Source organism: Pinus tabuliformis, chromosome Q (assembly GCF_031772625.1).
Source record: "Pinus tabuliformis cultivar Carrire ecotype Pingquan chromosome Q, CPIR1, whole genome shotgun sequence".
Taxonomy (NCBI): Eukaryota; Viridiplantae; Streptophyta; class Pinopsida; order Pinales; family Pinaceae; genus Pinus; species Pinus tabuliformis.
This window is the reverse complement of record NC_142296.1, coordinates 118,791,426-118,863,514: the sequence shown is the minus strand read 5'-3', so window position 1 is coordinate 118,863,514 and position 72,089 is coordinate 118,791,426. Positions and strand designations below refer to the sequence as shown.

At 38.1% G+C, this 72,089-nt stretch overlaps 2 protein-coding genes and 3 pseudogenes across 2 annotated transcripts; 1 reads left to right on the top strand and 4 right to left on the bottom strand.

Moving 5' to 3' along the window:
• Nucleotides 1-24,928: 24,928 nt before the first annotated feature.
• Nucleotides 24,929-25,752, bottom strand: LOC149218527 (uncharacterized). The gene is made up of 2 exons (XM_089382407.1): nt 25,394-25,752; nt 24,929-25,311 (listed from the first exon to the last, which is right to left on the bottom strand). The coding sequence occupies exons 1-2, from the start codon at nt 25,725-25,727 to the stop codon at nt 25,031-25,033; spliced, it is 615 nt and encodes a 204-aa protein (XP_089238533.1). The 5' UTR covers nt 25,728-25,752; the 3' UTR covers nt 24,929-25,030.
• Nucleotides 25,753-38,929: 13,177 nt separating this feature from the next.
• Nucleotides 38,930-39,510, bottom strand: LOC149218526 (putative mannitol dehydrogenase pseudogene; annotated as a pseudogene).
• LOC149218525 (putative mannitol dehydrogenase) lies at nt 39,511-40,884 on the bottom strand. Its single transcript, XM_089386579.1, has 4 exons — nt 40,709-40,884; nt 40,511-40,624; nt 40,116-40,329; nt 39,511-39,828 (listed from the first exon to the last, which is right to left on the bottom strand). Exons 1-4 carry the CDS (start codon nt 40,795-40,797, stop codon nt 39,511-39,513), a joined length of 735 nt encoding a protein of 244 aa, XP_089242705.1. The 5' UTR covers nt 40,798-40,884.
• Nucleotides 40,885-53,762: 12,878 nt separating this feature from the next.
• On the bottom strand, nt 53,763-61,896 carry LOC149218524 (putative cinnamyl alcohol dehydrogenase 2; annotated as a pseudogene).
• A 220-nt stretch (nt 61,897-62,116) lies between these two features.
• LOC149218523 (transcription factor MYB123 pseudogene) lies at nt 62,117-62,784 on the top strand (annotated as a pseudogene).
• The last annotated feature ends 9,305 nt before the right edge of the window (nt 62,785-72,089 follow it).

Here is a 72,089-nt window from a genome sequence, read left to right as displayed (position 1 = left end):
AATTATGGTTGTGTCATATATTCCAATCAACTTTAAAATGATTCAGAATATAGAAAAATATATATTCTCATGAAAATAAAACTGTATGAAAACTGAAAGAAAAACTGTGAGAAATGAAAATAAAACGGTAAGAAAATTGTGTTGTAATTGATTTTTGGAATATGGTGGGTCTTCAATCCAACATTAGAGTCTATGAAATCATGATTAACATTTCTTTTGTTCTCATCATGAGTTTCCTTTACTACTCTTTCACCATTAGTGACCATTTCTTGTAGCAACTTATTAAAATTTATCTTCAATTCTTCCATCTTATCGTCCATGCCATTCATCTTAGCTTCCATGCCATCCATCTTAGCTTCCACGCCATTCATATTAACATGCATGCCATTCATATTAGCTTCCACACCATTGATCTTGGCTTCATTTACCTTTAGTGAGAGTGAAATTTTTTGTACTTGGTCTTGTAATTTTGATATATCATGTTGCATTTTTTCCTCTTCTTCATGAGTCATGCTAGAGATTTCAGGTTGCTTACTAGGTGTTTCCATGTTCTTTCTTCGGAGCATTAATTAATGCTAATAATTCTTCACTATTCCCTTTGAATTCCTTCAAACTTCAAACTAAGCTTATGAAAAAAAATTTAAAAATCTACACACCTTTTTTCACTTTGTAGGAGCTCTATATTGCATCTGATGTATCTCTGTAATTTCGGATCTTCCAGTTCTGAAATTGCGACCTGCAATAGCCCTCTGCATCCTCTTTCCAATGCCACTAGTCTGATCGAATTTAGATTCTCTAAGAAAGAGTTATGCACAATCTCCCAAGATGACCTGATTATATACCTTTTCAAAAGAGTGAAATTGTATGAAGTGCCACGTGTCACTGTTTTGACCTTAGTATCTAAAAAATATACACAGGAAACTACAGTCTGTCCTATTTCTATAACTTCTTAAGAAATTTCAATCTGATGCTCAAAACAAAAGTTATGAAGATTTTCCCTAGGTCACCTGTTTGGAATGTAATTCGGGAGGCTGCAAAAAGGCCGACTTCCTCAGATCATATCTCCATAATTATAGCACGAAAAGCTCTAAAATTTGGACCCGAGGTTTAGAATGATTTCAAACCAAATGGGTTTTTTTAGCATTTGAAACACGCAGAAAAATCGTTATAGTGCAAATGCCACGATAACCTGTTTGGAGTAGAGAAACCCTAGAATCCAAAGTTCTGGTACCAAATGTTATGAAACTAGCTCACAAAAAGATAGAAAAGATAGATCAACGTCTTAGAATTCAGCCTCTTCGAGGGGGAAACCTCCTTTACATTACACAAATCAACAATTCTTGGATGATTCAAATGACAAAACCTCCTATCTATATATAGGAGTCTAAGGGGTCACAATATAACCAAGACGACCTAACAATAATAATATAAAGCCACAAAAATAACAATAGAGGGATTCTATGGGGCACAATAATAACAATATGGGGACAATAGGGGCAAAACAATAATAATAAGAGATACAATGACAATAGTAACGGAGGAATCACTAGTATTATAGGGACCTAACAAACTAGCTCACAAAAAGATAGAAAAGATAGATCAATACCTTAAAACTCAGCCTCTTCGAGGGGGAAACCTCCTTTACATTACACAAATGAACAATTCTTGGATGATACAAATGACAAGACCTCCTTTCTATACAAGATCTAAAATTCGGACTCAAGGTCCAGACCGCTTTCTTCTCAAATTGGTTTTTGTTTTATCTTCTGAAACTTCGTAGCGAACACGTTATTGCGAAACTTCCACGATGACCTATTTTAGATGAAATGTTGGAGCTTGCAAAAACCCTAACTTCCTTAGATCATATCACCAAAAATATAGCGAGACAAAATCTGAAATTCGGATCCAATTTTCAAAGAGATTTCCTCTCAAATGGGTTTTTCTGTTAGCTTCTGCGACGTCGCAGAAAAAACGTTATAGCGAAAATTCCACAATGACCTGTTTGGAGTGAAACCCTAGAATCCAAATCTCTGATACCAAATGTTATGAAACCAGCTCACAAAAAGATAGAAAAGATAGATCAACGCCTTAAAACTCAGCCTCTTTGAGGGGGAAACCTCCTTTACATTACACAAATGAATAATTCTTCGATGATACAAATGACAAGACCTCCTTTCTATATATAGGAGTCTAAGGAGTCATAATATAATCAGAGCCGACATAACAATAATAATGTAAGGGCACAATAATAACAATAGCTGGCTTCTATGGGGCACACTAATAACAATAGGGGGACTACACGAGCACAAAAATATAATAAGGGGGTTGTACTAATAACAATAAGGGGTTACACTAGTAGTATAGGGACCTAACACACAATATTGAGTGGAGTAACGACTATTTGATCTCATCCAAGAATACCACATGTCCTAAGTGTGGTTTTGGTCTGAGGTATTGAGATAGGCCAAAAAACTATATAAGGCAGAGAAGATCAAAGGGCCAAAATGTGCAAGTGAAAGGGTTGCTCAGGAATACTTCTATCTGAAGTATATTTTATGTTGCAGGGGCTATGTTTGTGAATGATCTGAAATATTTCCTTATATTCAATGTTGGATCAGGATCATGAGACTTGAAATGACTTATCATTGAATGATCTGATTTTGGTTGGGCTAGATCTGATTGCATACACATGTTTTATTCTTTAAATGTCATGATCTGGTTATGTCTGAAGTCTGGAATAGCAATGAAGTTGTGAGTTAATATTTGAAGATCTATACGTTGGTTCACCTCGGTAAAGGCGTGTATACACACAGGTTCGACTCTTCCATGTAGCGTATAACAAATAAAATCCTATTCTTCAGAAATGACTGATCTATCTGATCAGTTCTAATGTTTTACTATTGTATGTCAATGAATTCTTCTTAGATCTGAATGTAAATCTGAATGCATAGGGAGTTTGGTTTCTGATTGATTGATTGTTTAAGAAAGAAGGGTTATCTCTGCTACTGCCTATCTAGATCTCTGTAAATTGACAATAGATGTTCAATATATTGCTAGTTGGTACATACTTGATTCAAAAATTTTATGTTTTAGTAGTTTTGAAGGTATACACATGCTTGGATAAAGGAAGTAGCGTATACACACAGGTTGGGTTTAGTAAAGTAGTGTATGCATTTTGATGTATGATTTTTGAGGTTGCAGTTGGTTCTGAATGATGATGCAGGTTTCTTGGTTTAGGGAAGTGTTCTGGTGACAATGATCTAGTTATTCAAACTAACTGATTATTGGTTGATGTAGTTTGAGTTTCAAATTTTCTGATGGGTCCAGTATGAAAATTTGATGAAATGAGGCTTTCATTTGTATTGTTGTGTACCAGGAGCATCCATTCTGAAAATGAATGAAACACGGTCCTTGGAGGAAGAGAGAAGGTCGTAGCCTTCTGTAGGCCGACGCCTACGTACTAGTAAACACATCAACTAGTGCAAGAGTTAGGGGGTTGTAGCTCCCTTCTAGTAGAAGCTAGAAAACGAGAGAAGGTTGTAGCCTTTTGCAGGTGGGTGCCTGTGTAATGGTATGAGTCTACACTAGTACAAGATTGTAAACAAATTTTCTTTATATTAAAAGAAGACAAAGATGACATCAGCGGGTGGCTTTTCTCTCGCATTGGGTTTCCACCTTAAATCTTGGTGTTCATGTGTGTTGCTTATGTGTGATGGTTCATTATGTCTTTACTACACATAGTTACTGTATAATAAGTTACTGATGCACTGATTAAATATTTACACATGATAAATTGACTAAATCCCAAGTTATTTGGATATACACTGGTTTCTCTAATCACAGTAGTGTGCACACGCAAGTTCACTTCATTAAAGTAGCGTGTACACACAAGTTCACTTCACTGAAGTAGCGTATATAAATCTATTTGGGAAATGAAATATTATTGAACTGTAAACACTAATTCACGCCCCTCTCAGTATTATTTCCAACAATTGGTACCAGAGCATGCCCTTCAGAAGAAGCTTGATCGCTTGAAGGAAGATCTTTCAAGATGAACAATCACGAAGACATGGGATCTATCAGACCATCAATCTTTAATGGGAACAACTTGGTATATTGGAAAATAAGAACCAAAGCCTATCTTTAATCGCTTGGAGCAGATGTTTGGGAAATTGTGGAAAGAGGATATCAATTTCCAGCAATAATAACTATAGATTCAGTAGGTAAGAAGTTACATGAAGCCAATGTCAAAGCAGCCAATGCCTTGTTGGGAAGTTTGTTAGAATTAGAATTTGTCAAAGTCATGCAACTTAAGACAGCCAAAAAGATATGGGAAAAAATCATTCAGAGCTACGAAGGAGACTCCCAAGTAAAACGTGCTAAGCTTCAAACTCTCAAAATTCAGTATGAAACTCTTAAGATGCATAGTGATGACAGTATGCTAGTTATTTTGTACATGTAGATGAGATTGTTAATTGTATGAAGAATCTAGGTGAAGAGATAAAGGAAGCTACTTTAGTAGAGAAAATTTTGAGATATTTGTCTTCTAAATTTGAGTCAAAAGTATCTGCCATAGAAGAAAAACAGGATCTTCAAACTATTACTGTGGTTCAACTCCATGGAATTCTAACTACCTTTGAAATGAGTAAAGGAGGTCCATCAGATATGAGCGAAACAACTTTTAAAGCTTGAGCAAAGTGAAAAGAAAAGGAAGAGCACAATGAACCAAGATACATTTCAGAAGAAGAAGATGAGGTAAATTTTGTCAAGAAGCTTCAACGGGGTTCCAGAAGATTCAGAGGTAAGCTACCATTCAAATGCTTTTCTTGTGGTAGAGTCGGCCATTATGCTGCCAAATGTCCTCATAAAGATAAATATGAAAAGGGAAAGGAATATGCAAAAGGCAATAGAAAATAGGTTGTTAATAGAAGGAGTTAATATACTCATGAAGATAGTGATGGTTTATCTAATAGTGATGAAGATGAAGCCGAAAAAGACTATAAACTACTCATGGCTTACGAAAATAATGATTATTTGGATGCCTTAGAAGAGGAAGACTTTCTTGAAGAAATCACAAAACTCAAAATCTGTTTAGAAGAATTTAATATGATCATAGATACATTGACACATCAACTCACTGAAAGAGACAAGCACAATGAAAAACTAGAATGTGAAGTTGTGGGTCTAAGAAAAGAACTTGAGAAGAAAAAATCTTTTAATCTTAGATTTGCTAAAGGATCATAAACTTTAAATGAAATCATCAAAGTTCAATGTTCTCCTCTTATAAAGATAGGTCTTGGATATACTAAAGAATCATCCCAATCTCAAAAGTTGTCAGCCTCCACCAGAAGCTATCTTGAGGCAGCAAATGTTGGCATTATGATACATATGTTGTACCTGATGGCAACCCACTCATCTCAGATGATAAATTATAGTGCAGAAAAGTTCACGCACTTTTATGCAGAGAAAAGTTTATTTCATGTAGAGAAAAGTTCACGCACTTTTATGCAGAGAAAAGTTTATTTCACGTAGAGAAAAGTTCATGCACTTTCATGTAGAGAAAAGTCCCTTTCATGAAGAGAAAAGTTCACGCACTTATATGCAAAGAAAAGTTTATTTCATGTAGAGAAAAGTTCACGCACTTTTATGCAGAAAAAAGTTTATTTCATGTAGAGAAAAGTTCACGCATTTTTATGCAGAGAAACGTTTATTTCATGTAGAGAAAAGTTCACGCACTTTCATGCAAAGAAAAGTACTTTCATGAAGAGAAAAGTTCACGCACTTTCATGGTTGGCTCATGGTATTAGTCCGACAGTTTTTTGATCCTATGGTTTTGGTCCGTGGTATTGCATCCAAAAGTGTTGATCCCAAGTATTGGGTCCGTGGTATTGTGTTATTATGGTTTTGGCCCGTGGTATTGTGGAAGGCCTAAGACTATAAAAGAGGAAGGAGATCATTTGGCAAAGTATCATCGAATGAATTGAATATCTAATAAGTGCTAGATCTGAAATATTTGTGATTGGGTTACGGTGCAAATCTGGATCTGAATGAAGGAGGAACCTTAGCGCATAAAGAAGGATAAGTTCTTTTGATGGGTCATAATCTTTATGCTTGAATAATAGTATCTTTGCATGATTTTGATCTGTTATATGAGACGCATGCTTGATCTATAAATCTGACAATCTGGGTTAATTAGTGTCTGAATATTTGAAAGAAGGAATTATCCTTTATAGATCTGCACGCAGGTTTTCAGGTTGTTGAAGTAGCGTATATATTTAAATTATGATCTAGCTGCCTCTGTCTATTGCTGCAGTATTTTGGGTTCAGAATTTGGTGTGTGGTTACTGTTACTGTGTTCTGGGTACAGCTGTCAGAGAAGTGTTTACTTGATTCAGTGCTAATTGGGAAAGGAGATTGTTTGATGGAGATATACTTGATGATAGATTGATGTTCATGGATCCAGTCTGAAAATTTATGAAACGTGGTCCCTAGAAGAAAGAGAAGGTTGTAGCCTTCAGTAGGCCAGCACCTACGTACTAGTATCTTGGCTAGTACAAGAGCTAAGGGGGTTGTAGCTCCCTTCCAGAAGAAGCTGGAGAACGAGAGAGGGTTGTAGCTCTCTGCAGGTTGTAGCCTACGTACTGGTAAAGGACTGCACCAGTACAAAATCATTGTAAAAGGAGTTTCTAATTGAAAGAAGATAGAGACATATTGCAGCAGGTGGTTTTCACCCACATTGGGTTTCCACCTTATATCTGGTGTTCTTTTGTGTGACTATTTGTTTTTCTTGTTCCTGCTCATTATTTTATGATACTGACATACAAATTAATGATCAATATTTGAAGAATTATTCAAAGTATAAATAAGGAAGATAGATTGAAAAGAATTTGATAATACTGATTCACCCCCCGCCTCAGTATTATTTCCAACAATTGGTATCAGAGCAGGTCCTTCTGAAGAAGCTTGATCACTTGAAGGAAGATCTAACATCATGAGCAACTACGAGAGGGAAGCATCAATCAAGCCACCAATTTTTGATGGAACAAACTTCGTATATTGGAAGGTAAGAGTTACTGCCTATCTTCAATCTTTGGGTACAGAAGTATGGGACATTATAGAAACAGGGTATACTTTTCCATCAGCTACTCCTACAGATTCAGCTGAGAAGAAGAAATATGAAACAAATGCAAAGGCGGTTAATACTCTTCTAGGATGTCTATCTCAATCTGAATTTGTGAAGGTTATGTAATATAAATCCGCAAAAGAAATATGTGACAAGATTGTTTTGAGCTACGAAGGAGATGAACAAGTAAAACGTGCAAAACTTCAAACCCTCAGGATTCAGTATGAGAATCTCAGAATGTATAATGATGAAAGTGTGGCTAACTATTTCCTTCGGGTAGATGAGATTGTTAATTGTATGAAAAACTTGGGTGAAGAAATAAAAGAGGCTGTTGTGGTTGAAAAATTCCTAAGATCATTGTCCCCCAAATTTGAATCTAAAGTGTCTGCAATAGAAGAAAAGGAAAATCTACGAACTCTTACTATGTCTCAGCTACACGAAATTCTAACTGCTTATGAAATGAGAAAAGGAGGTCCATCAGACAGGAGAGAAGTTGCTTTTAAGGCTTCAGGCAAAGGAGACTACTATGAATCAAGTCACGTGCCAAAAGAAGAAGAAGAATCAAATTTTGTCAGAAATCTTCAACGGGGTACTGGAAGGTTTAGAGGTAAGCTACATTTTAAATGCTTTGCTTGTGGAAGAGTAGGTCATTATGCTGCCAAATGTCCTCATAAGGATAAGATTGACAAAGGAAAGGAACCTGCCAGATGGAACAAGAAACAGAATGCAAATAAGAAAAGCTATTACACTCATGAAGACAGTGATGGTCTATCAAATAGTGATGAAGATGAACGAGGTAATGACTATAAACTTTTAATGGCATTTGAAGATGATGATTACATGGATGCTATAGATGTGGATAGTTTTTATGAAGAGATTTCTAGACTTAAGACATGTATAGAAGAAAAGAATATGATCATTGATACTCTACAATGTCAAATTGATGAAAAAGAAAAATATCTTGAAAAGTTAGAAGGTGAAATTGTTGGCCTTAGGAAAGAAATTGAGAAAACAAAGGCTATTAATCTTAAGTTTGTCAAAGGATCTGAAACTTTGGATGAGATCATCAATGTACAACTTTCTCCGTTAAACAAGACAGGTTTGGGGTATAATGGAGAAACATCTCAAGCATCCACCTCAAAAAGTTATCTTGATGCAGCAAGAAGGAATGAGCAAAAGCACAATGGAGATCACCAGGTAAAGCAGGGATGAATTACATCAAGAACGAACAAAGACTATCAGGTAAACCAGGGGCAATCTGTCTTAAGGATGAACAAAAGCTACAACCAACCACAGGTAAAATCTTCTCAATTTGCTTCAAGAATGGATGACAATAGAAATTACAATCATTTGGTCGGTAGATTTGATAATCGCAGAAGTTTCTTCAATGGGCAATGTTTCTCTTGCCATAACTTTGGTCACAAAGCAGCTCAATGTGTTGCATATAAAACGATCATGACTAGAGAAGCTCAAAAACAAAGAAGTATGATCGGGATTATAAAAAGGACCTATAACAACTTTTCGGCTCTTGAAAATGAAGTTGAATGTTCTATTTGCAATAACTTTGGTCATGAAGATTCTGAATGCAGGAGCAGGTTTCAGCAGACAAAGGAACAAGCCTCAAGCACCAGAACATGGAGAATAGAGGAACCACAAACGGAAAGATGTGGGATAGCATTTAGAAGGACAAGAAAATCTATGGTACATTGACAGTGGATGTTCGAAACATATGACAGGTGATAAAGAAAAACTTGAATCATATTCTGCTTTAGAAAAGGGAAAGAAAGTCTCTTTTGGAAATGATACTCCTGTAGCTATAAAAGGAAAAGGCACTGCTCGGTTCAAAGAAAAGGTCAAAGCTGGAAATGTTTTGTATGTTGATGGATTGAAGCATAATCTTCTAAGTGTCAGCCAGATGTGTGTTCAAGGAACCGAGGTGATATTTAGATCAAACGGATGTCGTGTTCGTGATCTTGATACAGGTGAAATAGTGATCAAAGGTAGAAGAACTCCAAATAATCTATACATATTTGAAGAAGGACAACAACAATGCTATTTGAGCAAGGATGATGAACACTGGTTATGGCGCCGGAGGTTGGGGCATCTAAGTTTTTCACAAAGAAGGAAAGCATGCAAATATCAGGCAGTTCGTGGTCTTCCAGATATCAAAATTCCAGACAACACCATATGCAAATCATGTCAGTTTGGAAAGCAAACCAGAACTAACTTTCCAGAGAAGGAAGGATCAGCTAGCATGCCTCTTGAGCTAGTCCATACAGATGTATGTGGTCCATTTAGGAAAAGGACACCTCGAGGAGAAGAATACTTGATATTATTCATTGACGATTTCTCCATTGTAGATTGAAGCACAAAGACGAAGCATTCGAGAAATTCAAATCCTTCAAAGCCTTGGTTGAAAATGAATCAGGTTACAAAATTAAGTGCCTCAAGTCTGACAGAGGTGGGGAGTTTACCTCAAATGAATTTTTCGATTTCTGTGAAGAACATGGGATAAGAAGAGAATTCTCTACAGCTAGAACTCCTTAGCAAAATGGAGTGGTGGAAAGGATGAACAGAACAGTCCAACAAATGGCTCGTGCTATGCAGGATGAGTCTGGAACTCCCGCAACTTTCTGGGGTGAAGCCGCATATGCTGCGGTTGTTATTCTCAACAAAACAAATGTCCGAGTGAACAACACTCAAACTCCTCATGAGCTCTGGTATGGTGAGACTCCTTCGATAAAGCACTTCAAAATCTTTGGGAGCAAATGCTATATTAAGAATACTGATGAGAAACTTGGCAAACTTGAACCTAGAGCAGATGAAGGCATTCTTCTTGGTTATTCTCCACACAACAAAGCATATAAGTGCTACAATAAAATACTTGGAAGAATTGTTAACAGCATTGATGTAGTGGTTGATGAAAAGGGATACATTCCTAGGCAAGTAAATCATGAAAATATCAAAGAAGATGAAGACTACCCTCAAAGACAGAATGATGAAGAAGAAGAACCTCAAGAAGCACCAGAGGAACAAATAAGGATAGAAGAGAAGACTCCATCCCGGTACGTTCAGAAGAATCATCCAGAATCTTAGATTTTGGGGCAGAAAGAAGCAGGTGTACAAACAAGAAGAACAATTGCAGAAGCTTCAAGCTATTTGGCATTACTCTCCTCCACTGAACCACAAAATGTAAAAGAGGCATGCAAAGATGAATGTTAGGTCAAAGCAATGGATGAAGAACTTGAGCAGATCGAAAAGAACAACACTTGGGAGTTGGTTCCTAGACCAAAGGATAAGAATGTTATAGGGACAAAATGGGTCTTCAAAAATAAGTTGAATGAAAATGGGGAAGTAATTAGAAACAAGGCAAGACTTTTTTGTAAAGGGTATGCGCAGCAAGAAGGAATAGATTTTGAGGAAACTTTTGCTCCTGTTGCAAGACTTGAGGCCATCCGAATGTTCCTTGCTCTCTCAAGCTTTCAAAAGTTCAAAGTATTTCAAATGGACGTGAAATCAACCTTTCTGAATAGAGACTTAGAAGAAGAAGTATACATTGAGCAGCCAGATGGTTTCATTCTTGGAAATGATCCAAATCTTGTATGCAGACTGAAAAAGGCTCTCTATGGTCTTAAACAAGCTCCAAGGGCTTGGTACTATCGTTTGGACAAATATCTTCATCAACAAGGTTTTTCAAAAGGATCAGCAGATAGCAATCTTTATATAAAAATTGAAAATGACAAATTGCTAATACTTGTTGTGTATGTAGATGACATTATCTTTGGCAGCAATGAAGAATCTATGAGTCAAAGATTTGCCTTGGTGATGCATAAAGAATTCGAAATGTCCTTGCTTGGAGAATTGACATATTTTCTTGGTCTGCAAATCCAACAAAAGGAAGGAGGGATCTTCTTGTCTCAAACCAAGTATCTCAAGCAGATTTTGAAGAAATATGGCATGGAAGATGCAAAACCAGTATGTACACCCATGGTCATAGGATGTAGCCTTAGTGCAAATGATGAATCAGCAGCAGTACATCAACCAACCTACAGATCTATGATTGGAAGTCTACTTTATTTGACAGGTACCCGACCAGACATCATGCATGCAGTGGGAATAGTTGGAAGATTTCAGGCAAATCCAAAGGAAACTCATCTTCAAGCAGTAAAGAGAATCTTCAAATATCTTCAAGGGACTCAAAATTATGGCTTATGGTATCCTAGAGATACAGATCTCACACTTCATGCTTATACTGATGCAGATTGGGCCGGAAGCGTGGATGACAGGAAGAGCACAAGTGGTGGTGCATTCTTTATGGGTTCCAGATTAGTATCTTGGTTCAGCAAGAAATAGAGTTCGATTGCCTTGTCTACAACTGAAGCAGAATATGTTGTTGCTGCATCTTGCTGCACTCAACTCCTTTGGATGATGCAGACCTTGTAGGATTTTCAAATCACTTGTACACCACCCATCTCCATCTTATGTGATAATACAAGTGCAATCAGCATTTCAAAGAACCCAGTCATGCATTCAAAAACCAAGCACATACCAATCAAGTATCACTTTCTTCGGGAACAAGTGCTTGAACAAAAGGTCAAGTTGCCAGAGTATGTTCCTTCTAAGGAACAAGTTGCTGATATACTCACCAAACCATTGCCTAGGGAGACCTTTGAATACCTCAGGCAAAAGATGGGGGTTGTTGATGCATCATCTTGTTGTTGAACCTCTTCTGATTGTTGGTTGTACGCAAGGTTCATCAGAAGTATATGCGTACATGTGCTGGGTTGCGGATTGGTCAAAGATCGAATGGCACAGGCTCAGGGGGAGCATATCATGCATTGTTGGCATTATGGAGGAAGTACAGAAGGAGATCATGGATGCTGGTCTGAATATTGCTGCAATATGTCTCTATCTCTTTCATGGTCATTTATGGTGTTTGATGGATTATGGTTCTTCTTTGCAGATTTGGTTTATAGTCAGGGGGAGCATGTTCTTAGGGGGAGCATAACCATTTGCCCTTGATGTCAAAGGGGGAGAGTGATTGGTTGTTGTTGCCATCAAGTCCAAAGGGGGAGATTGTTGGCATTATGATACATATGTTGTACTTGATGGCAACCCACTCATCTCAGATGATAAATTATAGTGCAGAAAAGTTCACGCACTTTTATGCAGAGAAAAGTTTATTTCATGTAGAGAAAAGTTCACGCACTTTCATGCAGAGAAAATTCCCTTTCATGAAGAGAAAATTTCACGCACTTATATGCAGAGAAAATTTTATTTTATGTAGAGAAAAGTTCACGCACTTTTATGTAGAGAAAAGTTTATTTCATGTAGAGAAAAGTTCACACACTTTTATGCAGAGAAAAGTTTATTTCATGTAGAGAAACGTTCACGCACTTTCATGCAGAGAAAAGTCCCTTTCATGAAGAGAAAAGTTCACGCACTCTCATGGTTGGCTCATGGTATTAGTCCGACAATTTTTTGATCCTATGGTTTTGGTCCGTGGTATTGTGTTATTATGGTTTTGGCCCGTGGTATTGTGGAAGGCCTAAGACTATAAAAGAGGAAGGAGATCATTTGGCAAAGTATCATCGAATGAATTGAATATCTAATAAGTGCTAGATCTGAAATATTTGTGATTGGGTTACAGTGCAGATCTGGATCTGAATGAAGGAGGAACCTTAGCACATAAAGAAGGATAAGTTCTTTTGATGGGTCATAATCTTTATGCTTGAATAATAGTATCTTTGCATGATTTTGATCTGTTATATGAGACACATGCTTGATCTATAAATCTGACAATCTGGGTTAATTAGTGTCTGAATATTTGAAAGAAGGAATTATCCTTTATAGATCTGCACGCAGGTTTTCAGGTTATTGAAGTAGCGTATATATTTAAATTATGATCTCGCTGCCTCTGTCTATTGTTGCAGTATTTTGGGTTCAGAATTTGGTGTGTGGTTACTGTTACTGTGTTCTGGGTACAGCTGTCAGAGAAGTGTTTACTTGATTCAGTGCTAATTGGGAAAGGAGATTGTTTGATGCAGATATACTTGATGATTGATTGATGTTCATGGATCCCGTCTGAAAATTTATGAAACGTGGTCCCTGGAAGAAAGAGAAGGTTGTAGCCTTCAGTAGGCCAGCACCTACGTACTAGTATCTTGGCTAGTACAAGAGCTAAGGGGGTTGTAGCTCCCTTCCAGAAGAAGTTGGAGAACGAGAGAGGGTTGTAGCTCTCTGCAGGTTGTAGCCTGCGTACTGGTAAAGGACTGCACCAGTACAAAATCATTGTAAAAGGAGTTTCTAATTGAAAGAAGATAGAGACATATTGCAGCAGGTGGTTTTCACCCACATTGGGTTTCCACCTTATATCTGGTGTTCTTTTGTGTGACTATTTGTTTTTCTTGTTCCTGCTCATTATTTTATGATACTGACATACAAAGTAATGATCAATATTTGAAGAATTATTCAAAGTATAAATAAGGAACATAGATTGAAAAGAATTTGATAATACTAATTCACCCCCCCTCTCAGTATTATTTCCAACAGCAAATGCTAGTGAACATTATGTCAATCGTAAGCAAAAGCCTAAAAGTACTCATCAGGTAAATCATGCTCAATTTACTCCAAGGATGAACATCAATAGAAGCATCAACCAACAGGTAAACAATGCCAAAAGATTCTATGATCGCAAAAACTTCTTTAATGGATAATGTTTTTCATGCCATAACTTTGGACATAAGGCTGCTCAATGTGTTGCTTACAAAACCATCATGACTAGAGAAGCACGAAATCAAAGGAGTGTAACAGGAATCAAGAAAAGTTCCTATAATAAATTTTCTCCTCTTGAAGATGAAATAGAATGTTTGTTTTGTAACAACTTTGGTCATGAAGAATATGAATGCAGGAGCAAATTTCGGCCAACACTTCAAAAGGAGCAAACATCATCAAATTCCAAGATATGGAGAAAGAAGGAATCTCAATCAGAAAGATGTGGCATAGCTCTGTATGTAGAAGGACAAGAGAATCAGTGGTACATTGACAACGAATGCTCCAAACACATGACAGATGATAAAGAGAAAATTCATTCATATAATGCTTTAGAAAAGGAAAAAAATGTCTCATTTGGAACTGACACACCAACTTTCATTAACAGTAAAGATTATGTTTTCTTGAAAGAAAAGGTTAAATATGGAAATTTCATGTATGTAGATGGTTTAAAGAATAACTTATAGAGTGTCAGTCAAATGTGTGATCAAGGAAATGAAGTTGTGTTTCGATCAAACGGATGTGTGGTTCGTGAGCTTGATACAGGAAAGACCATAATCAAAAGTACAAGAACTCTAAAAAATTTGTACATACTCAAAGGAGGACAACAACAATGATATCTAAGAAAAATAGATGAAAATTGGTTATGGCACAGAAGATTGGGGCATCTAAGCTTTTCTCAAATAAGAAAAGGATGCAGGCTCAAGGCGGTCCGTGATCTTCCAGATATCAACATTCTAGAAAATACCATATGCAAACCATGTCAAGTTAGTAAGAAAACCAGAGTTCATTTCATTGAAAAAGAAGGATCAACAAGTAAGCCTCTTGAACTCATCCACACTGATTTTTGTGGACCAACAAGGAAAAAGTTACCTCATGGAGAAAAATACTTTATTTTATTCATTGATGATTTTTCTAGAATGTGTTGGATAGGTCTACTAAAGCATAAAGATGAAGCATTTGAAAAGTTTAAATCCTTCAAAGCTTTAGTTGAAAATGAATCAGATCGAAAAATCAAATGTCTCAGATCTGATCGAGGGGGAGAATTCATATCAGATGAATTCTTTGATTTTTGTGAATAGCATGGAATAAAAAGACAATTCTCAGTCACCAGAACTCCTCAACAAAATGACGTAGTGGAAAGAATGAACAATACAGTTCAACAAATGGCTCGAGCTATGCTTGATGAATCTAGAACTCCTGTAACCTTCTAGGGTGAAGCTGTATTTTTTGCCATGACTTTTCTCAACAAAGCGAATGTTTGAGTAAATAGCGTGTTAGCGCTTGAAATTTCACCTCAGGCTGAGAAAGGTAAACCTCAAGGCTACATCAAACCATTCAGCCTCGTAGCTAGCCCTACGGGGCAGGAGAAGGCTCTCTCCGGTCAATCTCGGTAGATCTTCAATGGGATGAGATGACCAACAAGGTAACACTGATATTAGGCTAGTAAACTGATTAGAAAGGTTGATTTTGGGTTTTTTTGGGTTTTTGGTGGCAAATTGAGGAGCTGCAATTTAGGGTGCGGGGATTTGACACAGTTTCTGCAGGGGGGTCTTTGGGGCAAGGTAGGAAACAGTATTGATGCCTTAACTTGAGATGGATGATCAGGAATGAAAGATGAGGAGCTAAAGAGAGCAAACAATCACTTTGAATTCTCTTTAGACAGAAGAAAACATTGAAATTAAACAAATTTAAAAGCAGAGCATGGCTAGCATGAATTCATACTTTAACACTTCATTTGTTTAATGTGCAGCAGTAAAGAAAGGAAATGAATCACATAACAAAGCTTACAAGAACATGAAGAACACACCATCAACACATGAGTCTACAAGAATCCCAAAGATGACTGCAAAACCCTGGTCTTCCTTAGCCAAAAATTGCAGAGATACAAGTGAATAATACAATGATAGCTTCTCCCTCAAGAGTCCAACCATGAAAATGAGCAAGAAAGTACATAATATAGATGATCTAACCTCTTTCCCTACCTCCATGGGTCGAGATCATCCTTCTAGGAGCTGTTTCAACTAATTCTAAACTGAGCACTAAAATCTAGGCAGTCAAAACAACTTGCCTCTATAAGCTAGGAAACCAATCCATTCATTAAATATTTACCCTTGACATGAATGAATCTTCTAGAAGTGTTAAACAAGAGTAAAAGTGTCTTAGAGTTACAATAATTACATCAAAGATAATCATCTTCAACCCCAAAAAGTCAAACCAAGTCAAACTGTGCTTTTCCGAGCTGTGGAGTGAAATCTGGCAAAGTTTGTTCAACGGGTCGCGCACATCTTCTCAACGGGTCGCGCACATTGGGAGCTCTGTTTGAGGCACTTTCAGGTGTCATAATTGGGTGCAGGATAGCTCGTTGGAAAGGTCTTTGAGTCTACTTTCCAACCCAACTGGAATTTTTCAATTTGGAGTTCATTTGCCCTGTCAAAAATCAATTCTCCCAAGACAGATTTCTGCAACTCAAAAAAGGGGCAGAAAGTCAAATTTTGCATGTATTTTGACCTTCTGGAGGCCCAAAACCCCATAAAAACTCAATTCCATCCATGGGAATATGTAATTTTGCATGAAAAATCTAGAAATGCTGATTTTTTGCAAAAAGGAGCTGCCATGACAAAGGGTCTCACTGGGGGTGAGACCCGTTGAGGAGCCAAAACCTGTAAATTTCCAAAAATTGCCAAAATTACCCAAAATTCTCAAAATTTTTTGGGATTTGAGATGTGGCTAGGCTAAGGAGTGCCATGATCTTTGAGTGAAGCCTCAGCCAAGATACGGAGGGGATTTGCCCTCTTTCTCCTTTTTTGTGCCTTGGCCAAACTCCTTGGATCCGGCGATTGTAATTTTGGCATTTCTCTAAAACCATGACACCTGTGCAAAAAGTGAATGAGGTTTTTCTTATTTGGCATGTTTTGGACAAAAACCTCTCTCAGTTTTCCAAAATTCATCTTTTATTGCTCTGGAACATCATTTGAGTGCAACTTGTCACGATGTGTGAAACAAGGAATTTTGTCGAAATGGAGCGAAATGAAGGGGACAGGGGGCTTCTAAATTCTTGGGGAAATTTTTGGAAGTAGGGAGGGATGTTAGGAAGCAGGGGAAAGTGGAATCTCATAGATTGAGTGAGGGGAAGGGGTCCAAAAGGGCAAAACACAGGTCCAACCTAGAAAATTGCCACGTTGTAGCTAGAAAATAGGGTTTGTGCAAAAATGAGGAATTTGGCGGATCTAAGGGATGGGAAGTGTTTGATAAGGTACTTTAAGGATAGGGGAAGGTGTATGAACATCAGGAAACAAGTTTTGCCGATGATTTGACCGTCCAAGAGAAATTGGCTTTCAAAACCCTAGGAGAGGGAAATGACCTTGCCAAGGCACAACTGAAGCATGAACAAGATGTAAAATGACTCATTAGACACTGACATGACAATGAAAACCCTCTGAACGATGATAGGCTCAGCTGAATGATGACATGGACTGACATTTGGGCAAACCCTAAACCTAATGCCTAGTGACCAAATTTTGCTTGAAAACTCTTTGAAATGACAAAATTTGACCTTGGCACTTCAAAATCACTTTGTAAGAGCATATTTGATCACTGGAGGAAGGCTGGAAAGACTGACACTAACATAGCGATCAAAATCCATATGAACTTTGGTATGGTAACCCTCCTGCTGTAAAACACTTTAGGGTTTTTGGAAGCAAATGTTTCATCAAAAGAACTGATGAAAAACTTGGTAAGTTTGAACCCAAAGCAGACGAAGGAATTATTCTTGGTTATTCATCCAGAAGTAAAGGATACAAATGTTATAATAAAAGACTTTGGAAAATTGTTGAATGCATTGATGTTGTAATTGATGAAGCATGCAAAAATCTGGAATACATGAAATCAACAAAGGATTATGACAATGAGGAAGACGATGAATGATTTCCTGTATCAAATCAAAATGATATAGAGGAAGGAACCAATGAAGCACCAGAAGAAGATACAACAAACAGGGAAAAAACTCCATCTAGTTATGTTCAAAAGAATCATCCAAAATCTCAAATTCTAGGAGAAATAGGGTTTGGAGTATAGACAAGAAGAACTCTTACAGGGACCTCCAGTTATTTTTCATTACTATCCTCCATAGAACCACATAATGTAAATGAAGCTAGCAAAGATGAATGTTGGGTTAAGGCCATGGATGAAGAACTTGACCAAATTGAAAATAATAATACTTGAGAATTAGTTCCTAGACTTCATGATAAAAAAGTTATAGGAACAAAGTGGATATTTAAGAATAAGTTGAATGAAAATGGAGAGGTTATTAGAAACAAGGCAAGACTTGTATGTAAAGGGTATGCTCAACAAGAAGGTATAGATTTTGAAGAAAATTTTGCACCTGTTTCTAGACTTGAAGCCATAATAATGTTTCTTGCTCTTTCTAGTTTTCGAAAATTCAAAGTGTATTAAATGAATGTAAAATCAGCTTTTCTTAATGGAGATTTAGAAGAAGAAGTTTATATTGAGCAACCAGAAGGATTCATTCTAGGAAATGATGCAAAACTTGTATGCAAACTCAAAAAATCTCTTTATGGTCTGAAACAGGCTCCAAGGGCTTAGTATTATCACTTTGACAAATATATACAACAACAAGGTTTCACAAAAGGTTCCACAGGCATCGAATTATATACAAAGATTGAAAATGATAAACTACTAATTATTGTTGTTTATGTTGATGATATCATCTTTGGTAGCAATGAAGAATCTATGAGTCAAAACTTTACTTTGGTTATGCAGCAAGAATTTGAAATGTCCTTACTTGCTGAACTTACTTATTTTCTTGGTTTACAAGTACAACAAACAAAAGATGGTATTTTTCTTTCACAAACCAAATATCTCAAATAGATCTTGAAGAAGTATAGAATGGAAGATTCTAAACCAATATGTACTCCAATGGTAACAAGATGTAGTCTCAGTTCTAACGATGAATCACCAGCAGTAAACCAACCAACTTACAGATCTATGATTGGAAGTCTGCTTTATCTAACAGGTACCAGACCTGATATCATGCATGCAGTAGGAATAGTTGGAAGGTTCCAAGCAAATCCAAAGGAATCACATCTTCAGGCAGTAAAAAGAATATTCAAATATCTTCAAGGAACTCAAGACTTTGGTCTATGGTATCCTAAAGATACAGATCTTACTCTTCATGCATATACAGATGCAAATTGGGCAGGAAATGTTGATGATCGAAAGAGCACTAGTGGAGGTGCATTCTATATGGGTTCACGGTTAATGTCTTGGTTCAACAAGAAACAAAGTTCGATTACATTATCTACAGCTAAAGTAGAATATGTGGTTGTTGCATCTTGCTGCACACAACTACTTTGGATGATGCAAACATTGTTGTTACACAGTAATTTATCACTGCCTTCCTGTCAGTCACCCTGCTGTGTCCAGAAGTCACAATCACTAAGTGTTTGATCCCTGAACTGGCTTAAAACCCATTTTTCCAAAGTTTTGTGCATCAGCGCGTCTGTTCCTAAAATAACCGCGATGACCAGCGCCTCACAGTGTATTTCGTGCGCTGCCATCGCGGAAGAACATCACTTTTCCGCGATGACGCACAGCGCGACTTTCCCGTGTTCTCCCGCGCTGACGTGACTTGTTCAGTTATTGTTATGTGCTGACAGTGCGGCAGTCTCCATATAATCCGCGCTGATCCAGTTTGGGCGAATTTGTTCAAACAACCAGCCTTCCAGATCTCTCCAGGCTTGGTTGTTAGCTTTGTGAATATCGACTCCCTTCTATGGCATGTCTGTTCGACCCTTTGCAACAACTCCCCTTAAAGATAAGCTCATCCTTCCACCTTTTTAGGAGACTCCTTCTCCTATATAAACTTCCACCATTACCATGAGCAGCTAGTTAGAAACTAGTGGGAACTAGCTAGACTTAGCTTGGATTGTACAGAGCTTGTAGTGCTCAGATTGCTGCTATAGGTTTGGTGTGTTAGGAGTGGAAGTGATTCATTGCTTGGGGAAGTTTGTTTGTGACATTTGTGTGAGAGAGAGAGAGTTGTTTGTCTTGGGAGAACCATCCTCAAAGGTGAATGCTTGAGATACATGCTGACTGATCCCTCCTGAGAAGTTTATCGACGTCAGAACATTTGGTTGTACTCTTCTCTATTCTGATTAATAATAGATGACTGCTATTATTGTTCCATTCTCGTTTGTTTATGCAATGGATAAATGTGAATTATGTCTTTTCTGACTGACATATAGTTACTTTTACTAGATTTCACGCTTGCGTTTGCTTTCTCTTCGTGTGTGCAGGTGTCCGTTCGCGGGGATCGCGGGGGACTGTGACCAGCTGAAGCGAAGGAGCGAAGGAGACATCTCTTCGTCCAACGACAGCGCAGGAATCCAAGTAGGTGCTCTTTACTTCTTGTTTAAGTGTAACTAGGAACATGCGTGGCAGCATTGTGTGATTGTTGCTAGACCCCTATTGGGCTAGTAGGGATCGCCTCTATCCGTAGAGGGGATTTACCTCTCCAACAATTTGGCGACTCCGCTGGGGAGATGCCTTTTTGTCTCTTGAGTCCACTTTTGTGTTTGGCTTTGATTGGTCTCTTTTCGAGTTTTTGGGATTGTCTTTTTGCTTATGAACTTTCTGGGCGTTTCTGGAAAGCGTCTTTATTATTAAAAAGCTCCTGCCTTTGGTTTGGGAAGTTTTTATTTTGGCTTTCCTTGTTTTTTACTCCCATCGCGTTTTATTTCGGAACAGTCGCGCTGACATCGCGACTCTGTTCTTTGGTTTTCTCTTCATCGCGCCTGTACGTCTAACAGCCGCGCTGACCTCGTTTTCAAGGGCAGCGCGCTTTATTCGTGTTCTTCCGCGCTGACATCGCGCCCCCTCTTCTTTGCGATTTTGGTCATCGCGTCTGTGTGCCTTATATCCGCGCTGACCTCGTTTGTCCTAGGGCAGCGCGCTTTTTCCCTGACTTTCCGCGCTGACGTCGCAAAGTTGCTGAAGGCCTCCCCCTGTCAGCACCAAGTTGCTGAAGGCTACCCGCGCTGAGCCTGAAAAAACTCATTTTTGTCCAAATTGACCTCCTGAACCTCTTGCTGTGACTTTCCCTTCTTCTCCCCGCTTGTCTGATGACTTGTTTTTCACTCTCTGAACTTTGAACTGTTTGATTACGGAGCTCAACTCCATAGGGTTTCGTTTTGCTTGGTTTTGAGTTTGCAAACAACTTCCCTTCTAGCTGCTTGGTTCGTGTTTTCATCCTTACTTTTGCGATTACTGGATTGTGTTTGGGTCTCTAATTGACTGGTTGTGACGCTGGTCCATCGGATGTTTGCTTTTCTCTATTGATTTCGCACTCTGAACCCTAGGACATCTAGTGGCCGTGTGTGTGTCAAGCCTCCCGTGAGGATCCCTGTTTGCTTGATTGACCAGCTCGTTCTAGACTCGTTTTCGCATTTTTTTTCAGTGATTGTCAGAGTGTATTGGATTGTGCTTCCAAGTGGTCTTTTTCGCTTCCTCCTTGCTTGCGATCCTTGCTTGTTTTGCAGAGCTTAGATCACATAGCTCGTGCATTGCCTTGTTTCCTTTTGATTTCGAGACTTCGGTTGAGTGTTTTTGGGAACTTTTTGTGCTCTCATTAAGTAGTTTACTTGGTGTTCAGGTTCCTCCAAATTCCTTTAGGTGTTTTATGTCACTGAAAAGAAAACGAATTAGTAGCTTGCTTTAAAATTCGAAAAAGAAAAGAACATTTCATTGATTTGCATTTTCAAAAGAAAAGTTTCCTTTCCTCGCTTTAGTTGCATTTAGCTGCTTGTTTGTTTGTATTCGTTTTGTTTAAAAAATTCTTTGCTCTCTCGTAGCTAGAATTCATCGAACGAAACGAAATTCTTTTGCATATAGATTGCATCTAAGTAATTGTGAGCGAACATACGATAGAGCTTGAAATCGAAACTTAATCTCAAGATCAACTATAAAATGAACCAAATGAATCTAAAAACGCATTGGAACTAAACGCAAATATTTAGAGGTCTAGGTTAGAGACGTGTTCCGGCGTCTTAAAACATAGTCACTGTTGTTTCACATTAGGTTGGGTGATTCCTCCTTCTGTGACTCGATAGTGGTCTAATACGGACTGCGCTCCCACGTACCGTCGAGTATATAGGGAGACCCCACTAGGCTTTTATCCTTTATCCATAGGAAGCCGAGTCGGCCGCCCTACAATTCGCAATGCAGTGAACACAGCATTCACGAAGATTGACCACCCGTACCCTAAAAAGTATTCTGTGGTTTTGCGAAAAGTTTGGCACACCCTCTACCTAGAATTCCAGAGCAGTCACTTTTGATCCTTTTCGGACTCCCTAAACGAAAAGGTGCCTGTGAGCGTCTTGTCACTTCGTGCTCATTAAACATTCGAAGGAGACTGGAGTCATCTTTGTCCTTTTCTCGACTCCTGAAATATGAAAAGGTCAAGTTTGGTTCTTGCGTCTTAAAATTAATTGGCCACGATAACATCACCCAGTTAGGTCTTGTGTGCGTTAGCTTGAGTAGGTTTCGTTTTCGTCTGCTATGGCAACTTTTCCAGGATTCACCAACCTAGGGTCCCCCTCTGAAGGGAATCCGGGACAATTCCCTCCTCTTGGGAATGTTGGTGCTCCGTATATGGCGACGTTGTCCCTCCCAGGGTTGACTGTCGGGTTGCCTGTGTGGTTGTTTTCAACCTCTTTGGTCTCTACCGTATCGGCTGTTAGTCCATCAGTCCCTCCACCTGAACAACGTCATGTTGATCCAAAGGTGGACCTCTCCCCTTCGACGCCTACTTCTACGTCCTCAGCTTCCGCTTCGCTTGGTGAAAGTCTTGACTCGACTAACCAGGTGGCTAAGAGGAAGAAGAGGAAGACCAAGAAGAAGAAGTCCCCTAAGGGAGAGCCTACACACACAGTCCCCCCCTCAAGTCCAGCTATCCACTCTAGTACACCTGAAGTCGGGTCACCTTCTGCTCCTCCGCGGAAGGTTAAGTTTCCTTGTCGATTATGCAGGGAGGACCATCTGCTTCGTGATTGTCCTGGCATTCCCAGGGTATTAGAAGTTTGGTCTCACGATCTGGCCCGCCCTTCATCGTCCACTGATGATCACGGCGATGCTACCTCATCAGTTGGGAATGGTAAGGAGAAAGGGAAGCTTTGAATCCCCTGCCGACTTTGTGAAGGCAAACATCCCCTTCACCTTTGTCCACTCATGGATAAAGCCTCTGCTGTATTGGAAAGTCTTGCTGCTCCTCCGAATCCATTTCCCGCCGGTTATCAACGTCTTTCTACAACTGTAGATCGCGCCCTTGCTGACAAAGAGATTGCTTCAGATTCCTCTCTTGTCCAGGCTCCTCTTCCCGGACCTGGCTGTGTCCAGTCTGTTCCAGACCCGTCGTTGGTCGGAAAGGGTGTTGATTCGAGTTCACCTCCTCTCAAGCACTCTGTTTCGGAAGAGCAAAATTCTCATGTTCTTCTCGTCTCCTCAGATTCTCCTGAGCTTGATAAAGGTTCTCCTGAAACCTCTCCGGAGAATTTAGATTCGGTTCTTTCGGAACAGGGGGGCAACCATATGGTTCCCCCACCAAGTAGTTCGGTCGTCTCCTTTGACTGGAGTCGTTTGACTGCCCCTCCCCTTCCGTCCCATGTGCCTTTCTGGGTCACCGCCTATGCTTGCAGTAAAGCGCTGCCCGACACTGTGTTAGACGAAGGAGCATCGGTTAGTCTCATGCCCGTTACTACTTGGCGAGCTTTGGGTTCCCCATCGCTCATACCTGTCGCGCCGCATCTCACCGCGTTTGATGGAGGAACGAGTCAGCCATTAGGGATCCTCCCGAAGTTTCCTATTACTTTGGGAGGCAAGACCGTCTATATAGACGTCTCGGTTACCCAAGGTTCTTTAGACTTCAGTCTTCTCCTTGGTCGTGATTATGTGTATGCCATGGGAGCCCTTGTTTCTTCACTTTTCCGTGTGGTTTGTTTTCCACACGATGGAAGAATCGTGACATTCGATCAATTATCGTTCGTTCGTCCACAAGCCCCTCCGGCGCACTCCTCCTTCCCTCCTGGTTTTCATCCACAAGTTGCATCTGCCTCACCGCAAATCAACTACGTGGCCACCCAACCCGTGCCCGTACCCAGTGACGACACCATCGTACATAGTGTCCTGGGGGCATTAGGTCCTGATTTCCAAGATGTTGGACTCCCCTCCGGAGCCACTTTCTTGGGGGCCTCCACTTCCCGTTCATTATGATGAAGTCCATTCTGAGCACAGTTCCTTGTCTTGTGTCAAGCTCGCTAAAAAATGAAACACGGCGTTTGGAGCACAGTTCCTTGTCTTGTGTCAAGCTCGCTAAAAAATGAAACACGGCGGCCCGAGGATAGTTTTTACCTGTGTCAACCTCGTTAAAACAATGAAACATAAGCTCGTGCAATTCGAGCGCAATAACCATTTTGTCAACCTTCAACCCATTTTCAATGGCTTGAAGCTTGGGGGGCATGTACCTCGAATTGAGACACGATGCTGGGGGCATGCCCGTTCCTTTCCTATCAAGCATAGTTTGCATGTATATACGTGCCTTTAAGCTTGCATCGAAAATAAAATCCATTGTTCAAAGCATGGTTTGCATACGTGATTATCATGTGTGTTTTCAAGCTTTCATAAAAATAAAATATGTGCATATTTCACGATGGGTCGTTTGTTATGCAAGTAGATACATCAGATAACATGTGTGTCGAACAGTCGCGTAACATATGAAACACATCATCATATGTAAAAGATCCATCTAAGAATAAGCATACATAAATCATTTCAAGCATAGTTTGCACGTGTGTGTTTTTAAGCTTGCATTAAACATATAAAATCCATGAGTCGAGTGTCGTGCAAATTCATACATAAGATCACAAATTGTACTGAACAAACGCATAACACAAGATAACACATCACCACATGTAACAACGACTCATCCAAAAATCGGTATGTATATATATATATATCGTGTGGCGCACTGAGGCGCTCAAAAATAGAAGTACATGTCCCAAAATCTCAATACATCTGAGTCATAATGTCTCAAAATAAACAGTGGAAATAAAACCTAGGTGACTAATCGGCTGGATGGTGCTCTCTGTAGTACACAGCCGCTCGTGCCACCCGCCTCAGAAGGCGGTGCACTCTGGGTTCCACACCCACTGTGTGGATCTGATGCTCCACAGGAACCTCCTCAACCCCCTGGAAGTCCGGCACCCCCTCCAGCAACCCCTCAAGGTTGCGAGCCACAATCTCTGGTGTGTTGGCCCCTGGAGGGGCTAAGGCCAAAGCTCCGGCTCCCGGGCCCTCTCTCCGTGCCGTGGCAGCCAGGCCAATCGGTCTAGTAGGCCCCACATCTACATGACAAGACGTTTATTAGGACATGTACATAAAAAATTTAAAAACAATATAAAACTCAAAAGACAAAAAGTGTCATACCTGCATCATCCCACTGTTCACCCGGAGGCAGCACCAAGTCAGGATCATTGCGGAAATCCATCCCCGCATATGGCCAATCCTGTACGAAGATCTCCTGCTGGTCCAACCAGTCTCTGAAAAATGCCCCCCAGCTATGTGGTCGGCCGCCACCCCCACGTGGCATAATCCGAGCCCATCGTGAGGCCCTCGTCTCTCGAGGATCTCTGGGGGCATCCACAGCCATAGACTGCAGTCGCATGGCTGGTACTCGCTCCAGAATGAGCGGGACCAGGATCGATCCATAGCCGAACTGCTTCGTCTCCCCACGACGGCAGTTGCTCAATTGCCTCTTCATGTTGTTGGCCACTGCCGTGCACCAATCAAACACGGTAGGTTCGAGGCACTCGAGAGCTAGTAGGAGATGGGTCTTGGACGCCTCGTGATTCGCCATGCTACCTGCCGCCCAGGTCACCATGAACAGGATGGTGCGCAGCACTATGTCTCTCACTGTGGGGATCGAGCACTTCCCACTCCGCGTTTTCACCGCCCCCGGGCAAACCTCAGCCATCAGGTCATCCAGAGTACCGCCGCTAGGTCGCTGCCCCTCCAAGATGGGCCTCGCACCTCGGCGCGACAACCCAGTCAAGAAAAAGATATCCATGTGGTCAAACTCAATGTCGTGACCACGGATGGTGAATTTTTGGTCCACCGGGTTCCATGCCCTGATCAGCAGCTCCAGCAGATCATGTTGGGCCCTCAGACGCGGCGTAAGGAAGAATTTCATGAATCCGCACGCCCGCATGGCGTTGCAGCAATTTACGTCTCCCCAAGCAGCCACATCCTCTACATCGTGAACTCTCTCTTGCCATTGAAAGGCCATGATGTCCTGCATGAACAATAAAAACCAATCAGAATTGTTTTCATGGAGAAATTTACGTTCATTTATTAAAAAAACAAAACTTTTCCGCGCCATCGCGGCTGTTTTAGGGACAGCCGCGATGACAATGGCGGCTCTGTGTAAAAAATGCGAGGTCAGCGCGGAAGAACACGCCTTTTCCGCGCTGACCCGAAGTTGGTTACATTGGCTATTTTTCGGTCAGCGCGACCCCGTGGGCAATTTCCGCGCTGACCGAGGGCGCACCCATGCAAATAAAAAATGCCCGATTGGGCCCATTCACCCGTTAAAAAACTCCTAAAATGAACCAGAATGCAGGGCAAAGGAATGAGAACCTACCTGGAAGAAGCAGATCTGAAAATGGTCTCCGGATGGGCTGGAAATCGCTCCGTCAACTTTTTGGCTTCTCCACGTTCTTCGCACTCCAAATAGTAAAATGGTAAAAATGACTTATTACCCCCCCTATTTATAGTAAAAACTCCTAAATTACCATATTTTTTGGGTTTTTACCATTTTTAGCCATAAAACTAGCCTTGGTTCTGTTTTCAAGCATGTTTCAATATGTTTTTTTACGTATATCGAATGGATTTATGCGGGTAGTGCCCTTGTGCAGGTACAGGTATCGCAGCTTGGTCATGACAGTCCACAATTCATGTGATTCCCAAAGTGTCGTCTCTAAGCTCTTTTCCGACGTTAAACAAGAGAAGATGGCCGAGCTCCCTTTCAGCTCGTTAAAGGGAACGAAAGGCGGTCGTTTTTAAGCTCTTTTTCCGACCGTTAAACCAAAAAGATCGCCGGGTGTTTGTCGTTTCGCACTCGATATTGGCTCTAAAACGACGTGTCTTCGACCACTTTTTTACTTTTTCCGGTCGGAGACACTATTCATGAAAAGTACTCCTCGGTTGTAATGACCGGGCGGTTCTTTCGAGCACAGTTTTATACTTTTTCGGGCTCGAGAGACACAACTGTACGAAAAAGGACCCCCCTGGAGTCTCCTTTTCCGCATTCTTTTCAGACTCTCGAAACAAGAAAAGAAGCCGAGTTTTTCCTTTGTCAGGCTCGTTAAACACTCAATGACATCGGATATTGTCAACATGACACACATCAAGCATATGTTACCCCCGTCAAGCTTGTCATCCAAAAATAATCGGGGTACCTGCCTGCAAAGGTGGGGAAAATGGAACTTTGATTACAGTCGTCTCGGCAGTACGTCACTCTTGAACATGGCACTCCGTTGTTTCGTGTCTGGGTGGGGTCATCTCATCTCGTTTTCACTAGCCTCCATGGCTTTGGGATGTCCTATTTGACCTCTCATCTGTTCATTACCGTCATCATCCTATCCGCTGCTCATTTGATGTCAAGTACTGCCAAATCCGTTACAGTGCCGTTATATGTTCAAGAGAAGTTGTCCTCTGCCACAATGCAACCTCGTTCGCTATCTCATCACAAATTATTATACCTCTGTCTCATGTCGATGATGTGGGAATCATCATGGCCCACCTTCGATCAAGGCCACTTCTCGTCGACTTCAACTCATTATCCGAGAAAGTGACTTAGAGACTCCTTCCAGGTGCCTTGGAGCCTGCATGCCTCAATGGCAGGTTCCTCGTGTTCGACGCAAGGTTTACATCATTGACCTACGATCGAATGATTCCATGGGTGTTCGACACCAGCTCATTGATTCACACGCCACGGATTGTACCTATAGTACCTTGAGGGCCATTGTCATTATTGGTGGTACCTCTCGCGTCTGTTAACGGTTCTCATCATTGGCCGGTAATCAGACGATGTTCATGCATGTTCGACTCCAACCCCTGTATTCACATGTATGGACTTGTACTCTGTTCGGGTCGAGATGGAGCGCAAGACCCTGGATCCTTGCTCACTGTGGTCCAGGTTGCGATTTTGTGGATAATCATTACATGACTCATTGATGGATGGCTGCGCCCATACTTGAGTCTTCATGGATGGCTGCGACCATACCTTGTCATTATTATGGTCTCTTTAGCTGGGTGGCTGCGTCCATACCATAGACCAGTCTCGCATGTCTTTTGGATGGCTGTGCCCATGCCTAGACTGCATGTATATGATTGTCAGAGGTTTTTCGGTACTTCCTGGTGGTGTTCCAGTTCGGCGTGTGTTGTAAAGCATTTCACCCATCCCACTCTCTCGGTCTTCATGCTTTAGGGGGCATCTGTTACACAGTAATTTATCACTGCCTTCCTGTCAGTCACCCTGCTGTGTCCAGAAGTCACAATCACTAAGTGTTTGATCCCTGAACTGGCTTAAAACCCATTTTTCCAAAGTTTTGTGCATCAGCGCGTCTGTTCCTAAAATAACCGCGATGACCAGCGCCTCACAGTGTATTTCGTGCGCTGCCATCGCGGAAGAACATCACTTTTCCGCGATGACGCACAGCGCGGCTTTCCCGTGTTCTCCCGCGCTGACGTGACTTGTTCAGTTATTGTTATGTGCTGACAGCGCGGCAGTCTCCATATAATCCGCGCTGATCCAGTTTGGGCGAATTTGTTCAAACAACCAGCCTTCCAGATCTCTCCAGGCTTGGTTGTTAGCTTTGTGAATATCGACTCCCTTCTATGGCATGTCTGTTCGACCCTTTGCAACAACTCCCCTTGAAGATAAGCTCATCCTTCCACCTTTTTAGGAGACTCCTTCTCCTATATAAACTTCCACCATTACCATGAGCAGCTAGTTAGAAACTAGTGGGAACTAGCTAGACTTAGCTTGGATTGTACAGAGCTTGTAGTGCTCAGATTGCTGCTATAGGTTTGGTGTGTTAGGAGTGGAAGTGATTCATTGCTTGGGGAAGTTTGTTTGTGACATTTGTGTGAGAGAGAGAGAGTTGTTTGTCTTGGGAGAACCATCCTCAAAGGTGAATGCTTGAGATACATGTTGACTGATCCCTCCTGAGAAGTTTATCGACGTCAGAACATTTGGTTGTACTCTTCTCTATTCTGATTAATAATAGATGACTGCTATTATTGTTCCATTCTCGTTTGTTTATGCAATGGATAAATGTGAATTATGTCTTTTCTGACTGACATATAGTTACTTTTACTAGATTTCACGCTTGCGTTTGCTTTCTCTTCGTGTGTGCAGGTGTCCGTTCGCGGGGATCGCGGGGGACTGTGACCAGCCGAAGCGAAGGAGCGAAGGAGACATCTCTTCGTCCAACGACAGCGCAGGAATCCAAGTAGGTGCTCTTTACTTCTTGTTTAAGTGTAACTAGGAACATGCGTGGCAGCATTGTGTGATTGTTGCTAGACCCCTATTGGGCTAGTAGGGATCGCCTCTATCCGTAGAGGGGATTTACCTCTCCAACAATTGCATGAAATTCAAATCACATGTACTCCACCCATCTCCATTCTATGTGATAATACAGGTGCCATCAATATCTCGAAAAATCCTATCATGCACTCCAAGACAAAGCACATACCCATTAAGTACCATTTTCTATGAGAACAAGTGCTTGAACAAAAAGTTAAATTGGAGTATGTTCTCTCCAAAGAACAGGTCGCTGATATATTCACTAAATCACTTCCTAGAGAACATTTGAATATCTCAGACAAAACCTAGGAGTAGTTGTTGCATCAACCTGCTGTTAAATCCAGTTTTTCAGAGGAAGGTTCATATATGCAGGTTTCATGAAGGATAATCGCGTAGATATGCAGGTTTTTGTTGCTGCAGACGTGTATATGTTTTTTTGATAGAAAAGTAGTGGGTCAAACTCTGATATGGGTGTTGAGTCTGATTTTGATGGTTACAGTCTGACGGTATGCTTTGTTCATTGTTTTTTATCTGATTGACGAAGATGCCTTAATGAATGTTTTGTAGAAAATGGACAAGTAGCACAGGTTCAGGGGAGCATTAGCCTTCACAAACATTCTGCATTGTTGGCATTATGGTTGTTGATTTCAATTCTGGTTTCAGATATTCATATCAATTTATGCATAGGTCATGTAAAATATCTAGGGGGTAATATGTCTCTGTCCGTCATAGTCTATTTTTGAAAGAGTCCTATTGGACATATGATGTAATTTGTATCCCCACTATGCATGGGAAGGATGATGTAATAATTCCTATATTTCAGTGATGTACAAACAATTGGTATATCCCCACTTGGTTGGGTGGATGAGTTAAATTTGATGTATCCCACTTGGTTGGGAGATTGATGTATGTATGAATATTTGGTCTTAGGGAGATCATACTCACTTAGTTGAGTTATAGAGTCATGTTTTTCTTTTGAAACATATCTCTGCAGACTCTGCATGTACTCAGGGGTAGCATGGACAACATAATATATAACAAAGTGGGAGAGTATCTTGGTCTGCCCTTTGCCTTTGATGTCAAAGGGGGAGAGTATTTTGGTGTTGCTTGTTATCTTTAATAGTTTCTACAGCTTACAGTAATCATCACCAACATGGTTTCCATCAAGTCCAAAGGGGGAGATTGTTGGCATTATGATACAAGTGTTGTCCTTAATGGAAACTCACTCACAGGTCAGTTCAGTTTTTTATAAAAGGAAACTCACAGTGTAATAGATCATTTCAGAGCTAACGGGGTATTGGTACAGAAGAATAGGAAGATGGAACTAAGGTCCACTAATTAGAATGAAGAAGTTGAAAGAAAATGATGGTGTAAAGAAAGTTAAGATGTATACACAGGTCCACTTTGTTAAAGGATCGTATACGTATGCACGCACTTTCACAAGGGGAAAAGCGCGTATAGGTTGGAAAATAAAGGAAATTCAAGAGTAAAGAATACCCGAGGTCAATACCATGGTATTAGCCCAAAATATTGAGTGGAGTAATGACTATTTGATCCCGTCTAAGAATACCACAGGTCCTAAGTGTGGTTTTGGTCCGACGTATTGAGATAGGCCAAAAAACTATATAAGGAGGAGAAGATCAAAGGGCCAAAATCTGCAAGTGAAAGGGTTTCTCAGGAATACTTCTATCTGAATTATATTTATGTTACAGAGGCTATGTTTGTGAATGATCTAAAATATTTTTTCCACCTTGTATTCAATGTTGGATCAGGATCATGAGACCTGAAATGACTTATCATTGAATGATCTTATTTTGGTTGGCCTAGATTTGATTGCATAAACCTGTTTTATTCTTTAAATGTCATGATCTGGGTATGTTTGAAGTCTGTAATAGCAAAAAAGTTGTGAGTTAATATTTGCAAATTTATACACTGGTTCGCCTCGGTAAAGGCACGTATACACGCATGTTCAACTCTTCCAAGTAGCGTATACAAAATAAAAGCCTATTCTTCAGAAATGACTGATCTATCTAATTAGTTCAGTGGTTTTACTCTTATCTGTCAGTGAAGTCTTCTTGGATCTAAATGTAAATCTGAATGCATAAAGAGATGGGTGTCTGATTGATTGATTGTTTAAGTGAGAAGGGTTATCTCTGCTACTACCTGTCTAGAGCTCTATAAATTGACAATAGATGTTCAGTGTATTGCTAGTTGGTACAAACTTGATTTAGAAAGTTTTATGTTTCAGTAGTTTTGTTAGGGCCATATACTACTAGTGTAACCCCTTATTGTTATTAGTACAACCCACTTATTATATTGATGTACCCATGTAGTGCCCATATTGTTACTATTGTGCCACATAGAAGCCCACTATTGTTATTATTGTGCCCTTACATTATTATTGTTATGTTGGCTCTGATTATGTTATGACCCCTTAGACTCCTATATAGAGAAAGGAGGTCTTTTCATTTGTATCATCAAAGAATTGTTCATTTATGTAATGTAAAGGAGGTTGCCCCCTCAAAGAGGCTGAATTCTAAGGCGTTGATCTATCTTTTCTATCTTTTCTTGAGCTGGTTTCATAACATTTGGTATCAGAGCTTTGGATTCTAGGGTTTCGCTGCTCCAAACAGGTCATCGTGGAATTTTCGCTATAACTCTTTTTCTGCAATGTTTTAGAAGCTAAAAAAAACCAATTTGAGAAGAAATAGCACCGAATCTCGGGTCTGAATTTCAGAGCTTTTCGCGCTATATTTGCAGAGATATGATCTGCGGAAGTTGGTCTTTTTGCAGACTCCTGAATTACATTCCAAACAGGTGACCTAGGGAAAATCGTCATAACTTTCTCTCTGAGCATTGGATTGAAATTTCGTAAGACGTTACAGAAAGAGGACGAACTATAGTTTCTTGTATATATTATTCAAAGCCAAAGGTCGATACAGTGACACGTGGCACTTCATACAAGTTCGCTCTTCTAGAAAGGTCTATAATTAGGTCATCTTGGGAGATTGTGCATAACTCTTTCTTGGAGAATCCAATTTGGATCAAACTAGTGGCATTGGAAAGAGGACGCAGAGGGCTACTACAAGTTGCAATTTCAAGACTTAAAGATCCGAAAGTACAAAGTTATATTTGTTTCAAGATCGAGCTCCTAAAATCAAGAAAAAACAAGATGAGGAAGTTTGATGGCAAGGATCCGGTAAATTGGATACTTCAGACGGAGAAATATTTTGATCTACATGGTGTACCACTGTTACAAAAGGTATGTATTGCATCTTCATATTTAGAACCGGATCAATTTTTATGGTATGAAGGGCTTTGTTCTCGTAAACAACTTGTTACGTGGTCAATTTTCATGGAGGAAATGATAGCACATTATGAGGATACAAAGAGCAATACCTTCTTTAGAGAAACACCACAACAATTGGAAAGAGTAAAAGGGCTTTGTGACATAGCGGAAAGAAAAATTATGGAAACCAGGAAGCATACCCCTTACAACTATAAAGATGGAAGTGTTGTTTCTCCCAGCCTTCCACAACCTACAAGGGTTACACCACAACAATTGGAAGAAAAAAGAGAAAAATGGCTTTGTTACAATTGTGATAGCAAATGCACTAAAGGTCATAAGTGTGCTGAGAAGAAATTATTTTACATAGAATATGAAGAGGAGGAAGAAAAGGATCAAGAAACATCAAAAGAAGAGGATATACGTCAGGACCCCACCCTAGAGAAAGAAAAAATGAATCAGACCATATCTTGTAAAGCATTGACAAGAATTACCACTCCTCAAACTCTCAAGATAGAAGGACATATAAAGAAGAAAAAGGTGCAAGAAGTGAAATATCACATCGAGAAAGAAGAAATGAATCCAACCATATCTTGTAATTCGTTGGTCGAAATTACCACTCCTCAAACTATCAAGATAGAAGGACATATCAAGAAGAAAAATGTTCAAGCAGAGAAAGATCACATCAAGCATCAACAACAAGTTCTCCAACTTTTAAAGCATAATGCCACTTCAGTGAAAAATCAAACGAAACAACAGGTAGATCAACATAGTAGTGAAAAATGTTTTGATGTAGGCGATTGGGTATTTTTACTACTACATCTCAAACAAACTATTTATGAGAAGGAAATGTTGGCAATACTACATGCACTTAAAAAATGGCGACCTTCCCAAATGGGAAGACTCTTCAAGGATGAGGATGTGGAAGCATTGTTTTGTGCTATTTCTACTATCCAACCAGATTCGATAAACGAAGCAAGGGATGAATTGAAGAAGGATGAAGAAGTATGGTCACTTATTCAAAAGTTACAAAAGATCCCAATTCAAACAATATTGCCAGAAATTGAAGAGGAAGGAAAAATCATATTGGAACCTGGAGCAGTCACAGAAATGAGAACCTGACAGCTACGAAATCAATCAATTTCATAGCATCTCATCAAGTGGAAGAACTTACCCACTCAAGATTCCACATGGGAGGACAAGAATTTTATACAGAAGCATCAAGAACTACTCAAGCGTTGAAGACAACGCTTTTTGAAGGAGAGGGGCATGTTAGGCCCATATACTACTAGTGTAACCCCTTATTGTTATTAGTACAACCCACTTATTATATTGATGTACCCATGTAGTGCCCATATTGTTACTATTGTGCCACATAGAAGCCCACTATTGTTATTATTGTGCCCTTACATTATTATTGTTATGTCGGCTCTGATTATGTTATGACCCCTTAGACTCCTATATATAGAAAGGAGGTCTTTTCATTTGTATCATCCAAGAATTGTTCATTTATGTAATGTAAAGGAGGTTGCCCCCTCTAAGAGGCTGAATTCTAAGGCATTGATCTATCTTTTCTATCTTTTCTTGAGTTGGTTTCATAACAAGTTTTAAAGGTATACGCAGGTTTGGATAAAGGAAATAGCGTATACACACAGGTTGGGTTTAGTAAGGTAGCGTATGCATTCTGATGTATGATTTTTGAGGTTGCAGTTGGTTCTAAAAGATGATGCAAGTTTTTGGGTTCATCACAGTGTTCTGGTAACAATGATCTAATTGTTCAGATTAATTAATTGTTGGTTGATGCAGTTTGAGTTCCAAAGTTTTTAATGGGTCTAGTATGAAAATTTGATGAAACAAGGCCTTCATTTGTATTGTTGTGTACCAAGAGCATCCAATCTAAAAATTAATGAAACGTGGTCCCTGGAGGAAAAGAGAAGGTTGTATCCTTTTGTAGGCCAACACTTACGTACTAGTAAACACATTGGCTATTGCAAGAGCTAGGGGGTTGTAGCTCCCTTCCAATAGAAGCTGGAAAATGAGAGAAGGTTGTAGCCTTTTGCAGGTGGGTTCCTGCATACTGGTATGAGTCTGCACCAGTACAAGATTGTAAACAAATTTTCTTTATATTAAAAGAAGACAGAGACGACAACAACAGGTGGTTTTTCTCCTGCATTGGGTTTCCACCTTAAATCTTGGTTTTCATGTGTGTTTCTTATGTGTGATGGTTTATTATGTCTTTACTGCACATAGTTACTATATAATAAGTTATTGATGCACTGATTAAAGATCTACACATGATAAATTGACTAAATCCTAAGTTCTTTGGATATACGCTGGTTTTTCTAATCATAGTAGCATGTACACACAAGTTCACTTCACTGAAGTAGCATATATAAATCCGTTTGGGAAATGAAATATTATTGAACGGTAAATACTGATTCACCCCCCCTCTTAGTATTATTTCCAACAATTCAGCTCCTCTGAAAGCTTGAAGGAGTTCTTGACCTTGGTGAGCTTGCCAGATTTGGCAAGATTTCTCAATTGAACTACTAGCAACTTCTTGAAATTGGTAGGGAGTTGGGATTGGTACTTGCTGCCAACATAGGTTGTTATGGCATACTGGCTAGAATAGGTTCTCTCCTTCAAAGAAGTAATTTCCTCTATGCTCATCTGTGAAAAAAGGGGAAAATGATACTCCTGCGTTCAAAACCTAATATGAGAAAAAAATTCAGAGGCCAAGAATTGAAACCTGAAAATATGTGGGATGAGAAGGTAGTGATTTCGATCCCTTGGAAGTCCTCGGCTTCTTTTCTTTGACTGCATTGTTGACTACAAGGTTTACAATTGTCTGAGCTGAAGCCATTGTCCAGAAAACCCATTATTTCTAAGGCTCAAGATCTCAAGGCTATAAATAAAGTTGAGAGACAAAATTTGTCTAGAGAGCCCGATTGTTACTGATATCCAAAACCTTCAAATTTTTAAAAGGAATTGCACCGTTATAAGCCAAGCTTCCATTGAGATGATTTCTACTGAGATTGAGATATTGGAGAGTATATAAGGCCAAACACAATCGGCCACATAGAATGCAAGGGTCCAAAGAGCTCGTTGCTGCTTAAATCAATGTATTCCACAAACTACAACAACACGAGGCCACTGTCAATGGGACCGCTAAGCTTATTCGAATGCAAATCTAGTTGGTGAAACTCTTTAAGCTTCTGGAAACCCTTGGGGATTATGTCGGTCAAATCGTTTGATGACAGGTTAAGGTAAATTAGGTGTTTCACAGCAATTAGGGAACTCAGAAGTCTTCCATAGAAATAATTATTTGAAATATCTGCCGACTTGTAGTTGTACAGATGCCTCATACAAAATATTTACATAATTGTAATTATACTTATGTCACCATCATTAGGAGGGTGGAAAGCATTAAATGCTCTTCAAAAAAAATGTAGAAGGGCAAAGTTATGGAATTGGCAAACAATTAAAGTTCCTTTTGGGCTCTTAGTTTGTCCAGTGATATTATATAGGTGTGAATTGTGGGCTAGCAACATCCTTGTCTAAAAATGGAAGAAAATAGAGAAAATCCAAAAGCGCTTGATCATGAGCAAGTTTAAAATAAAAAAATTCGGTTTCTTATGAGATAATGTTGAGTGAAACAGGAGCAACTTCCATTGAAGCAATTGCTATGGTGTGTCTCATAAAGTATCTTCAAAGAATTGAGAAAATGGGAGAAGGTAGATGGCCTAAAGTTATATTCAATGAAGGAATGAGTGGAAGAAAGAAATCATGGAGGAGACCAAACAACAAATAGATGCAAAAATGAAATATTTACCTCAATGCATGTCCCACAAATAGCAAGGATTTAAAGAGTTATATTATGGAGAAGTTTTGTAAGCATATATGGGGAAAAGAGTTGGGTAGAAAGAAGAAGTACTATGTTCAAGAATTCAACCCCACGTGTGGTCTCCAACAAAAAGAGTACATCAGAGCTAGCATCCCATGGAGAGAAAAAATTCTTATCGCTCAATTAAAAACTAACTCGCATCAATTACGGTACGAAACAAGTCAGTGGAAAAGACCTAAAGAAGCTTGGAAAGAGCAGGTGTGTACTTTTTGCACTTCTGGGGTAGTGGAATCGGAAAAACATTTCGTTTTGGAATGTGATGTTTTCAAAGACATCAAAGACAGTTACAATAGTATGTTAACATCGATTCCTTGGTATTGTTTTTTAGTGAGAGGATTGGTAGAAAGTTGGGTCAACTCATCACTAATTTGAACAATAAGAAGATTGAATTGCAAAAAGTAAAAAGCAAGGAAGCTAGTGGTCCCGTAGACCATATATAATCGTGTGGACGTTAAAATTTCATTCATTCATTTGAAAATGATACTAAAAATTGAGGTGGGTTGATTCAAAAGAAAAATCTATCTAGAATTTTTAATTTGTATATATAGTATTTTTCAAAAGAAATATAGTAAATGTGATTGGTATAATTAAAAAAATTCCAATATATAAATGTTTTTACAATATTAAATTTATTTATATATTAAATAATAAAAATAATGATTTTGTTCAAAATTATATCACATAACCAAAAAGAAATATCTCTTAATTATATTGCATTAAATAAATATAATGCATAGAGAATTATAAATTTGTCCTAATAAAAATTAGATATGGTATTGGGGTTTTAGGAATTTTATACTATAATTTTAAATTAATTTGGAGATTTTAAATATGTTTGGATATTTAACATTATTTGAACTAAGAATATTGTTATTTATACAATTTATTATTTTGTCAAATTCCAAGTTCTAAAGATAATAAATACTATATTAATTTTTAATAGTTGTAGTCTTATTTTCTATGTTTTGGTTATTTGTTAGATCTATTTTTCTATTTAATTTTACACAAAATTGATAAAAATTCATTTAAATCATAATTTGATTAGTGTAATTTCCATAATCCAAATATCTTAAAAAATTTAAGAATCTTATACATAAAAAACATTTTAAATTTTATAATCCAATTCAAAGATAAAACAAAACTTAAAAAGATTAAAGAACTCAATTTTAAAACAAAACAAAACCTAAAAATATTAGAATTTAAGAATCTTATACATTAAAAAAACATTTTAAATTTTATAATCCAATTCAAAGATAAAACAAAACTTAAAAAGATTAAAGAACTCAATTTTAAAACAAAACAAAACCTAAAAATATTAGAAAACTCAATTTTAGATATCATCCTCTTGCCATTGGATTCTCTATCGAACAATAAAGCTAAACATATATCTCCTTGGTAAAGACAAGGTGTGGCGGTTAAAATTCCAAAGTGGAGGTGTTATTGTGGGAGTATTGGTCTACTACTTTAATATCAGTGTTTCACATTGTGGATTCCTTGACAAAGACGAGTAGCGGCTTTCGAAATTTCTAATGGAAGTGCTATTGTGGGGAGAATTACTCTACCTTTTATAGTGTGAGAATTGCTCTACCTGCCTTTATTTTCAACCTTTAGTATTGATTGTGTTGGAATTTTTCAATTATTTTTATTCTTGTATTTTTACCATTGATATTGAAGTTCTTTATTGCGCCATTATATTATATTTGTATCTTGGTCTCCTATATATATTAGGAGACGATCATTAAATATTGTTTTATACATGTGTTGTAATTTTATTTTATTTTTAAAATGGTTACTACTTTTAAGTGGTTATTATTTTATTTTATTTTATAAGTAATCACTATTTTTACAGCACAAAGTTTATAATATTTAATATCCGATCATAGTACTTGTAAATTAACATTTTATTTACAAATAACTTCATCTAATTTACACAGGAAAATAGGTTAAAAAATCACTATTTTTCTTTTCCACGAGATTCAATAAATCCACTCTTGTCGGGTCCATGAAAAAGGGCATTTCAATGAATCGCTCAATACATAATATTTATAATGGTAAAGTTAGGGCAGAGAGCCCCACACTTATAATGGTGAAGTATAGCCAGAGAGCCCCCACATTGCTTCTCTGACCACGGCAGACGGCAGCGGTTCTAAATTGCTGTCTCCAGAAGATTAATTAAAAACAGTGTCATTCATCAGATCCGCCATCAGATTTGAAACTTTGAGCTGCATCAATTACAAAACGGTACTTCACATCTCCCTTCACCAATCTTTCCATTGCTGTGTTTACATACTCCACTGGAATCTTCTCTATCATGCAACATATGTTATGCTCCCCACAAAAGTCTAACATTTCCTGAGTTTCCTTCACCCCTCCAATCAAACTCCCCCCTACAAATCGACGGCCTGCACACACCAAATTAAAATTAAATCCAAACTTCCATGTGGCTAAAGCCCAAACTCTTGTCCAAAAAAGCAGTAAAGAAATCCAAATATTAGAGATAGCATATCTGCCTAAGCTGTGGATGCCTTTGATACTCTCAGTGCAGTTAAAATATAATTTCGTTTATATCTTTCATCTCCAGGACAAAAGGGCAGAAAAGACTTACCCATTACAACAGTCGGAGCAGCAAATTGCACAGGCTTTTCTGGCAAACCAACTATGACCAACTTCCCATTCACCTTTAGCAAATTAAGGAGGGGCTCCACAGCATGATTAGCAGAGACTGTGTCAATAATATATTCTACAGACTTGACTGCAGCCTGCATCTATTTCTCATCTTTGCTGATGACGAAGTGATCTACTCCTAAAATTTCTCTCACTTCCTTTTCCTTGCTAGGCGATGTACTTATCACCGTCACTTGCAACCCAAAAGCTTTTCCAAATTTGACAGCCATGTGTCCCAAACCGCCAAGCCCCACCACGCCCAGGCTCTTTCCAGGCTCCGTCATCTGGAAATATTTCATGGGGCTGTACACCGTTATTCCCGCACATAGCAATGGTGCAGCGGCATCCAAGGGAAGATTCTCTGGTACCTTCACCACAAAGCTACTTACAACCCACAAACCACCCAAATTATTAAAACCCTATTTAACCAATATAAAGAAAAAATATTAATGCCATTTGTCTCCGGTTTTATATAAAAGAGACAAACCACCCATCTCGGCAAGGCCTGCCGGAACTTGGCGCAATTAAATTTTCCGAGGTTTTGAGTCAATTGGGAGATTCCCGAAACTCGTTGATCCCATTCCAAACATGAACAAGATTATATGGACAGAAAAGGAAGCCTTTTATGGCGAGTTTAGCCCATATGCCCTAAAACAAAAATGGTTGCATGAGTTGGGATAATGATTAATTACCTCTGGTTACAAACCATCAAGTATGAGTAACCTCCAAAAGTGACAGAACCATCAACATCGGTGCTACCATACGTCCAAATGACCTTCTCACAATACTGTTCTTGGCCTTTGCTACAAGAATCGCAATGATGGCAACTTCCAACCATACAGGCCACGCCCACACGATCTCCAGCAGAAAAATTCTTCACTTCTGAACCAACTTCAACTACTATACCTACTATTTCATGGCTGCAAAAATAGAATTGCGAGTAAATTAAAATTGAACCAACTTCAACTACTATACCTACTATTTCATGGCTGCAAAAATAGAATTGCGAGTAAATTAAAATTGAGCATGAACTTCTAGGCATATACTCTTTCTGTCTTGCTATTTGATGTGAAGCAGTGTTGAAGATCATGAAGACATTACCCAGGAACCATTGGGTATTGGGAACCTTTCCATTCATTACGAATTTGATGTAGATCAGTGTGACAGATTCCGCAGTATACGATCTTGACAGTAACATCATGCAGCCCAGTTTCCCTGTCAAGGCTTGACAATTTAAATGTAAGTTTTCTGCAAATGGGTATCAATAAAAGCAGTTATGAAAGTAAAGCGAGGAGGAACCTGCGAGTGAAATTGAAGGGCGAGAGAATGCCAGACTTGTCTCTAGCAGCCCATCCCTGAACATTAAACCGACCTACTTCCTTCACCATTTCTCTTCTTCACAACAATCAAATACATTTGATTCACTTAAAAGAAGCAGCTGAGCAGATGAATGTAAAGAACAGATTTGAGGAGACAGGGGGTGTTGGGATGGGTATTTAAATGGTCAAGTATGCTCGGTACATTTAGTGTAAAAGCGGAGAAATTTCGCGCCACACGACTTTCAAAGATTGGTGGAGGGGAAGAAACTTCAGGCTTTTGTGTAGGTAGTCCGTTTCTTTTGGGAAACGACGACTTCGCGTCCAGAATCTTTTGCGTTTGTGGACAGAGAGTGGTGGACCACCGCCCATCTTCCACATTTGACGGTCTGCAATTAATTAGGATGGGGTTTATTAAGCAGTTGTTTTAAAAGATTTTTTTGAGGTTTTTTTGGTGGGTTTTTCTCGTCAAATTTTTCTAAAATTCGGTAGCAATTTATTGAAATCGCAAAGTTGATAGGTAATTTTTGCACAATCAAAACGTCCTATCAGTTTTTCAAGGTGTTGAATCCAAATGTACAGTTAAAAAACCATTTTAAATAATACAAATCAAGATTTAACCTAAATTTTTTCTACCGAATTCCCTCACCGGAATTTCCAAAAAATCGCACTAAAAACAACTGAGTTTATTAATCATGTTAGGGAGCGGAGGATGCCGAGTACCATTCAATAATCATGTTATGGGGCGGAGGATACCGAGTACCGTTCAAGCAAGGCAACCGTTTCTGTCACCGTTAAGATAGATGGACGTTGGCGTTATTACCGGTTGGCTTAAAACTTTTACACCGGATGACGTACTCTGTACCCTGTAATTTATGACGTTTAATACTTGTCCTTTGTCCTTGGCCCATTTAATCCGAAGTTTGAGGAATGGAATTTGGACTATTCGTGGTTCCTATTCAGACACACAAAACCAGGCTGTAGCATGTAATTTCTGTTGTTTTCACTAATAATTTACCATGCAGCGTAATATGGTGGAAACCCTCATACGCTGTTTTTTATATGTTCAAGGAAGATATAACATGAAATTTTAATGAAATTGTATTGGTATCTCAGGATAAGTTACCAAATACATTAAAATCTTAATTATTCATATTATATATATAAAAAATTCGAATATATTAATTGAACAAGGGGGTTGTCCGCAGAAGTAGTCCATGCCGGGTCTGAATTGAAAACTCTATGTTAGGTCTGATGCTAAGCCTGAAATGAAAAGTTAAGGTAATTTCAACACTAGATAGTTATAATGTAAGGTAATTTCAACACTAGATATAGCTATAATGCAATAATTTTATGAAAGTTTGCAGGATTGGTCCAACAAAGAAGTTCCATAGTCTACAATGGCAGCACAACCAATTCCATAATATATAATGGCACAAAAACCATCAGCGCATAAAGCTACAGTCAAATGTTCATGAAAGTTCCAAAACCTTCACCGCAGGTAGCTACAGTCAATTGCTCATAAAAGCTCCAGAATCTACAATAGCAGCACAACACAACCCCCAGTGCAGAATTTAGATGTTCAATGTTCATAAATGCTATCAGTATTTTTGTTATATGGTATGGAAAAGTGAAATGCTATCAGTGTTTTTGTTATATGGTATGGAAAAGTGAAATGCTATCAGAGTTTTTGTTATATGGTATAAAAAAAGTAAAATGCTACCAATATATTTTTGTTATATGGTATGGAAAAGTGAAATGCTATCAGTATTTTTGTTATATGGTATGGAAAAGTGGAGAGAACTTAGATTTGTTAATTTTTTTATATGGTATGGAAAAGTGGAGAGAACTTAGATTTGTTATTTTTTTATATGGTATGGAAAAGTGGAGAGAACTTAGATGTGTTGTTGTTTTTATATCGTATGGAAAGGTGGAGAGAACTTAAATGTGGATAGAAACTAGCAATTAAATGTTCATAAATGAATATTAAATGAATAGACATATAGATATTTAATTTGTGTCACTCATATGTGATATATCTTATCATTGTGAATTTGGGAGTTAAATTTCCAGAATATTAAATGAACGAATATATAGATATAATTTTTGTCACTCCTATCTAATATAATTTGTGTCACTCATATAACCTACTCTATGCGGCTGTCTTCTACGAGTGATGGATCTGTAGTCTGAAACAGACTGATTGCACAAGGAAAGTAGATATACATCGCCATCGCTCCGCACTCCTGGCTTAGGTCTTTCCTCTTTACCCCAAGTGAATCTTCCACAGGGTTATCTTCTGCATGGTTATCTTCCAGGTTCGCATTCTTCCGCAGGGGCATACATAAGCTTGGGAATCATCGATCGGCCCTGATCTAGATGGCTCCCAGCTTCGCGAAAATAGCTGTTGGCTCAGTGCTGTCCGCCTCTAGGGTAAAAGCTCCTGCCCATATTGTCAATGAAACCCCAGCTCCCACTGTCTAGGTGGTCCAGGCCTCACTCGATGAGGTTTTGAAGTTTTCTGAAAGTGCCCTAATTTTTCAATTCAATGGTTTCTGGCTGCGGTTGAAAACTCTCCAAACCCTGTCATTTCTGATGAAATTAATATCTACCCCTATGCTAAGGGTTTCTTTATAGTAGATTTTGAAAACTCTGAAAGCAAACAATGTATTCTAGATTTTGACCCTTGGTTTTGGGAAAACTTAGGCCTATTCATGAAGCCATGGAACCCATCATTCAATCCCTCAACAACAGTCATAACCTCAGCACCAGTTTGGGTGAGATTGCCAAACCTACCCTTGCATATCTGGAATTTCTCCTCGCTAAAAGCCATTGGAAATGCAATTGAGAAATTTTACTGCAGGTGCCCAGAAACATAGGAATATGCCAGAACCACCTATGCACACATCTCTGTGGAAATGGACCTCAGTGCCAGATTCCCAGCTGAAATAAACCTAACAAGTAAAGACTATGTGTGGAACCAGAAACTCGATTATGAAAGTGTCCTCTTCAGATGTTGATCCTGCTTTGAGACAGGCCATCTAGCCAAAAATTGCCCAATAGCCTCCCAGAAAAATTCTGCTAGAAAGAATCACCACAGATCTACATGGTGGGAAGGAGAACAAGAAGAACATTGCACTGTCATCAAGGAACAATACTCTCCAGAAAGCTCTAAATCACAAGAAATCGAGCAAGAAAGAAACAACTCTTAAGACAAGCAGGGGAAAGCCCCACCCAACAACAAAAAGTGAATTCGATAATCCCTCAAGAATCAACAGTTATGAGGATTCGAATACCGCACAAAATAAATCTTCATTTAATAACAAAGCAGATCTCCCAGACCAAACTTCTTCTCCGACTATCTTGAAAAGGACGAACACAACAGATTGCGAAGCTAAGACACCAATGTCCCAAGAACCAGAAAAGATGAAGGAGATGCAAGATAAAGGAAGTTGGAAGACCGTAGAGAAAAAAAAAAAAAAGCTACAGCACCAATCTCGTCAAGAAAAACGAGAAGCTAGACAATTAAGAACTAAGAAAAGTATAGGTTTGATAGACCAATTTGGTCTCAATGGGCATTAAGCACCATTATCATCATCATCATATATGATCATTGCCTCGACTTTGTTATTTAAAGGTTAGAAATGTCAAAGGCATTATATGTTTCCTCCAGATTATCACAAATCTAGATCTGATCATGGCAGAATTTACTTTTGAACTACCCAACTCCCTTAGTAATATGAGAGTAATTATTGAGATAAAGTTGTTTTTAAATTTATCATTACGAAATTATGAAGTTGTTTCTAAATTTATCATTATTAAAAATATAATGAAATTGTTTTTAAATGATAAAACCAATGAAGTTGTTTTTAAATTTATCATTTATTGCGATGAAGCTATTTTTAAATTTATGATTATTAAAGTATGAAGATGAAGTAGTTGTTTTTAAATGTATCATTATTAAAAAGCCAATGAAGTTGTTTTTAAATGTATCATTATTAAAAATCCAATATTGGATAGATATATTTTAATCAATAAATATTTAATAGGAGAGTAATGATTGTATTACTATGATGGAGAGAAGTAGAGAAGGATAAAGTGAAATTAAAACCAAGGCGGAATCACCGCTTAATAAGATGGAAGGAAACTAATTGTATGGGAGGACTGTGAAGCCAAATGCACAACAAGACGTGAAATTATGTATATTCATTAGACACGCAAATGATATGAAACTTATCTTTGTATATGTGTCAAAAATAATTATAGCCTCAAGCAAAAATAAATATACAGGTAAGGAACATTACATGGAGTTGTTTTTGCCTTAAAAAAATAGAATTACTACAACCATCTCTTATAAACATAAATATAGAACCATCTTTTATAAACATAAATGTAGGTCATGTTGATGATCCAGGTGGCTCCAGAGACACACATAGGGCAAGGAGGACTCAGGAAAAGCTCAAAAATCAAAGTGTTTTGATTATGCTCGACCTAGGACTAGAGCGTAGACTTCGTCGTTTTGATCGTGGCAATGCGAATGGTTCATCAATCTGAGTCTGTATGCGAAAGTTAGAAGCAGTCAAAGTTGGGTTGACTTTTTGATGACTGGGCAGCTTAAGGAGGCCACAATTTGAACTGAACCCGGCCACCAGATTCCGGCCAACTCCGACCAGATTCTGGTTGAAATTGTGGGGTCGTTAATTTGACTCCTATGGTCAAAAATCGAATTTCAAATAAGTGCAAATTCATTGTTTTTAGAAACAAAAAATATATATTAAAAAGGGGTGGGGGCCACCAACCCCACCACCCCCAACCAACCTACACACTATGTATCAAAAAATGGTGAGGCCGGTGGGAGTTGAACCCGCCCGGCCACGTGGGCTGACCCACTGGACGGCCCCATACATTAACCACACCCAAAATAAATGCGCCCTCCAACCAAAAACTGTATACGCCCAAACTTAAAACATTACAACAATTAAAAATAGCGCGCGAAGATTATGGTGGCGAGCCACCCAATGCGAACCTGACCCTCGATTGTTGTATGTTGGCTTTTTTTAGAAGGTTATCCTGTGAAAAAGATAGGAGGGGCAAGGTTTGACCACCCAACCCCTCCTCAACCAAATCCTACTTTTTACCATTACACCAACCAATTACATTGGTATTTTTGCCCATGAATTTTAATATAAACCTAGAATTTTACCAGTGCATGCAGTTCGAGGTAGATGGAGGAACCAGGAGCGAGCACACAAATCAAGGCGAATTAATTATTTAATGCAGGAACCATGAATTTTGCAAGAGGGCCAAATTTCCATTTTGTCAGATTTTGACAAATTTTATATGGATTCAACACCTCTCATCGCCACGAATGCAATGGTACTATCCATTTCTCCATCAAAGTTCTGCATTTTTCGGTCATTTTTCAGAATGCACATGGAACCATGATCACTGCAAAAACAAAGAGCGGAACCATGAGCCTTGAAATTTTCCCGAGAAGGTAAAATTTTGCCATGTCAGAATATAATCAAGTTTATACTTGTTTTTCACAGTTTTTCGCAGGGATCACAATGGCAAGATCAGATTCGTCATTTGAGTTGCATATTTCAAGTCCATCCATGGAGCAGAATCTTTGAGGAATCTAGGGGGAATCTAAAATATTCCTTAAGCCCCAGATTCTCAATTTTTCAGAATTTAGATTTTGGACAATTGATTTTACACTACTCGACACCACAAATCTGATGGTGCATTCAGATTTTTCATTCTCTCATTTCATTTTCTAGCCACTTTTCTAAGTGCCAATGCAGATGTCCACATTCATGTGCGAGCAGTCATTTTCATGCAATCGATGCCTTGAGATCGATGGTCCGAACAGCTTCAGCAGTTTGACATCCACTTCTTCAGATGGCCCCTGGTTGTGAAGTGTATGATGTGTTCATGTACTTCTTCTTTATGCATTGTGTTGCACAGATCCTTGATTGATGTTGACGCAAGATCTTGTTTATTACATGTTTTCATGATTCCTTATTGGATGTGATGCGGAATCACCTAGGTGATGTACTTGTTGCATGATTCGTCATGTTATGTGTTATAGCTCTGATTCCACTTGCTATAGCTCTGATACCACTTGTTATAGATCTAACCCAGAAATATATGATAATATAAATAAACCCAAGAATAACAAGATCTGAATATAGATAGAAATGATTCTTTATTGATATCAAAACCCTTAAGGTAGGGCAACACCATACATTCACTCCTTAAGGAAGGAGAACACTCCACAAGCCATATGCCTGTTCATACAATAATCCTTGACATCTCTCCATGTGGAGTCTCTAGCCTCTATATAGGCCTCATACATACAATACCATGGGTCATTACCATGGTTCCCTCATACCATCAAACTAATACCATGGGCCCACTACATTATTACTAGCTACTTGTGGTCCCTTACATGATATGGGTTAACCACCTTATTTATTACTATGGCCCATCCCATTATTACATTATTGCCTTGGGTACCTCCCCCTTTGTACCCCATATTATCCCCCCTAGGTATATATCATGTGGAGTATTCATGTGTTACTCAAATAATTTGGGCACCTTTCAACTCCACTTTTATTGCTCTTGTCCCTAAAGAGGACTCACCATCCTCTTTTGACTTCTTCTAGCTTATTTTTCTATGTAACTATATTTATAAAATCATTACTAAAATCATTTCCCTTTGGCTAAAGCCTAAATTATCTAACCATATATCCTAGGAACAGTTTGGTATCCTAGAAGGAATACAAATTCATCAAGCAATTTGTCTCACTCAAGAAGGTCTCCATATCATTCATCTTTCAAAACATAAAGCTTTCATTTACAAAGTCAACCTCTCCAAAGAATTTGATTAGGTCGGCTAACTCTTCATCCATATTCTACTTATTCACCTTAGTTTTCACCCATCATTTGCATCCTAGGTCCATAATTGTGTTACTATATCCTCCATGGACCTCCTTATAAACAAATTTGTCTCACCTTTTTTCAACTCAAAGAGGGGAATCATAAAATGTTATGCACTGTCCCCCCCCCCCTCTTTTCCTTCTAGTTGTGAAAATCTGAGCAGAGCTATATTGGATGCAAAGAGGATGAATATTTTCCACGGTATAAAAATGGAAAATAATTGTTATCTCACACATCTGTTGTTTGTGGATGATATTATTGTTTACTCCAATAAATATTTTTAGGATTTTAGAATTCTAAGAGAAATCTTGGATCTCTTCTGTAAAGCTACTAGGATGGTGATCAACTTAAATAAATCTAACATGTTTGGAAACTACTTATCAAAGGAGGAAAAATATAGAATTTTTCAAAATTTCCACCTCCACATAAAATAAATTCCTCTTTCAAATATGTTGGTTTCCTCATCACACCCAACAAATATTCCAAAGCATGTTGGAATTGGCTTCTAGTCAAGATTGAAAAAAGGGTTCGAATATGGTGCAACAAATGGTTCTCAAGAGTTAGTAGACGTCCTTTGCAATGCAAATTGAAGCTATATGGGTCTATTGGGCCTCTCTCTCTCATGCATTCCATCAGGGATTCTCCACAAAATCAAACAAATTTGCTTCATATTTCGTTATCCAAGAAATCAAGAGAAAATACGATTTTCCCTTACTGCATGGTCCTCCGTTGCATCTCCAAAGCCTTTTGGTGGTTGGGGCATAAAAAAATTGTTATGGTTTTCGAAAGCCTTGGTGGCAAAAGGAGTATGGAGAATTATTTAGGGGAATGGGATATGGGAAAAAATCATGTACAACAAAAAACATTTCACCCTCCTTCGCATTGGACTGGATCAAGAACCCAATAAAAACACATAAAAGTGGCTCTATAATATGGAAAGTTGTCATTCAAGCTTTCTATATCATTGGTGAAGGTCTCTTATTGAAGTTTGGCTATGGACAACAAGTCCTTGTTGGATAAAATCCATGGATAGGATTGAAAAACCACCATATGCTCTCAAATAAATTGATCCATCTACTAAATGAACAAGGGATATATTCCCTTCAGCAAGTAGCTATTCATCAACAAAATATTTTCCAACAAAATTGGCTCTCTTCAAATGATTTAAACTTGGTAGATAATGAGGCAGTTGAATGATAAAATTATATCAATGCCTTACATAGATTTTTGGTTAGATTTAATCCATATTTAATCAAGAATATGATCATTTAATCTAGTCCCATAGCCCTCTCGAAGATTATTCTCCAAAATTTGGATACCTCTACTTAGATCAACAAAATGGGCCACAAAATCCTCCATGGTGGGAGAAAAGGATTTGAAAAATGTGTTTCCCTCCAAAGGAAAAATGATTCATGTGGCTTTTATTAAAGGGAAAGGCCCCTACTTGGGATGTCCTTCAAAAAATATCCTTCACATGTCTCATTCGCTACGCTTTATGTCAACATAATAGTTAATTAATACCTCACTTATTCATTCGTGGTCCCTTAACTCAAGTGGTGTGGAAGGAAATCTAAGAGCATAAGGGTCATAGTCTACTTTGGGTGGAAGATAGTATAGAAGACTATATACTAGCCGGGATCCATCTTAACTCTGGATCTACCAAGTGCTAAGAGAGATCAAATCTCTTTTCAATTTAAATGAGGTTTGCATCTCAAGATATTTGATCCCTCTCGATGCTTAGTAGATCTAGAACTAAGATAAATCTAGACTAGTTTTTAAAAAATTAAAAATATAATTTCAAATAATTTTTTCGCTAATCAAATTCAAAAATATTTTTCTATTTTAAAAATTATATTGTAAATACTATTTCTATTATATATATTATATGAATTAAAAAACTAATAATTTAAATGACACATAAATGATTTAAATATTTATCGCAGATTTAATTTATATAACTATGATAATATACACTTTGATGATGGGATAATGGCCATATAATTTATGTGAATTTTGTTAAACAAAATTAACTTGAAAAGAATGAACTTGGCCCACCAATTAGTTTAATCACTTCGGGCTTGAGAGGGTACCATTTTCTGGACAAGCGAGCAAAGGCTCTACAACTGGCTTTAACTGTGCAACAAAAATGGAACTTTGTAAATTATGAAGCACTCTAATAACCTAATACAATTTGCTACATGTATCTGCCTCATGCCTCCCTAATTCCTCATGGCTATCTATCCCTAAAATTGCATAACTAATAAAATATGCAAAACATGTGATTTATTATATTAAAGTTCAAAGTTAAATATTGGATCTTGTCTTTGAATGTTGAAAAGGCCAGAGCGTATGTCGTTGAAGATTTTGGAATATTGCATGGGGATATTCTGGTAGTTGAATACGTGACTATAGAAATGCGGAAACACATTTTGACAATGATATAATTATTTTTCTTTTAAAATAATTGATCAACGAAAATGAAAACTTACATGGCCGAAAGAATCAGTCAAGCTTGAAATTTGAAATTTATCCTCCCTTTCAAGTGAAAATTTGATGATCGGTCATTATTTTTTCATGCATGTCATTTTACTTTTCATACAGATTTATGAATGTCATTGTCTTGCGTTAATATATGAAATTTTTTAAGAATAATGGTGAGCAGGGAAGTAGGCTCAAGTTATTTTGAAAAGCCACGATACTGTTGGAGTTGACCTAAACTCCTGAACCCAAATTAAAATGTTTTTTAAATTGGGGAAGGGACACCACATATGTGTAGAATGAGATTCTATTTTATATTAAAGATTTTATTTTATTTGTATTATAATATAGTATACTATTATTAAAAAAATTATTGGTCTATAAGAACATTATTATTAAACATTCAATTTTTTAAGAAATGTAATTATTGAGTTTAATTCTTTATACCATTTCATGTGGTTTATGGTATGTTGTGTGATTTATAATTATTTATTTTACATATAAAGATATTAGTTTAAAATAAGAAATATCATTTTTAAACCTCACTCATGTGAAATTTTTCATGTGATAATGATCATACTCCTAATCATACACAAAGAAATGAAATTACCAACGTTCATGTTAAAAGTTACTTGTTCATATCATCAACAAAGTAGAAAATGAAACAATGTCCTATGTATAATGGATATGAAAATGTCTTTTCATATTGTTCATGCCTTATTCTCATAAGAATACAAATTTCCTTTTTCATTAGACCAAGGAATGGCGACAAAAGTGGGTGTTGCAACTAAGTAGAAGATAATTCCTAACTTCACTTTTGTTCTTCTCCACCCACCCTGTTTTTCCACCATTGTAATAGAGAGTTTGAAGCAAGGAGAAAGAGGTTCAAGCCAAGATAGTATTTTCTTATTTTGAATAATGACAAGTTGTCCAGAGAATCACCATCAATGTGTTCTACAATCCCTACTAACATCTTTGTATATGCAATATTCATCAAAGTTTCAAACAATTTTAAACCCTTGAAAGTTTGAATTTAACAGAGAGAAAACTACAATGGACTAGCATATCAACCACGATCAAATAGAAGCAACACTAAACAAACTTGCAAAAAAAAGTTAATACAAATGAGAAAACTCACAAAGAAAAATTAAATAATAAATAAAACATAATCCATACATATTAGACATCCCAATCGAATGAACTATATATAATATTTTACAAGTAACATTAAACTATATTTACGATTTCATTTATTTTCTCCACTCATCATATCGAATTGTCATAGATCACAATATTATAATACATTATAATAAACCCTATAGTTATGGCACCACCTCTCTAATGCATTATCTAATCATGTAAATATAAACTTGTTAATACCCTGTAAATACACACTACAAAGTATGATGGGTATCTTAGCAAACATAATGTAGATTTGAAAGTTTTAAAATTTTAATAAGCGTCATAAATGGGGTGCACATTTCCTATCCACCTATCAAATAAGGTCTAAGAGATAAAATAGCGTGCTACAACTTATCAAATTCTAGGCCTGGAGTCAACTATTCCATTGTCATCGGCCCATTTTGGTTTAGATCCCTATGCCATGCATTTCCCCCACGTATACTTCGTTGCCAAACTACACAATACGACCTAACAACTCAAACACAGAGTCATTCGAGACACGCCTATGGTTTAGGTGAATAAAACCTAAACATTTAACAATCTTGTCCTTCTATGCCAAATTAAACAGTAACCTTTTGCGCCCTCCAAACATTCAAAAGTCTCCCATAAAATGGTTGCGACAACTTAAAAAGTTTGAAATTTTAAATGAATTTCAAAATCTACTAAAGAATCGCTAAAACACAAGAAACAAGAGGAAAAATAATGCAACTCTAATTGAAGAAAAGACATATCACCGACCATTTGAAAGAAAAAGAGGTCGATTCCTGAAAAATAAAGGCATCGAGAATGTACATTTCACTCTACTTTGTTTCCCCACTATGTGTAGGAAGGAAAATTAAAAATATAGGTAGCTAGAGAAGTCTCCCAGTTCTTGCAGATCTTTCTCGAAGAAATATGTTGAAGAGATCCTTGCAAAAACAAATTTTAATTGAAATTTTCAAATAATAAATAAGGTGCATTTTTTTGATTCAATTTATATGAAAATGATTTTAATTGTTAATTGTCTGGGTACTTTGAATGACCAAAAATATTGCCTTTTGTTTCATTATTTTGTTTTAAAATGTTTGGAAAAATAAAAAAATTTCAATATATTGAACCAACATTTAAAAATGTTGATATACATACTTATATTACACCTACACATCTCCTCTAGATTGAGTTGCACAACAACATAAATCAATTCTCAAAACCTTACCATTAACTATTGCATGGGGCATTTGGTTAGAGAAAAAGCAAGAAATTTTTTTGAGGATCCCGGACACTCCTTTCTTTGAATAGCACTACAAAGCTTGAGCATTTAGGAATCAATTCCTTGATTGGTGAAAAAATCTTTTTTGCTTCCAAGCACTAATACATAGATGTTCATCTTTCTTCGATGTTGCACAAATCATCCCTCAAAAGGAGGGATTGGTGGCCGAATCTTCATCAACAATTCTCATTTCTTTTCTTTGTGTGGAAATATTGGACTAGGCCCAAATAATCATGTTAAATTATTTTCTTTGAACACTCGTAAACTTTGGAAAAGCATAAAACCTCACCACTCTTAATGTTTATTGCAACTTAAAAGTTGTTATAGATTAGATGACTCACTAGGCTAAAGAACTACACTTTGTTATCTTTATATCAAAATATTCTCAATCCTTATACAAGTCACACATATAACTTTTAAATACCTTTATAAGGATATAAATCAAAATACCTTTATAAGGATATAAATCAAAAGGGCGACGACATTTCAAAAAATGGATTCTAAATGGACAAAAACACAACAAAATTTACTCAACACAAAAAAGATCAATCCATCAAATTCTTCTCAACCTTTGGCCATAATCAAAATTTAAAGCTCATATGTACATATTTTTTCTTATGCACACACAGGTTGCGAATTTGGTAGCCAAAAACATTATTTTAACAACTCATCTATTATCTATTTTCAAAACTATTTTTTTTATTGTATACTCTTTATATAGTTATTTAACTGAGCATAAAAATAAAATAGTCTCTTTCAAGCCAACACTATTATTTTGTATAAAAAAAAATAATCATGATGTTTTATTTCTAATCATATTTTTTGAGTTGTACCAGGCATGTATAAATGTATATTATTTCCTAAATAATATTACAGATTTTTTCTCTTAATAAAAACACATAATTAACAAATTAAAATGAAAAAATAATATATAATAATTTAATATTATAAAATATGATAAACTCAGATCTTTTATTTATTTGTATTGTTACATTACCAACCCTTTGAGATTCAATAAATCCATAGTCTTGTCCAGTCCATGAAAAAAGGCATTTCAATGACTCCCTCAAAACCTAAAATTTATAATGGTAAAGTACGACCGGAGAACCCTCACATTATGAGTCTCTGACCACAGCAACAGAAGGTAGCGGTTCCAAATGGCTATATCTCTAGAGACAGCGACCCATTTAGACATTTTTGTTAATCTTGCGTATCTCGCCTAAACAGATTGCTCTGTGACACACACATGCAACCTCCTCCTATGTTGTTCTTCATTTTCTACCTCTAATGATAATTAAAAACATCACACTTCATTCATGGGATTTGAAACTTTGGGCAGCATCAATTACAAAATGGTACTTCACATCTCCCTTCACCAATCTTTCCATTACTATGTTTGCATACTCCACTAGAATCTTTTCTATCATGCAACATATGTTATGCTCTCCACAAAAGTCTAACATTTCCTGAGTTTCCTTCACCCCTCCAATCACAAAAGTCTACATTTCCTAAGTTTCCTTCACCTCTCCAATCAAACTGCCCCCTAAAAATCAACGACCTGCACACACCCAAATTAAAATTATATCCAAACTTCTATGTGGCTTGTTGGGAATTTTCGCTGTAAAATTCCAAAACAAAATGACTGAATAGAGAGTAATACTCTATTTTTGCCACAGGATCTTTAACACAGGGAGTCTTAAAATAGATTACTGGAGATGCTCAGAGTTTTTCACACACATAAAAACTTTATATTCATTAATAAATTGCCTGATACAAACTTCTTCCTCTCTTTCTCAGAGGGATTCACCAAGAACTTCCACAAGAACAAATTACTCTGTTTCAGCTCCAAAATTTATTTTCACACTACTATGTGTAAAAATAAAACTTACATTTATTGTTGTAAAAATCACTTACATTCACTGCTGGAACAAAAAAAAATTCCTTACATTTGTTGCGGCAAGTTTCTCCCTTTACATTTCATATGAAACATCCAAAAAAAATTATTGCAGTTGCGTTGTTGTGCATTCCATTACAATGCTGGTTCAACCAATGAACACCAGAACATCTTTTACGCTGTTGCGTCCCACACATTTCTGTTAATGAACTATGAGCATTCCATATACTATGAACAAAAACTAAACATAACAATACGTTGACCTATACCATATTCATGTGCATAAAAAAACATTAAAATTAAATGGTTTTTACCAACGTTTACTTGTGCCCATACCTTTCTTTTAATCGTGCCATACTCCCGTACAAAATGAACTAAAATATTTACCTATAATTCTACCAACCACGGTAAATTCATTAAATTACTTCTATGGAGAAACTGGCGGTCAACCAAAAATTTACTTCACGCAAGTTCAAATGATGCAGGTCCGTTGATTTAATCGGACGGATATCGCTTGCCCAAACTAAACGAACATTATGCCCCAATGAAAAGTTGTTTTTGGAAAAGTACTGTGGACATGCGTTGGAAGGTGTACAGTATCAGGGGCGTTTGAGAGAATACCACTTGCTCATGAAAAGCGGTGCGATAAGCTTGGCAGTTTTCCTGAAATGGTTTTACGGTCGCCATTTAATGGAGCTGTAGTTGAAATTATATTTCAACACTCCCCTTTAATTTCAACTGCTGCATTATCAGTCATACCCAGACATTTCCTCAAAAACTCAAAACTTTTCTGGTCCAATGGCTTGGTCAGAATGTCTGCAACCTGCTCCTGAGTCCTGCAATGTTTTAAAACAATTTCTCCATTGTTTACCAATTCCCTGATGTAATGAAACTTTGTGTCAATGTGTTTCAATCTCTTATGAAACATAGCATTCTTGGATAATGCAATAGCCGAGCTATTGTCACAAAAAATCACAATTCCTTTTGTTTTCTCTTGGCATAAACTCCTTAACATTCTTCTCATCCAAACTGCTTGACATGTTGCTGCTGTAGCTGCCACATATTCTGCCTCTGCTGTAGACAATGCTACAATAGGTTGTTTCTTAGAAGCCCATGAAATGGCTCCTGAACCCATGTGAAAAACATAACCGGATGTGCTTTTCCGATCATCTACACTTCCAGCCCAATCACTATCAGTGTATCCAATTAAATCTGAACATTCTGAGATAGTATATAAAATGCCAAACCTTTAGTACCTTTAACATACCTCAGAATTCTTTTTGCTGCCTGCCAATGTGCTTCTTTTGGCCTCTCCATGAATCTGGAAATTAAGCTAACAGCAAACATTATATCTGGTCTAGTTGCAGTTAAATACATGAGGCTACCAACTATGCTTTTGTACAAACTAGGATCAAAATCCTTGCTGTTGTCCTCTTTGCTGAGTTTTAATCCCATCACTGTGGGAGTGATTGCTGCCTTGCTGTCCTGCATATTAAATCTTTCCAACACTTCATTAACATATTTTGCTTGTGAGATAAAAATCCCATTTTCATTTTGATCTACTTCTATTCCTAAGAAGTATCTCAGCAAACCCATGTTAGTCATTTCAAATTCTTCTTTCATGACTGTTTTGAAATTTTCAATAAGATAAACATCATTGCTTGTGAAAATAACATCATCAACATATAACACAACAATTATTAATTTACCATCCTTTTCTTTGATGTAGAGGGTGGGTTCTCCCTCACACTTTTCAAATCCATTTTCCAGTAGATAGGAATCTATCCTACTGTACCATGCTCTTGGTGCTTGCTTCAGCCCATAAAGAGCTTTCTTCAATCTGCACACTTTGTGCTCTTGGCCTTTCTTTTCATAGCCTATAGGTTGCTCAATGTAAACCTCTTCCATTAACACTCCATTTAGGAATGCTGACTTCACGTCCATTTGGTAAACTTTCCACTTGTTTTGTGCTGCTATGGACAACACTGCTCTCACTGTTTCCATTCTTGCAACCAGTGCAAAAGTTTCATCATAGTCTCTCCCATACTGCTGCTTATGTCCTTTGACAACAAGTCTTTCCTTGTGTCTTTCTATTTTGCCTTCAACATTACTCTTGGTCTTGTATACCCATTTGACTCCAATGACTTCTTTTCCTTTTGGTAGTTCAACCAAATCCCATGTCTTGTTTCTTTCTATGTCATTGATCTCCTCATCCATAGCTTCTATCCATTTCCTATCCTTAATTGCATCTTTGAAATGAATAGGGTCATCAACATGATAATATAAAGCAAACAAGGAATTCATACCTTCATTATAAATGTCACTTAAATTTCTGAATTTCTTACCTCTTTCATTTGGTGTACAAGTTCTTGAAGAAGCACTTGAATTTCCTCCTTGTGGTGTGCTTGGAGAAGCACTCTCATTTCTCCTCAAGGGTGTCTCTTGCTGTCCTTGTGTTGGCGCTGCTGTTTGGGATGTATTTCAGCTATCTCCTCATCATCTTCATCATGAGACAAACAGTTTTTAACATTCACTGTTTTCTCTATGCTTCCATCCCAAGCTTCCTCCTCAATGAATTGAACATATCTACTCACAAAAAACTTCTTGGTAGATGGGATATACAACCTGTAAGCTTTGGATTCCTCACTGTATCCAATGAAAATACATTTCTCCCCTTTGTTGTCCAACTTTTTACTTAGTTGATCTGGTATGTGTGCATAAGCCACACGTTCAAAAACTTTCATGTGGGTGACTCCTTGCTTTCTCCCACTCCATGCTTCTTTCGGCACTCTGTTCATGACTTCTTTTGTTGGGCATCTATTCAAATATATACTGCACAGTGTACAGCTTCAGCCCAGTAATCATTTGGAAAATGCTTTGCTTTTAACATACTCCTCGCCAAATCCATGATTGTCTTGTTCTTCCTTTCAGCAACTCCATTTTGCTGCGGGGTGTACCTAGCTGTAAACTGCTTATGAATTCCATTTTCTCTACAAAAACGTAGAAATTCCTTGGAGATATACTCACCTCCTCTATCAGTTCTTAAAACTTTGATATGCAGCCCGCTTTGGTTTTCTACAAGTGCTTTGAAATTTCGAAATTTTTCAAACACTTCACTTTTGTTCTTCAGGAAATAAACCCAAGTCTTTCTGGTGAAATCATCAATGAATGTTAGAAAATATTGGTTGCCTGCTAGTGATGGAGTTTGCATCGGTCCACATAAGTCTGAGTGGACAATCTCTAAGGGTGCCTTTGCCCTTATGCTTTTCCCTGATGGAAAACTTTCTCTGTGTTGTTTCCCCAAGATACAACCTTCACAAAGGCTGTCTGGTTTCTCTATCAATGGTAATCCTCTTACCATTCCTTTTCTACTCAACAAATTAAGACCTCCAAAGTTGAGATGTCCAAATCTCAATTGCCACAACCAATTTTCATCCTTTGGTACGCTTTAGAAAGCCTCTTGTGTCACTGCTGCTATTACTTCTTTATTTTTTAAATCTGCCTTTATTCTGAGAGGGAACATCCTATTCCTCGTCATCTTCACTTCAGAAATACATCGTTTGTTGGGTGCTCTATCCATGATGGTGCATACATCATTCACAAAGAAAACATTGTAACCTTTTTGCACAAGCTGTCCAATACTTAAGAGGTTACACTTCATTCCAGGAACATAATAGACATCTGCTATGGTTTTCTTTTCACGTTTCTTTGTAAATATTTTTACTTCTCCTTTTCCCATAACAGAAACTTTACTATCAGTCCCAAGTGTGACTTGTGACTTCACACTCTAATTTAAATTGGAAACAGGGCTATGTTTCTTGTCATATGGTTACTGCAACCGGAGTCTAGAAACCATATATCATCACTCTTTGTTTCAGCCATATTACAAGCTAACAATCTAGTGATATTTGCACTAGATCTATTACTCATATCATGCTACTTCTTCCTACATTCATTTGCATAATGCCCATATTTTTTACAATAATAACATTGGACATTGGATTTTTCATACCTTTGTCCTTGAGCATGATGTTGTCCACTTTGTTGACTGCTGCCTTGGCCTTGGTTCTGATTTAGATTGCTGCCTCTTCCTTGAGCATTCACAAGACTATTTCTTCCACCTCTGTTTTGGCTTCTGCCTCTTCCTCTCTTGTTTCCTCTGCCTTGACCTCTTCCTCTTCCAAAGGACATCTGGGTCTTGAAGGCATGCTCTAGAGATGAGTTTTCATTCCTAATCAATCTTTTCTCATGTGTTATCAGTGATGCATGTAGTTCATCAACTAAAAATTTTGTGAGATCCTTTCTCTCTTCTATGGTGGTAATAATCACATCGAACTTTGAGGGTAGGACCCTCAACAGTTTCTCCACAATCCTCCTTTTTTCAAGAATCTCTCCATGAGACCTCATCTGTGTGACCAGACCAATCACTTGTGTGAAGAATGAGTCAATATTATCTGACTCCTTCATGCATAGATTCTCAAAATCTCTCCTCAACAACTGTAGTTTTGTTGTCTTCACTTTCTCCATCCCTTGATAGGCTATCTTAAGAGTTTGCCATGCTTCTTTGGATGTCTTGGCTGCTGCTATCCTTGGAAACACACTCTCATGCACTGATTGATACAAAAACACGATGGATTTTGAGTCCTTCTTCTTATAGCTCTTCAACAGATCTTTCTTTTCATGTGTCAAGTTATTAAATTCTTCTTCAACTGCTGGTTCTTCAAATCCATCTTCAACTAATTCCCATAAATCTTGAGAAGCAAACAGGGCTCTCATAGTTATTGCCCAGTAGTCATAGTTTTTCCCATTAAACTGTGGGAGCTAGGTATTAAAGATACCTATGCTAGTGCTGGTGCTGGAGGCAGCCATTCTTGCACTCTTAACTATGCTTCAAATACCTGACTGTGTATATAAAATCACTGATTATCCTCAACACAAAAACTGGCTTGAGAAATACCTTGGATTTTTTACTGAGTCTTCACTTTGCTGTAGAAGATTTGCTGCAACAAAAATCCTTCCTTCAGCTTCTTTGACACCTTCAAAGAGCCTGGACAAGCTCTGATACCACTGTTGGGAATTTTCGCTGTAAAATTCCAAAACAAAATCACTGAACATAGAGTAATACTCTATTTTTGCCACGGGATCTTTAACACAAGGAAGCTTAAAATAGATTGCTGGAGAAGCTCAGAGTTTTTCACACACATAAAAACTTTATATTCATTAATAAACTGCCTGATACAAACTTCTTCCTCTCTCTCTCAGAGGGATTCACCAAGAACTTCCACAATAACAAATTACTCTGTTTCAGCTCCAAAATTTATTTTTACACTACTGTGTGTAAAAATAAAACTTACATTTACTGCTGTAAAAATCACTTACATTCACTGCTGGAATAAAAAAAAATTCCTTACATTTGCTGCGGCAAGTTTCTCCCTTTACATTTCATATGAAACATCCAAAAATTATTACAGTTGCGCTGCTGCGCATTCCCTTACAATGCTGGTTCAACCAACGAACACCAGAACATCTTTTACGCTGCTGCGTCCCACACATTTCTCTTAATGAACTATGAGCATTCCATATACTATGAACAAAAACTAAACATAACAATACGTTGACCTATACCATATTCACGTGCATAAAAAAACATTAAAATTAAATGGTTTTTACCAACGTTTACTTGTGCCCATACCTTTCTTTTAATCGTGCCATACTCCCGTACAAAATGAACTAAAATCTTTACCTATAATTCTACCAACCACGGTAAATTCATTAAATTACTTCTACGGAGAAACTGGTGGTCAACCAAAAATTTACTTCACGCAAGTTCAAATGGTGCAAGCCCGTTGATTTAATCGGACGGATATCACTTACCCAAACTAAACGAACATTACGCCCCGATGAAAAGTGGTTTTTGGAAAAGTGCTGTGGACACACGTCGGAAGGTGTACAGTATCAGGGGCGTTTGAGAAAATACCACTTGCTCATGAAAAGTGGTGCGATAAGCCTGGCGGTTTTCCTGAAATGGTTTTACGATCGCCGTTTAATGGAGCTGCAGTTGAAATTATATTTCAACATGGCTAAAGCCCAAATTCTTGTCCAAAAAAGCAGTAAATAAATCCAAATATTAGAGATAGCATATCCGCCTAAGTTGTGGATGTCTTTGATACTCAGTGCGGTTAAAATATAATTTCGTTTATATCTTTCATCTACAGGACAAAAGGGCAGAGAGGATTTACCCATTACAATAGCCGGAGCAGCAAATTGAACAGGCTTTTCTAGCAAACCAACTATGACCAACTTCCCATTCACCTTCAGCAAATTAAGGAGGGGCTCCACAGGATGATTGGCAGAAACTGTGTCAATAATATAGTCTATAGACTTGGCTGCTGCCTGCATCTGTTTCTCATCTTTGCTGATGACGAAGTAATCTGCCCCTAAAACTTCTCTCGCTTCCTTTTCCTTTCTAGGTGATGTACTTATGACAGTCACTTGCAATCCAAAAGCTTTGCCAAATTTGACAGCCATGTGTCCCAAACTACCCATCCCCACCACGCCCAGGCTCTTCCTAGGCTCTGTCATTTGTAAATATTTCATGGGGTTGTACACCGTTATTCCCGCACACAGCAATGGTACAGCGGCGTCCAAGGGCAGATTCTCTGGTACCTTCACCACAAAGCTGCTTACAACCCACAAACCACCCAAATGATTAAAACCCTATTTAACCAATATAAAGAAAAATAATAATGGCATTTGTTAGATTTTATATGGCAGAGATAACCACCCGTGTCGGCAGGCCCTCGCTGGAACTTGGCGTAATTAAATTTTCTGAGGTTTTGTGTCAATTGGGAGATTCCCAAAACTCGTTGGTCCCATTCCAAACATACGCAGGCATATATGGACAGAAAAGGAAGCCTTTTATGGTAAGTTTAACCTACGCCCTAAAAAAATGGTTGCATGAGTTGGGATAATGATCAATTACCTCTGGTTACAAACCATCAAGGATGGGTAACCTCCAAAAGTGACAGAACCACCAATATCAGTGCTTCCATACGTCCAAATGACCTTCTCACAGTACTGTTCTTGCCCTTTGCTACAAGAATTGCAATGATGGCAACTTCCAATCATACAGCACACGTTCACACGATCTTCCGTAGAAAAATTCTTCACTTTGAACCAACCTCAACTGACTGTACCTACTATTTCATGGCAAAACCTAGTTCCAATCTATAGATCCATTAATGCACCCTTAAGAATACCAGAGACAGTACCTTGACAGTGGGTTTTGGCCGTCTCGATATGGGGACTCCCATCTCCCTGGTTTCTCGGCAACAAACAATCGGGCAACCGCTACATGACCATACAATACTTCTTGGACATAGCATACATGATAGTATGTAATCCAGTCGTCGACATTAATACTCATATACCCATTTGATTTGAATTCAAATTTGAATTTCGAAGCGCGCTATTTCCAAAGAGAAGCGAGGAGGCCAGTCCCGTGTCATATACCCATTTGATTTGAATTCAAATTTGAATTTCGAAGCGCACTATTTCCAAAGAGAAGCGAGGAGGCCAGTCCCGTGTCAGAGCAGATCATCAGCTGTCTTGAGTTAGGCTTAACGGGTCACAGAGGAATATTGAAGATGGTTAGATCCCCTTGCTATTCAAAAGAATGTCTTAGCCATGGGGCTTGGTTCGCCACGGAGGATATGATTCTCTCTGAGTACATTCGAATTCATGGCAGCGATGGATGGAGAAATATCCCTAAAAAAGCAGGTGAGTTTCAGTAAAATTCTAATTGCAATTTTTATTGCAAACAAAATGCGCATTGAGAGGCTAAATGAGCGGGTAGGTTTTGTTTTGCAGGTCTTAAGAGATGTGGAAAGAGTTGCAGGTTGCGTTGGCTGAACTATCTTCGCCCCGACATTAAACGTGGTAACATTTCTCCCGACGAGGCGGAGCTCATTATTCGGTTGCATCGTCTTCTTGGCAATCGGTATGTAGAAAATCAGTGCATATGACACTTTCGGTTTTCTTAGGTTTTGAAATATTTTGAAAATATTCCATTGATTTAATCTCTACTATACAATGTATTTGCAGGCAGTCTCTGATAGCAGGACGACTGCCTGGTCGAACAGACAATGAAATCAAGAATTACTGGAACACTCATATGGGAAAAGAGTTGTGCCTGTCAATGAACAAATCTCAACCTAGGACTTCAGAAAATCGAAGAATAAGATCAAATTCTCCTGTTCCTGTTCAAAGTCTTGTGTTCAAAGCCACTGGCGTTAAAATAAAAACAGTCGTGTGACACTCTGGAATTGTAAGAGCAAATGGCTATAACGATGAGGGCTCTAGTAATCATATATCAGATGAAGCCTTCAAATTATGGAACGTTCAAGAAACCAGGAAATCCTCATGGCGCGACCTACTTGTGAACGATTCCATCGGAGACGAAGAATCCAAGCGTATTGGTTTTCCATTGGCTGATAATGCCGTCAAAATAGCAGCTACACATTCTCTCTGTTCTATGTCAAGTTTAGGTTATCAGAAATGTAATGCTTCCCATCGAAATATAAAAAAAATATTTACAGAGTGAAACATGTAAAAACAATTTATTTTTTTTCTAATTCATATGACAACTTTAATTTCGAGGGCGTTTTTTTTTATTCATATGACAGCTTTAATTTCGAGGGCGTTCCTAAGGATTCGTAATGCTATTAATTGTTTCTTGTTTGAGCTTTTAATACAAGTTTTGTGGCACTTATTAAAGTCTGCTTTGGAGTTGCGTTTATGCTGGCAGCTTTTCCTAGTTACCAAATTCCGAGAGTGTTTGTCTGTTCACTGTACCTTTTTCATTATTGCTCTATCCACCTGGCACCTAGAGCATGTACCCTGCCGGCATTTTCTGTAACCATTACTCTAGATTTTACTTATGCTTACATTATGTTAGCAATGGCTTCAGCCTCCAGCTGGCTCTGCTGATGTGTGAAGTTAATTTGCTTTGGTACCTACCTCTGCTCTGCCTGTACGCGGCACAAGCAACCCACTATTACAGCTTCCTTCCTGGATTTCTTCGCCACTTCAACGGTGGAGATTGGGCTCCCCAGATCAACGATCAGTGTTGTTTCAGGTATGGTAATACCACTTGAGAGTTTCTATGCAGCATTTGAACCCTCTCGAGTTTATTCTAAGGATTGTTTTCGGCTCCTATAGGTCTCTAGCGACTCTGCTCCTCCACGGCTCGCGGTTTCCCCAACATGTCAGTTCCTTGGCTGGGTCAATGGCTCTGCCTACCGATAGCGGTCATGGTAAGCCTGCGCACCATTTTGCTTTGGTATTTTGTTGTACAGTGATAACAAATGTCATTGTTATTCTTGTTCCTACTTGATTAATGGATGTCTCTTCTGCCACAGGTGCTACGCCATGGCATCGTGACCAGCAACCGGATGGGCAACCTTTTCAGGCTCCATCGCCCGAGGCACCTTCCGGGTAAGAGGAACCTTCTACAGTAGAATTAAGGGTAGAAAGGATGAGTCTGGAAAAATGGCCGAGTTGGGTTTCCTTCTTGGCAAACTTTTGCCTGAGTTATGTTCTAAATATAGAGATTTACTAGTTGAAATAATTCTTGTATGAGGCCGCAGGCCAACTCTTTGATTTTCTAGCATGTAATTAATTTTGTTCAGAGCAGTTCTGGAAGCAGAACCCTAGCTGGGTCGCGCTGGTTATCATATCCTCTATATATGTATTTTTGTTATAGAACCGAGAGTTGAACCCTTCTGTGGGTTGTTCCCAGGGTGGGTACTTGCTTAATGTTGCAATTCCATGACTGTTAATTACTCCTCCATTGCCGGGTTAATAAATTGTATATTTCACAGTAAAGTTTATCGATATAATGAGGTGAAGGTAGTCTTGCTTGTACAGTGATCGCTAGTTTATTGGAGCTCCTCTAGTTTAGCTGAAAGAATGATTAAATGTATTACCAGCTTCGAATGCTACCTTACAGGGTTTCAATACTTGGTACTGTTTCAGGGATTGTTCTTTGTTTATTTGTTTTTGATGTATATAAGTTGTTGGCTTTAAGTTGGAAACCCTCCATGGTTAAACCCTACCCTACTCATACGATTTTACGGCCTTTCCGCTACAGTCTTGCTTTCACTAGGGTTCCAAACGACTGTTACAGTTCTTATAGACTGAGTTATCTTTCCTGCGTGGACTCTAGTCTTCACTAGCAACGTTGAACCTAAGTTTTGTTCCATTTACATCGTTGCTTTTTCTATGGCTACACCAGTAAAGAAAGAAACTCTACAGGCAGTCACTCAGGAGTTATAACCCTACAAATGCATGTATTTACTTTACTCATGACGTTTTACTAATCCGCAGAGACTATAAAGTATATATCGATTTCAGTCTTGGTTCAAGAAAGTTGTTCAATATATAAGACCATGTTTATTTAACTCTTGTCTATATTTGCGAAGATTTATTCTAGCAAACTATGAGCCTGATTTTTAATTCTTCTCTGTTTTCAGGAGACTACACAAAGGAATTTAATCTTGTATGGTTATGAATTTAAACTTGTAGGGTTATTTGCTGCCTTTATTGTTTCAGAGTTCTTCTATGTTCAAGATGCAATTCACTATTTTCCATAGACAATAAAATTTAACAAATGTATCAATGTAAAACAAATTTGTTAAACTCATCAGTTTATTTATGTACCTGAACCGAGGGCAAAACCACCCTAATCATGTGCTTGTCAACCTCCCGACTTTAGGAGGGTCCTCCTCGACCCTTCCACCCCCAAGCACTCCTACAATACCTCTGTCTTCTACAAGATTTTTGGCACTTTCAGGCCTGCGCTATCTAGTCATTACCAGACTTAGCATTTCCAGAAAGATTTCTGCTTCCCAAAACTGAGCTATTTGGTCATTACCAGACTTAGCATCTTCTGCAAGGATACGACTCACTGAGCCTCGCTATCTGGTCATTACCAGACTTAGCGTTTTCCAGCAAGATTCTGGCTCACAGCCCCCACTATCTGGTCCTTACCAGACGTAGTGTTCCCTTCTTTTTCCTCTCCCTACAGGAGCCTCAACTGTTTCAAAAAGTAGTTAGGTTTTCTTTTTGCACTTTTGACAACTGTCATACTTAATTTTAATCCTCCTTTCATGAGGAGACACTGCAGTTTTTCTTTTAAATAGCAATTAGGAGCAACAAAATAGTAATTAACAACATAGTTAAATTAAACAGTAATAACAATAATAATTACTTAGTTACACCAAACATAACAATAGTCATACAGTTAAATTTACTGTTGTTAACTTAAAATACTATCGCTTTACTAGGGGCATTACAAGCAATCTCCTCATTACTATTATTTTGGGGGAGATGTAGTTAGTTAGCCGAGAGTTCATTGTTTTCGAACAAGCAGTGGTCTTAATACTGTAATATGCTCCCTTCTCTATTCGTCTGTTCAACAGGTTTTACATCAGAAGACTTGTACAGAGCAATGGAAAATGACTACAGTAACGAAACAAGACAAAGAAAGGATTCATGAATTCGATTATTTACAGAAATGAAGCCCGTTGCAATCACTTACGCATGGGGGGAGAGAGCTTTAGACAAAGTTGGGCTGCAACATCGTGCGGAAGGAGTGAGCTGTAGACAAACTTTTTTCTGGAACACAGTGAATAAATCCCATGACAGGGAATGGAGCCAATAAAATTTTAGGGATTTCAATCTGAAACTTTCCACCAAGTAGAGTGGCAATCAATGCATTCCACAACTATAGTAAATGTTGATAAGAGAGGTGTGCTGCATTTCTTTTAAGTAAGAGTATTATTTTCATTAATTATTACTGTGTTTGATAATAAAAAGAAAATTGCAGATTCTCTGTAATATTTAAAATTATTTATCTATAATATGATTGATTCAAGTTTTATTTTGTAATATTTTTATTGCAGTTTTTGTTTAACATAATGTTATATCCGTAATTGATTTATATTTGTGTGATAATTTTTAGATACAATTGTAATAGTTATGTCATTATTTTAGGATTAAAATTTTTCATATTTAAATTTCATAAAAAATCACCATATTAAAATCCTTGTAAACAGCTCATATTCATATTCACTTAAATACTACCAATTACTATTTACCATAATTTAATCAAATATTTGCATAAAAATAGATAAGATCAATATGTAAATGTAATGTAGATGTACAGAGTTTTTAGTGATTACTACCTACCAAAATTTATGCAAGTCTTAGCTAAGCAATTAATTTCTCAATTTCATATAATAACAAAATAAAATCTTATCAACCATTAATTAACTAAAACATTACTTAACTATTTTATAATATTCAAATTACTTTTATAATAAATATTATTAATTAAGAAGTTCAATATTAATAAATATTGGTACTTGCAGGTTTTATTAGTTGAAATAAATAACTATATTCATAAACTCATCAATAATTAAATGAAAATTGATTCAAATAATAAATTTTTATTTAATATATATAGGTATACTGGACGATATAGGAGAGGCAGAGGCGATTTTCGAGCTAGGGTTACAGGTTTGCAGAATATTTATCCATGGAGGGACGCAAAGGAGGGAGCTCCACTCCCTCCTACAAACAAGTAGTGACCAGCAGAGGTAAAAAATCGATAGAAGAAAATAGAGGTCCTTCAGATGTAAGGCAAAGAAACAGGGAAGAGGAGCAGGATGGCTCTAAATCGATGGAGAATAATAACACCACAGAAAGCAAGGAAGCAGACAAGGAATAGGGAACAAAAGACAAAGCACAAAAGGGACCATGCAAACCCAAAACTACAATCACGCCCAGAGTAGTTTTGAATGATCCTGCTCTGCAGGCGCATAGGGACCATATGCAGACTTATGCAATCATTTGTAAATTCATGGGCTTATGGCCCACTGAAAAAGCTTTACAAACATGGATTAAATACCACTGGAAACCAAAAGGAAGCATAGAACTACATCTGGGGTCAAAGGGATTCTTTACTATTGTTTTTGCAAATATTGAGGATAAGGACAGAGTGTTTGAAGGAGGGCCCTACTTTTATGCAGTAGCAGGCCTGTACATGTGACCATGGGTTATGAATTTTGTCCCAGAATGAGAAACTTTTACCTTGGTTCCAATTTGGGTCAGACTCTACTCTCTACCTTTGGATTACTGGCAACTGGAATCCTTATCTACCATAGGAAACAAGCTAGGGAATTTTTTCAAAGCCTTTGAGGCTACCAGAAGAGGAAAATACACATCCTTTGCAAGAATATGTGTGGAAATGGATCTTTCTGGAGCTTTGTTGGATTAGGTAATCTTGGAAGTGTTTGATGAAGAATGGGTGCAAACAGTGGATTATGAGCATATCCCATTTAGATGTCGTGAATGCCATGAGAATGGGAACCTATTCAGAGATTGCCCTCTCAGTAAAACAGAAAACAAGCGCAAAGCAAACACCATGAAATATTCTGAAAGATTTCAAAAGGTGGTCCAGAAAGGAAAGGGAAGCAAAAGGGGATCGAAGCAACTTCAATAAGAAAAGCAACGAGCCAGTCAAAACATGTTTCAAGCCCTAGAAGAGGAGGATGTGATAATGGAAGTAGATCAGGTCAAGGGAGACAGTCCAGTGGAGGAGGGGAATGAAGAAAATGATGAGCAAACCCAAAACAACAATAAACAGAAAGGAGAAATGATGAGTGACACAAAACTGGAGATGGAAATGGAGGACAATGAACTACAGGAGATTCTTGAAAAAGAGAATCTAGATCTAGAAGGTTTCTTGAAACAAGGAACCAGGGAGGGAGTGGATTCGTTACCTCCATAAGAGTTCCAAAGAGTTCAACCGCTGTTTTTATGGAAAAATCAGACCAAAGGGCTGGAAAAGCAAGGGAAAAATGAAAGACAGGGTTGCGAAGGGGTGAAAGCTATGAAAACCACACCAGGATTAGCACCCAGAATCCCAGGAAAGAAACAAGGCCAGAAAAAGCAAAACAAACTGTTGATGGAATGTGGAAAGCTAATGATAGAATCAGATAAGATGAAAGATCTATCCAGTTACTCCTTTACAAACCTTTAATAATGAAGTTCACTTCTTGGAATATAAGAGGTCTAGATAGTAGAAGAAAACAAATATTACTTAGTAATAGGATGAAACAAGAAGCTCTGGATGTGATCTTCATCTAGGAAACAAAATGTTCCATGCAAAAAATAAAAGAGATTCACAACAAATGGCTCAATAAATTTGAGTTTTTGGAAGTCAAAGCAGAGAATATAGCAGGAGGTATTCTCATGTTTTGGAACCCGCAAAAAATTGACATCATAGATGCAAAGGCATCTAGAGACTATCTATCAGTGGTCATTCAACCAGTGGGAGATAAATAAATTTACCTGGTCACAAATGTGTACGGACCTCAAAGATTGGATGGTAAACTCAAACTTCTAGACTCCCTGCAGGATCTTAGGGAAAGACATGCAAGAATCCATTGGATCTTAAGGGGTGATTTCAACATGATAAAATCGTTGTCGGAGAAAAAACGGGGTACCAGAATTCTAAACAAGGACTCTTGTGCATTTCAATCCTTCATAGACAATATGAAGCTAGTGGATATTGTAATGAATAATGGTACCTATACTTGGAACAATAAAAGAGGAGGAGTGTCTCAGGTGGTATCCAAATTAGACAGATTCATAATCTCAGAAGATCTTATGATCAAGGATAAGGACATAGGTGTAAGAGTTCTCCCCTTTGGAGGCTTTGATCATTGGTTGGTGCAACTATAAATTCAGAGCATTGGTACTCCCAGGAATCGACCTTTCAGATTTGAAAACATCTGGCTCTCCCACCAAGATTTCTGCAACAACATTGCCATCTGGTGGGTAGAAGAGTTGAATATTCAAGGCACAAGAATGTTCCTTCTTCAAAAAAGACTCAAAATATCAAACTCCGGCTCAAGGAGTGGAACAAGAAGGAATTTGGAAACATTTTTGAAGCAAAAAAAACAGTTGAGGGAAAAATGCAGGAGCTCAACCAAACCCTTATCATGGAGGGCTTTGATAAAGATAGAAATGATCAGGCAACTCTATATCATCAAGAATGGGAGAACTTATGTAAACAAGAGGAAATTTTTTGGTGGCAAAAATCCAAATTTCAATGGCTAAAAGAAGGAGAACGTAATACTAAATTCTTCCACAGATTCACTATGGCGAACATAACTCACAACAGGATTTCTTCGATTAAGGTCGAGGGAGGTAACCTGCTCATCTCTCATGAAGAAATAGAAGCAGTACCGGTTCAGCATTTCCGGGGTATTACACAAGAAACCGGCTCAGACAGAGATCAATACATCAGGATTATTTCAAGACATATACCTAAGCTGGTTTCCAGAGAAGACAAATTCAACCTCAATAGACCAATATCAAAAGAGGAGGTCAGTGAGGTCCTAAAAGAAACGCAAAATGATAAGGCACCAGGCCCAGATGGATTTAATGTGGATTTCTTTAAAGCTTGCTGGAACACAGTGAAGTAGGACATTCTGGAAGACTCCAGGAGGGACAAAACTATAATGAAGGCTCTTAACACCACCTTTATATCCCTCATCCCTAAACAGGATGTGGCTCAAACTCCTGACAAGTTTAGACCCATTGCCTTATGCAATGTGGTCTACAAGATAATATCCAAAGTTGTGGCCAATAGACTCAAACCTCCTCTTCCCACCCTAGTGTCGGGTGAACAGTCTAGATATGTGGAAGGAAGACAAATCCTCGATAATATCATTCAAGCTCATGAGGTGGGGCACTCATTGACAATCAATAAGAAAGCAGGAATGATCATGTAATTGGATATAGCAAAAGCTTATGATAAGCTGAATTGGAACTATATTAGAAGAGTTCTAATAGCTTTTGGGTTTGATCATAATTGGATCAGATGGGTAATGGCCCTAGTTACTTCTCCCTGTTTTTCTATCCTTGTCAATGGTTCTCCCTCGGATACTTTTATTCCTTCAAGAGGCCTCAGGCAGGGAGATCCACGCTCTCCCTTTCTCTTCATACTCATGATGGAAGGACTAGGTCGAGCAATCAAGCATGCTAAATTAGTTGGGGAGGTCAAGGGTATCCAACTTTTTGAAGATGGCCAGGCCTTAACTCATCAGCAATTTGTTGATGATACCATGCTGCAGGGTATCCCCACAGTCAAAGAAGCTCTAGCTTATAGGCAAATCCTAAGAGACTTTGCTATGGCTTTAGGTATGGAAGTTAATCTCTCCAAATCTAAGATTTTTTTCTTTAATACTCACATTACTATTTAGAGAAATATTTCCAGAATTTTGGGCTTTCAAAGGGAGTCCCTCCCTTCAAAATATTTGGGAGTTCCTTTAACAGCCAAGCCTTTACACAAGAGCATCTGGGAGCCAGTGATTAACAAACTGCAAGATAAAATCAGGAAATGGACTACCAGATCTTTAAATTTGGCTGGTAGGTTAGTGTTAACCAAGGTGGTCCTACAATCAATCCCAGTCTTCATGCTTTCTACTCTTCCAGCACCAAAAGGAGTCCTGCAGCAACTTAGAACCATTCAAAGAGATTTTCTTTGGGCAAGGGGGAAGAACGAAAGAAATTGGCCTTGGTAGCATGGGAAAAAAATTGCAAACCTAAAATCTACGATGGGCTTGGATTGGATGATCCTGAGATTCTAAGCAGGGTTTTAGGAGCTAAATTATGGTGGCGATGGGTTAAAGACCCAGAGGCTCAGTGGACAACGACCTGGAAAGAAATATATGCCAGAACTTGGCTAAAAAACTATCTCATAAGAATTTCAGGACATAGAAAGGGCTCATACCTTTGGAATAAGGCCTGAGATTACATGGACTTAGTCCAAGGAAACAACTTCTGGGAAATCAGAGATGGAAATCTAGCCCTATTCTGAGAGGATAGATGGCAACAAGAACCCATATTGTTCAAAGATGACTGGAGGGATCTCAAGGATGAAACAGAAACCAAAGGGTTATCTAAAGTAAAAGAATTTTGGGTTCAAGCCAACAGTAATGGAAAATGTAGAACCTGGGAAAACTTGGATTTTGAGGAGGACAGCCCCCTAAAAGCTAAAGTAGAGACTCTACAAAAAATGTTAGACCAAAGGAAGATACTAAAAACAAATGGGCAAGATCAGCTAAGATGGGGCTACAAGAATGAGGGGGCTTTTAATCTCAAGGAAGAAAAACTCATTCTCCTTGACCTGAACACACAAGCACTAGACAAGATTTGGCTTGAACTATGGAAACACCAAGGATGGATGAAAATCAAACTATTCATGTGGCTGGTTCAGCATAGGAAAATTCTAACCAGGGATAACATTAGGAAGAGGGGTATGTTGGGGCCTTCTAGATGTCAGCTCTGTGAAGCTCAAGAGGAAACTATGGAGCACCTTCTCAATGACTGCATTTTCACCTCTAGTTTGTGGTATTCTTTTTCCACCATTTTCCGCCAGACTGACAAAGACAAAAGGAATATCATCAACACCCTAAACGATTGGAGAAGAAACTTTTCAGAGAATGAAGTTGGCTCAGCACGGGCCATCTTTCCAAGTTTCATCAT

Bases quoted from the DNA above. Each gene is read 5' to 3' on its own strand.
- LOC149218525 (XM_089386579.1), bottom strand. From the start codon at position 40,797: ATGGTGAAGGAAGTAGGTCGGTTTAATGTTCAGGGATGGGCTGCTAGA. The intron at 40,625-40,708 runs GTTCCTCCTCGC...AAGCCTTGACAG, and splicing joins CCCTTCAATTTCACTCGCAG to GGAAACTGGGCTGCATGATG. The intron at 40,330-40,510 runs GTAATGTCTTCA...CTATTTTTGCAG, and splicing joins CAATACCCAATGGTTCCTGG to CCATGAAATAGTAGGTATAG.
- LOC149218527 (XM_089382407.1), bottom strand. From the start codon at position 25,727: ATGAAGAGGCAATTGAGCAACTGCCGTCGTGGGGAGACGAAGCAGTTC. The intron at 25,312-25,393 runs GTATGACACTTT...CTTGTCATGTAG, and splicing joins TGAACAGTGGGATGATGCAG to ATGTGGGGCCTACTAGACCG.